We start from the raw sequence: 60948 nt of genomic DNA on the forward strand, positions 1-60948 counted from the left end.
ACTCTACGAGTAGACTAATAAAATATTCATATGCACACTCTTGAGAGTAAGGTTTCTAAAGGTACACGTTGTGTAGTACTACACTCTGAATATGAAAAAAGAAAAGAAAAGAAAAAAAAATAACAACCATCCTTTGAAACTACAAACAAACAAATCCTCATAATACTGCTCCTTACTCCTACGTCCTATCCATTGCATGCAAAATTTTCCATCAACATAAATACCGATTCTCCAATGCTCTAGCTAACCTTCACACAAAAGGCCAAGCAATTCAGATTTGTATATATAAACTCACTTTTGAGGAGAACAAACGCTCTGGCTGGGCTCTGAATCCTTATGAAACATCCAACAATCGAGTAACTAATTGGATAATAACGGTATAAGTCGTATGAACAATTATCACAGTTCGGCCTGGAGAGATAAAACCTGAATATGCATAAGCATGAGTGTCAGGTACACTTGATGGAACTGAACTTTCCTTATTCCGACGAAACCGCTTCGGCTTCCCTTTCCTTACCACTTGGAATAATAATTGTTTGATTTCAATTATCGTCGCCGCATCGTGTCGTCAGTTTTCAGTCGTCTCCCTATACAACACAACAATCCTAACAAGGACGAAGAAGGGAATGCATCATTGTACAGATTCCGTGTTGGCAGCAATTCATCATTGTACAAGTGGTTTCACGTTGGGCGCCAATGTACCCTTAAAGCACTTTTTCCTCTTGTTGCCGCTTGTGCTTCACTCCACTCATCCTCTCGAGTACAATTGACATTCGTGTGGGACATAAATACAAAATAAATTAAGACTACTGTGGCATTTTGCAGGATGCAACGCCACTCGTGAAGAGTCGTTTTTTTTTTGTCAGAGTTAAATTTTTTTCAAAGTCATTATCCAAGTGTTCGGTGGTAGTATTCAGGTTTTTTTTTACAAGGGTAAGCGAGTTCTTTTGAAACTCTAACTTTCGGAAGGAGTATTCAAGCACATCACACAATACAAATATAGTTGAATGTAAAAGTGATTCTACGTATAGAACTGTACAAATGACTTAGCATCGGCATCTATTGTTGGAGTCTTTGTGGGATGAAAAAAGAAACTTATAGTGGGTAGCCGGAGCTCCGCGATATAGTCGAAGTGGTTTTTCCTATAACGTCATTTTCATTTGATGCTGTGCAGCTTTGAATGTGTACAATGTACATTGTAATTAAAGTGTATACGCGCCAATGTTAAAGAAATCCCGATGGGATTTTGTTTTGTTATAGTTTGGTTCCGACCTGAAGCTGATTCCATCCCCGATCCCCCATATAACCTCCAAGGGTTAGAATCATTGCTTGACCAGTTGGGGCATGCAATCATATTCCCAACAGTATCTATAAACAAAAAAAAAAAGAAATCCCGGACTCTCGTATAGTTTGAAAACGTTAGACGCGTTTGGGCTTAGATGGCCATGATAGGATACGTTCATTTTCTGGTGTGTCCTACGACCTCGCCATCCTGCCACCATAATGTATGGGTATTTATGTGGGTAAAAATGGAATTTATGTGGCTTTTGGGAAATTTACAGGAATAACTGTGGAAGATTTTAATGTCTGTAAAATTGGTAGAGTAACTGGCAATAAAAAACAGGGCGGTCGCTCGTAAATCTTGGTCCAGGCCAAATGCAAAAAAGGCACTATTGAAAAACGTTACAGTTATATAAAAAAACATAGAAAGGGGCAATATAATTAATGGCGGTGTTTCTATTTTTGTGTATAGAAAAATGAAATGGATATGGTCAACTTTGATATGAGTGAGTCTTCAATGACACAGATATTTCTATACTCAAGATGAAAAAGACGTGTATTAGTTTGATTAAGTTGGGTTAAGATTTTTGCTAGCTAGTTGTGTGAATTGTATGAATGTGTAAAGAAATAAAAAGATAATTTATCAATTTTTTAAATCTTATTTCTTGCAGTTTTTTTTCAAAAAGTTTTTTACCATACCCGAGAAAAAATAAAAATTGAATTTTTAAAGAAAAATTTTTTTAAAAATCTTGACCAGAGAACCGCAGCTGCACCACAATCGCTTGGCGGAAAATTTCGGTGCACCACCGCTGCACTACGACTGAACCACGTCCACACCGTTACATTTTGTATGAAAAATTTGCACCATGGTATACAATTTTGGATTATTAAAAAATAAAAAAAAAATAAAAAAGATTCGAGATTCGAACCCGAGTATCCTGAGCACTTTCAATTAGAAGTCCAACGCTTTAACCACTCCACCACAAAGTCACGTCTGTACGAACTGGCAATTTGTTACTTAAGTCGAAATAACTTTGAAGACGACTAAAACATTTGTATAAGTACGAGAACAGAATTATTTATTTTATTTACCGACGTTTTTTCATATTTATTTCATTTATTCAAAATGAAACGGTGTGGACGTGGTGCAGCGGTGATGTGGCGGAATTCCATTTTTAACCGGGTACTAACCACTGTTGAGTACAGTAACGTCAAGTGATTCAGATGGAGGTTAATAAGTAGACTATCACTTGGTTATACAAACCTCATTCATTAACACTAACTGAGAAAAAACTCAAGAAAGAATTACTTCTTATTCTGCAGCCACCTATATAAAATGACAGTTGAACATCACTTAAGCTTTTTTCCTATCTTACAAACACCTAACCACATGATCAATCGTTCAGGGATATTAATTGCTCGAAGATTCTAAAATTTTTGAAAATATCTAAATTGTTAAACAACATTTAAAATATTTATTAATTTAAACACAATTATGCAAAATAACCTAAAATACTTAAGACTGCTTTTTAGTTAATGCTTTTATATTCTCTTTTGTTTCTAATTTTTTTATTGCACTTAATATTATTTTGCATCGATTATGCGATGTTTCCGAAACAGTTTTTATGTTTATACATAGGCAGTATACCTTTGTGTTTCCTTGCAATCGGTCTGGTCTCTCGCAATATGCATATGCAAGTGTTCATAGTTAAAGCATCTAAAGCCAGAGACCAGAAATAACAGTCAACCTTTATTTTCAATCGGTTTCTCTCTGAGAGTTGCCACATTACTTTAAATAGTTTCGGTTAAGGTTTGAGATTTATTTTTAAAAATCAAAAATAAAGGTTATCGGTTGAGATTTATTTTTTATTTTTTTAAATATCTCTCAATGGTTGAGATTTTTACAAAAAAAAAAATGAAACAGGTCAACCTTTAACCGTTTTCGCTGAAAATAAATAAAAAATGCTCAATTCAAAGAAAAATGTCGAATATGTCAAGAATGTCTTTATATTGAAAAAATAAATATGAAAAGGATGTTTTTTCTAAGATTATGTATATGTATTGAGTAATGTATGAACTAAATAGACCCAAAATTATATCTCTTTTCGTTTAGAGTAAAATCTAAAGACGAAAATGTGTTTTCCACTGTGATTGGAGTCGCTGCGACGACAAGCACAACCAATGAAATTTCGAATATGTCAGGAGACCGATGTTCTAATATCTAGGTCAAAGCGTTCAGCTTCCAGAAGCGTTTTTGCCCGCCCAATTAAAAACGGCTATATCTTGGAATTTTGAACAAAAAAATGAAAAAAAAATTTTGATGACAAAAGGTAGCAGGGACTCTAACCTACATTTGGGTACAACTCCCATCCCTGTAGGTGCACGCTTTCTCAAACCGGGAGAACTTAAAGGTAAAAAAAAGTTAAGCCCGATTCTGAAAAAATAGGCATGATTTGGCGGTTTAACATGGAAGATGATTTTTTAAAAATCTGACAATGTGCAAAGCGTAGGCCCATGACACAAACTATCATTTGGCATCACTCCCAAAAATTGCTCTCAAGTGGTTTAGCTTCCAGAAGCGTTCAAAGATTCGGAGATTTTTCGAAAAAAAATATTACCCCAACTTTCAAACGCGATTTTCTCGGAATTTTGAAAAAAAAATCCCAAAACCCGATTATACCACTATCGGGTAGCTGAGAATATAAGCTTTCATTAGGCACCACTCCCATGTCTCTAGGAATTGATACATTTGTAGATGAGGTTTATTTTTTTCTCTCAGCGATAAATCTCGCTGGTTGACCGAAGCATAAAAAAATACAAAATAAAGGTTTCTCTCAGACCTTGACCGAAATTTTTCTTTTTCAAAAATAAAGGTTATTTTATGACCTTTATTGAAAATGATGACAAATAAGAGTTATTAAGGAACCTTTCAAAAGGTTGAGATTTATTTCTGATCTCTGTCTAAAGCACATTTTAAAACCTTACACTGCGCCTGATTCCCTTTTTTCTTTAGGTCAAGATTTTTGATGGTTGCTCTCTCACCCGAGTGTTTCTTTAACCGATCTTGCAAAAGCTGTTTTATATTTGGCATTCGCAACAAGTTGTAATAGTAAATTTTGCAATTTCGTCTGCCGGACCTTTTTACAGTTCTTTCGGTGTCCTCTGGTTTTATATTTTGTCAGTGATATCAAGTTCGGAGACCAACCTGTAAAACTATTTTTCTTCTTTTTTCAATAAGAGATACTCTGTATATTGCTTACCGATTTTACAAGCTAAGTTTGAGCCATTTTTACTGATTAAATATTTAAGTTTCAGCAAATATCTTTAAATTTATGATACTTAATCCTTATCAGAAGAAAAAAACTCCTGTAAAACTTCCTGGCAAATCTAATCCAAAAATTTCAAAGCACATACTTTTGTAAAATGTAATATCACGCACTCATATAAGAATTTTAAAACAATTATGAAAAAACGACCCTGGGTTTTAAAATTAAAATTCTAGCAGGGTTAAGTTACCTCAAAAGTATCGTAACTCTATCAACATCAAGTATGTTTCATATACCTTAAATAATCACAAGAAAATAACACTAAATCACGGAAGAGGTGTATGAAACTTAACTGTTAATTACAAAACAGATCATCGTCCTGGTAGCAAAATGTAAAAAAAAAAAAATACTCTTAACCCACAACTTTTTAACTACAAACTAAAGCCAGTTCACATATACACAACGTGTTCTTTCTGGGAAAATATTATAAATAATTGCAGAAAATATAGCACCCGTTCCACACTCCACGTCCACACCATATACTTACATTTCTACAGGAAAGGATGCTGGCAAGGCTGTTTTAGCTCTTCAAAATGTGGGGTAAAAAATTAATCAAATAAATGATGGCATAATAAGTTTAAGGTTGAGGGCTTTGTTTGAATAGTTAATGGCTATGTGGGTAGAGAAAAATACTAATTAGTCTCTAAATTGCATGCGCAGAAGGAAACCACCAGGATATCCTTTTTAGAAGTAATAAATTTTGCTAAAAAGAAAACACAAAAGTACCTATAGAGTTACTATATACTATGGGTAAGTGCGGAAAGTTCTTCATCTTTAGGTGCTCTGCTGATGATGCTGGTGTGTTAGTTGGGAACCCCCAACAACATGGTACACATCTTTGGGGTATAGAACGACATGCTGATGAGGTCCTTTGCATAAGTTAGGTAGGTACATGAAAATATAGGTGAGTTACATATATGTGAAGAACTCAACTGAACCCATTTATGGGTTGGCGAGAAGTCTTAACATCTAATGACAAGAAAAAAACCAAGGGAGGAGCATAAATCAGAAGAAAAAACTTCGATGCATAATGTGCTATAGGTATGTATAAAGTTATATATCAATATGTAAATATATAGTTTTTGTAGAAATAGAAGGTGAAAAGGAATTTTTATGTAAAAAACACATAGGTACCTAAACTTCGAAAAATCATTTTTTTCATTTGGTATAATTTATGGCCATGTGCTATTTATCTTAATGTAAGAAAATGTTAAACTTTTGAAAATAAAAATTAACAAACAAAATCAAGATAAGAATTTACCTAATGAAAAAGATTTGTCTAACAAAAAATACAAATAAGTTGGATATAGTTACTATATAAGATAAAAAGATCACACAAAATCCTTACGCTGATCTCCCTGCCAAGGTTTGTCCAAATTTTAATGCAATAGAAAATGCATCATTGGGTTCAAGACTATTCGATGAAGAAAAACTAATGGCGTTTTTAATTGGCAATCCGGAATTGTTCTTCGGTTCGGAATCCCAATTGAACAGTTTTTTTTTTATTCCGAAGAATCTGAAGTTTGGTGTGAATGTATTGGTTGGGTTGAGTTTGAGTGTCACATACATTATATGTGTATTCGCGCCAAATTTCATTTCATCAAGTGTGACATCTGACATTTAAATCTATGAATGTGTGAGTGATTCTGCTTCTGATTCTGTTTTTAAAACCAGAAGAGAAATTCTCTTTTTTTCAGAATCAGAACTGTCCAGAGGCGTATACAGGTTTGCTTCTTGGGGGGGGGGGGGTCATGCCAATTTTTTTTTTTTTTTTTTTCAAAAGTTTTGATAGCAGGCATAAACCTGAAAATGGGCTTTTTGAATTATTAAACATTAAAATTTGTGCGTCTTGCATTTCGAATCGAAAAGTTCCGAATGTAGGTCTAAAAATAACCAAACAAAAACGGTATGAGATTCGTTTAAGTTTAGCGTTAAGCCTTAAAGCCTAGAACGCTGCTGATGTGAAACGAAATTTTTCGTAGGTCTCCACGAGGACAACGAAATGCTTGCGAAATCTGGACCGAAAAATACTCAAAAATTGCAAAGCATAAATGAAAAAAAAAGCAAACACGCATCGCAGAAAGACATGCAATGACAAAATGAACAACAAAAACAAACAAAAAAACTCAAAATGTAATTTTTCCACACACAATGAATGTCCCCGGCAATTGTTTGTGTGCGAAAAAGAAGTTTAGACTTTCAATTTCGTTGTGCCGAACAGCGTACTACAGAACGAAAAGTTGAACGAAATTTTTGGTTTACCATTTCGTTGTTTCATTTTTGTATGGGATTTTTCGTTTCTTATCAGCAGCGTACTAGGCTTTAATTTTGACCAATTGAGGCTATCCTCTCCTTAAAATAAAATGTACTGTACGAGTACTTCGATTGAATAATTTGCCTTAAAACAATTGTTCATTGTTTTCCGCTAGCCCAGAAAGTTAAAATAAAAATCGTTTTTACTTAATAACAGTTTTAACTTTTGAATTAAAAGTCTTCCTAACCTCAGGCAAACGAATCGCAAAGTTTTGTAAAAAAAATTGCATTTGAAAATATAATTTTTTTAAAATTTTGTTTTAAAATTGTATGGGAATTTAAAATACCTCTATTAAAATAGTAAAGACAAAAAAAATAATTTTGGCGATATTTTGGAATTCGTCCGTTTTCAGGTATTAATCAGCGGTTTACAATATAAAAAACAATATAAAATTTTATCAGACGAATGTATTGAACTGGAACATTGCAAAAACCTAAAAAGATTTGAGAAATGATATCCTTCTTTAACATTTTGCCGATGACGAATTTTATCAACAGAATTGACCTCCACACAGCAAGGCCACAGTAAGCTTCCCTATTTAAAACATATTTTATTCACTTCATCATACATATAAAAAAATAGAAGATATGGCTGCTTCTTTTATTTGCTGGTAAGCAGTGTCTTGCCCTTAAGATATTATTTTTGTGTACCTACCAGATTCAATTTCTTTTAAAAAGCTTTGAATATAATAGGTACTTATCCGGATTGTGTTTCCATACAAAACTCTACACCACAGCTCAACTAATATTATCCTAATCCAGCATAGCGTTCGCTAAAAATATGACCACATCCCCAAAATATGGTAAAATAGTTTGTTTGAATACCAAAAATTTTTTTTACTTTTAATTTTCGTTCATGTTCTAAAACTTCAACATTTTGAAAATAATCTTACTCAAGAGATTTCAGTATCACATAACAAATTCTTTTTTAAGGTCTGAGTTCCTGGGGGGGGGGGGGGGAGGCGTCATGACCCCGTGACCCCCCCCCTTGTATACGCCGTTGGAACTGTCACTTTTGCGCAATTGAACGCATTCAGATTGCTTTTTTTTGCTTCCAGATTGCCTATTAAAAACGACATAAATCTCAAATTAATTAGTCGTAGGGCTTTAAAAGTAACGACAAAATGAGTACCCGCATGTATACGTTACTTTTGATACTAGTACCCGCATCAATAATATCGTTACTCGTTACTTTCGTATGTTTCGCATTTTTCGTATATCTCGTATATTTCGTATGGTTCGTGTGTTTCGCATGTTTCGTTACTTTCGTTACTTTCGCATGCTTCGTATGTTTCGTACATTTCGTATATTTTATGTATTTGATACGTTTCGTGTGTTTGGTAGGTATTTTAAGTATTTTTCGTACGTTGGTAGGTATGAGGGTGTAAATTTTTTTTTTTTTTTTGAAAAAACCAAAAACAATTTGTGTAATCTAAGGTACATTTTAAGGTCATTAACATTAATTTAAGTTGCGGCGTTCTTATGTTATAAGAGTTTGAAGGTAGCTATACTGATTTTGTAAAATTTTATGATGAAAAAATAAAGAATATTATCTATCTATCTATCTATCTACTGATTTTTTTTTTTCGATTTTTTTTAATCAAACATGGAAACTTATTTTATTTTTTTCCCTAATTTTTCGACAAAACTTTGGTAATTTTTTGTTTATATTCGTTCAGTAATCTTATCACAATTCTTTAGAGACCTTTATTTCAAAAGTACATCTCGTAGATCTCGGAATATTAACACTTCAATACAACCATGTCGAACAATTTTTCATTTTTTTTCTATTGAGAGTGATTTTCAAACCTCGTTTTCTCTGCTTTATTTTTAGTTGAAAATTTTGCAGTGAAAATAAACAAATTTTTTGAAAAACCAAAAAAACTTTTTTATATTCTTAAGCTACATTTCAAGACCATTAACAAAAAGGTCATAAACACATTGGTTTCGGCCCCATAGAGAAAATACCAAAACGTGTCTCTTTTAATATTTCTGTATAAATTATTATCGATAACACAACGATACCTTGGCACTACTGTCTTTATTGAGATAAAAGTGAACTCAAGATAATTATCTGGAGTTAGCATTCCGACTAAGGTCCGGATGTCGATAGAAGATGCTAAATGCGACAAATTGAGTGTATCACTTAGTTTCGTATCTCATGTATCGGATGATTTAGTATTGAAATTGGAATGCGGTCGTTACTCTTACATATGTTTCGTATCTCGTATGTTTCGTTACTTCAGTACCCAGTAACGAAACATACGAGTAACGATACTGTTTAGAAAGTAACGTTTCGTTACTCGTTACTGAAGCAAATACCCGCATTTTAGTAACGAATACATACGATTTTCTACAACTCTAATTAGTCGCAATCGCAAAGGACTCATCTTATAGCTAGGTAGTATGACTATCGCACTCTTTTAAGGCGCAAAATGTTCGTTGATTTTGTTCGAATCTTTTAAAAATTACTCCTTGAAACTAGTGTGCATTTAAATATTTTTATACGATTATATTATTCACAAGTTGAAAGACCCTAAACAAACCTAGTTTTCATTTAAATTTTAAACATATACTGAGAGTTTTAGCAAAACTATAGTTAAAGCTTAATGCACTGCTGAATTTTTTTTAATCTCAAGAGTAGCACCCTATTTTTGACGGTATATTTTTGTAATCAAAAACTTTAGAGCATTATTTATTTTGGAAGGTTCTTAAAATTCAACTCAAATCGATTTAGTTATTTGGGCTTTTTTTTATTTTCTAACCATCTTAATGTCATAACTGATTATGTCTCAAGTGATCGTTACGTATTCTCAACTTGACGTCGTCGGCGGCGCGGCGTCGGTGACCATTTTTCTAATGACCAAAAAGAGTACATATTTCATAAAAGGGAATACACTGAAAAATGGTTAAAAATTATGTAGCAGGCTGATAAAAACTGACTTTTATTAAATATTCAAAGTCATTTTTCTCACCTACTGACGTATACTAATGCTGGGTAGCATACGGTTACAAACATAATTGTTGCATTGCTAAAAGTGATCGATGAATTCACTATACTAAATACAGTTTGGTGCGAATTTTGAAGTTTCAGTGCAGTCTATGGTAAACTTTTAACTACGCACCCACACAAAAAGAAAAGTTCTGACCTGTGGTGACGACCATGTTAATCATGTAGATGAAACCGGAGTCCATTTTGGCTCATCACGTCGGATTTTCGAGATGATAGTTTCATGGTGTTTGTGAACAATTTTTGAGGTTATCTAGAAAACCTGACGCGATCAATTTATTGAAACTTCGGTTTCAGTTTCCTTTCAGCGACCAAAACGACAGACTATATTAACATAGTCGCAGCCCCAGGTAAGAACTTTTTTTTTCGTATCTATGTTATCAACAATCGAGTATCGACTTAGCTAATTTCAACACAAGGGTTTTCTGACTCTATGAATTTAAAATTGTATACAAAACTTATTTTGAGTTTTACCCGAGTACAAATAGAAATTCACTTAACCACTTGACAACCTAATTCAAAATAATTTCTAAGACGATTTAAACATTTGTATAAGTACAAGAATAGAAAGAGCCAAATTGGGTGCCGGATCTGCTCAGAATCTCTTCTGCTTGGATTCCGGACACACGGAAATTTCAGATGAAGAGAAAAGGAATAGAAAAAGCTCCTGGCATGGGTGAAAAATGGAAAGCTAGCAATATTAAGTAGGTATATATCTAACTTCTCGTTAAATAAATCAAAGAGTTCCGTAGAAAACTGGAAGAGACCAGGACAAAGAGGCACTTTCACAGATGTTACCTTCGAAACGGGCAAAGCATTCGCAAAAATTAAGATCTGGAGAGTAATCGACCGGTTGTGACCACCAGTATATCGTTTTTGATCTGGAGATAGTGGAGAGCAACCATCGAGTTCTAAACTCAAAGGTGAAACTTGCACAAGCTTAACTAGCAGTTTTTTTTTAAAGGAATGATGCTGTGCTCCTGTGAATCGAGCAAGAGAGAGAAATGGGAGGATCTCCGCCGTGATGTTAAAAACGACTCTAAGGGACTACTAGGCTACAAGATCGTAACGCGTAAACTCATAGTTCAGATGACACTCCCTGTCGTTTGTGAAGAAAAAACAGGAAGCATCTTGGAAACAGTAAGCTCAATTTATTCATCCTGTCAGGCCATCCGACAACACTCTGCCGTGGTAATTACGGCACGATACACTGATATTGCGCAAAGTAAGTTCAACCCGGTCATGCAATTAGGGCTGCCAGACGTGCCGATTTTACCGGAACAGTCCCGATATTTGAAGCCTATCCTAATAGCTTTCCCGATTCAAAAATTTTGGGATTTTGTCATCATTCTTCTCATAAATAGTTAATTGTGTCTTGACAAATCTACTGAATAGATCCCATTCTAACGCAATTAATTTAGCTGAAATACGAGTTAGTCATTAATAATGATTTTCTAAGCAAGTAAAGAAATCGATGATGTTTTAAAATAAAAATTGTATAGTTAAGTACAAAGGGCCAAGGACAAAAATCTCATCCAAAATTCAACTCGTCCAAATTAAAAAAAAAAAAAGAAAAAAAAACAGAACTGATTAAAAGCTAAACGTGCCCTTTAAAGGATACCATGTTCCCAACAACAAGACCTTAATTAAATCCTCACACAATAATCACAAAATCACACAATAAAGGATGAACACCATTTCTGTGTGCTTTTTCTTAACCAACCGCACCAATACTAACTAACACCCGCAATACTAACCTAACCTCCTTTGCGTTAAATCTTTCCATGCGAAAGAATCGAGACGTCACATACGTAATTGCAAACCATTTAAAACTGTTTTGTTTACAGTTGCTACTGCTATCTGTAGACTTGTATCGTAATCACGTAAATGATTTCCTCCATTGCCAATGTAACAATGCATAGTTCTTGTGAATTGTAAGGAAGAAGAAGAAAAATGCTCGCTTGCTTTGCTGCTGCCGTAGAGCTAGCAGTCTTAATTTTCATCCAAGCAGCTCACAGTCAACCGATTCGACTTGCCACTATACAAGGAGGTATTATTATGTACAGTATACATACATACTATGTGGGAATTTGTAGGTATATCTATACTTTTAGTTGGAGTGATTCTACAATCCAGGAATTAAAGTGTATAAACTCGAATTGCATTCAATTTTCCTTCTTATACCTATAACTGAGCCAAGCCAGCAATGAGTCCCTGTAACGAACGTCCCGATTCCGAGCTGCAGCTCCCCCAACCATCAACCTTGCCAAGCCAGTTCCGTCTTCCATATCAACGCTGGTGACTCCTAATATGCCAGCTGAATACATAATAGCAAGGACTTTGAGGGAGGAAATGAATGCAATTGCGTCCTTTACGAATGACAGCATTCTTTTCTAAGAGTGTGGGTGTGGGACGACGACGACGAAAACGACATCGACGACGACGGAAGCGAAGAAAGAAACAGGGAAAAACAGAATGGGGAAATCCTTCTTCAAAAGAAATTGGAGAATGTGGAGCTATGGGGGTTATATTTTAAGTATTTTTTTTATTTTCGTTTTTTTCTTCAGAACCGTTTCAATCCTCTCTTTGGTTTATTATTTTTTTTTTGTGTGTTTAATTCCTGTGCGCCTTTAGTTTCCGGGGGATACAGGGGACAGGATGCGATAACTACTGGAATAGAAACAGTACTGTGCTACTAAGGAGAGAATGCTCTTGGATGTCGTTGTACGTTCGTTGTTGCTAGCTATTGCTTACGGGCGATCGGAATGAGCAAAATGAACGAAACTCACGAAAAGCACGAAAACAGTCTCTCATGCTATGGAAGCTAAATTATACGAACCAAGTAGAACAACAGTAGTTTATGTGCGTCGCACTAGTTTTCAGTCAACTCGACGATTTGATTGCACACAATAATTCCCATGGACTGTGCGCTTTTTCTCTCTATGTACACTTTTTGTTATCATTTTTTTTTTCTATTTTCAATGTTTTGTGTCGCCCTGTTTTTCTCTTTCTCCTTAACGGCAAGATTATAATTTTTTTTTTTCTCAAGCTTTGGAGATGATTATTATTATTTTCTTTTTTTTTTTTTAATTTGTTTTCCTCTTTGGAAGTACATTTTGAAAAAATCACATATTGAGAGTTTCAATACGGGATTTAATTAAAAAGTTTGAACGAGACATAACGTCATCACATGATTATGTTTATGAAGGAAACACTGATTAGTAATTTTACGCGATAGATCTGGGTTAAACAATATTAACCAAGTCAAGTCATAAATAGTGATATAGTTGATACAAAAATGAAAAAAGGTCTTTTTACAACAATGGGCAGGTTCAGAAACGTTATGGACAAAATATTTAGGTAATTTCTCGGTCTCTGATTGGTCAGCTTTCAAAAAAAAAAAAGAGTGTGTGTACACATATACACGCGACTGAAGTTATACTTCTCATTCAGTATATGTAAATGAATTTCATTTGATATTTTTAATTTCTATTATTAAATTAATTAATCCACACATCGTTTTTTTACATTTTTATCAAGTGAACAATAAATTAATTCTTTCATCCTCCTTGCGTCCATGTAGTTTTCAATTTATTCTGTGAAATTTACACATGTTGTGCGGTTCAGAACGTACGGTATACGCTTAACGAAACTAAATGAATTGAGCATAAAATGTGCGATATGGTTATTTTATGAGAATTGTGTGTGCTTCAGCACTAGTAGTAGCAATATGGAACTTGCAGAGTTGCTACAAAGCTCAAAAGTGAGCTGAGCTCAGCTCACAGCTCAGCTCAAATTTTGAGCTAGCTGACTTTTGAGCTATGTACCATAGCTCAGCTCATTTGAGCTGAGCTGATGGTTGAGCTGAGCTGTTGGGTGAGCTAAAGTAAAGTGAGCTGAGCTGAGCTGTGATGGGTGAGAGCATAAACAAAAAATACCAAGACTGGAAAATTTCGTACGTCTTTCCCCCCAAAACCCTTTTGTGGACAGTGCTGTCTGTGAATATATGTGAAAGCCACCACGTTGATAAATGACGTTAACACGAACACATTTATAGATTCACGACATTCACCACACATCGGACACGAACACAACGATAGGTTCACGACATTCACCACACCGCGCAGCTTGTAGGCAAACGTCAGTTGACCGTCGAGTTTCCAGTCTTGGTATTTTTTGTTTATGGGTGAGAGGATACATTGATTTTTATTTGGAAAGTATAATGAAATATGAAGATATTTTAAACTTTTATAAAACACCATAGCTCAAGATGTTTGGTTCTAGTTATTAATGGAATTATTTTAACACATGGATATTTTTATAAATAAAACAGATAATTTTTCGTGATCTTTCTCTTGGTTTTTTTAACCCTAGAAAGATAATCATAATATACGTCTCAGAGACGTATGATTCTAAAAAAGATTTTTGGTCTTATGTTAACACTTTTTGTCATATTTATTTAACTCATTACTTAGATTATTTTAAAGAAGTGATATAATAAATGAAATCAATTTAACAAAAACCCAGAAATTTGAATTGAATTAGATAAAACAGTTCTTTACACGCCATACGTCTTACAGACGTAGATTATCTTTCTAGGGTTAATAGTAAATATATTTCTATTTTTTTAGTAAAATATTTCTTTTTTAGTCATAAAAAAAATCAGGTACAATCCGGTTTTACGACTTTTTTCAAAATTCCGAGAAAATCGCGTTTGAAAGTTGGGGTAAATTTTTTTTTCGAAAAATCCCCGAATCTTTGAACGCTCCTGGAAGCTAAATCGCTTGAGAGCAATTTTTGGGAGTGGTGCCAAATGATAGCTTGTGTCAAGGGCCTACGCTTTGCACATTATCAGATTTTTAAAAAATCGCCTTCCATGTTAAACCGCCACATCATGCCTTTTTTTTCAGAATCGGGCTTAACTTTTTTTTTACCTTTAAGTTCTCCTGGTTTGAGAACGCGTGTACCTACAGGGATGGAAGTTGTACCCAAATGTAGGTTAGAGTCCCCGCTACCTTTTGGCATCAACAAATTTTTTTTCATTTTTTTCAAAATTCCGAGATATAGGCGTTGGAAGGCTTTGATCTAGAGACAGGGGAGTGGTGCCATATGAAAGCTTATATTCTCAGCTACCCGAAAGTGGTATAATCCGGTTTTTCGATTTTTTTCAAAATTCCGAGAAAATCGTGTTTGAAAGTTGGGGTAAATTTTTTTTTTCGAAAAATCCCCGAATCTTTGAACGCTCCTGGAAGCTAAGCCGCTTGAGAGCAATTTTTGGGAGTGATGCCAAATGATAGCTTGTGTCATGGGCCTACGCTTTGCACATTGTCAGATTTTTAAAAAATAGCTTTGCATGTTAAACCGCCACATCATGCCTATTTTTTCAGAATCGGGCTTAACTTTTTTTTTACCTTTAAGTTCTCCTGGTTTGAGAACGCGTGTACCTACAGGGATGGAAGTTGTACCCAAATGTAGGTTAGAGTCCCCGCTACCTTTTGGCATCAACAAATTTTTTTTCATTTTTTTCAAAATTCCGAGATATAGGCGTTGGAAGGCTTTGATCTAGAGACAGGGGAGTGGTGCCATATGAAAGCTTATATTCTCAGCTACCCGAAAGTGGTATAATCCGGTTTTTCGATTTTTTTCAAAATTCCGAGAAAATCGTGTTTGAAAGTTGGGGTAAATTTTTTTTTTCGAAAAATCCCCGAATCTTTGAACGCTCCTGGAAGCTAAGCCGCTTGAGAGCAATTTTTGGGAGTGATGCCAAATGATAGCTTGTGTCATGAGCCTACGCTTTGCACATTGTCAGATTTTTAAAAAATCGCTTTGCATGTTAAACCGCCACATCATGCCTATTTTTTCAGAATCGGGCTTAACTTTTTTTTTACCTTTAAGTTCTCCTGGTTTGAGAACGCGTGTACCTACAGGGATGGAAGTTGTACCCAAATGTAGGTTAGAGTCCCCGCTACCTTTTGGCATCAAAAATTTTTTTTCATTTTTTTTCAAAATTCCGAGATATAGGCGTTGGAAGTTGGGGCGCTCACTTTCAGCTCAGCTCACTTTCAGCTCAGCTCAAATGAGCTAAGCTATGGTACCTAGCTCAAATTTGAGCTGAGCTGTGAGCTGAGCTGAAATGTTAGCTTTTTGCAACCCTGGCAACTTGCCACACGCAACTTGCCACATACAACTTGCCACATGCAACTTGCCACATGCAACTTGCCACATACAACTTGCCACATGCAACTTGCCACATGAAACATGTAACTTGCTACGTGTTGTGTGTTTTATGTTTGCCGTACTGTGGCGTACTGCATTTTTAAATACTAAAGTACTGCGTACTCTAAAGGTGAAACGACAGCCCTGCTACCCAGGGTGATCGCGTCATAATCCCTTTGACATTCTTGTCAAAAAGTAAATTTTCATACCCACCCTCCCATAAGAAGTATAACTTCAAAAATCCTTCCAATTTAGGTAATTTTATTGGAAAGCTGACTGGAAAGTTAGGCAAGAAAATTTTCCCTAAAAATTAAGGAAAGTTTTTTTTGTCAACATGACAGCAGATTGTATTTATTTAAAGAATTAATTTAGCAAAATTAAATTTATTTGTGTGAAAAACAACTAAAAAGTGCATTATCGGTTATAATTAATTTTATTTATTCATTACAGTTAAGTGAAATTTTGTGTCTTACCCATGCGACCGGTAAAATTCTTAAATAAATTTCGAAATTTGACAATAGCATCACATCCAAACTAATTTAGTCAATTTACTCAAATTTCGGTTCAGAAAATGACGTTGCCTAAATATCTAGTCCCTAATATTTCCTGAACGTGCCCATGTGCCCAATGAAGCGCGAAGTGACATTGAAATTTATGCCAAAAAATTACATTTTTGGAACGTTAGGACAGCTTGGAATTGCTGGAATAACTCGGTTTTTTGTGTATCGTTCCATTAAATTTATTCAATTGAAGTACATGGCCGTCAAAGTTCCCGTCGTCTAAGCTCTGTGAGGAATCCTAAAGCCAATAATGCCATCAAAGTAGAGAATTAAGATAGCGGTTCAATTTTCATTTTTGTGAAAAATGAGTCAAAACCTTTGTAAAATTTACTAAACAACTTTTTTGAAATACGTCTGTAAGCCTCTTAACCAAACAGAAGAAATGAATACTGAAGCAAAATTCTGCTCCGGCTCATCAGGTAAAAACCAAAAAGAATTTCTGAACAAAAACTTACCCGATTTCATTGCATGATTGCCCAGTTGGTAGTCCCAACCACATCCCTTTGGATTACATGTCGCGGTTCGTTTTTGAAGGAATGGCTTGCTTTACTCACCACAAAAGTATTATTTGTTTTGGATTTGTATGTTGTTTTTTTTTTTTTTTTATTTTAAACATTTCAAAATTCAATTTCTTGAAAAAGACGTTTTAAACTTTCGTTATTTCAAAATACATATAAAAAAATTATTTTATTATTTGATAAGAAATTCCTCAAAATTTGTTATCACATCTAGCCTATAGTACAGAATACCGGTAGTGGCTTGTCGTACAGCACTACATAGGTAGCTTAATCGGTAATCAAAAATATGTGACCTCAATATGGATACAAACCTGGTATTTTGTATCCATATTGGGTCATATGCAAAACAATTAACTCGAACTCTTGGCTCACTTTTCAGAATGTTTTCTTGAGATGGATCACAAGAAAATGTTCTGTCCTCTATTTAATTCTAAAAAAAATATTAGGAAAGAGACAAATCACGTTTTATAGGGCCTTTCCCACTGAAGAAATAGTAGGTATGTAGGTATGTATAGTATTATAGTATCTGAATGTAGGGCAAAGTCGTTATTTTGCGTCACCGATTCAAGAGGTCTTACTTTTTTTCTTAGTTAATTCTTAACCTATTTTCATTAAAAGTTGAGTTGGGAGATAATTATATAAACATAAAATAACATTTAATTATATGTCCAAAATAAATATCAAAGTGAAAAAGTGCCCCAAATTGGCAAAAAAAGAGTGTGTGTACACATATACACGCGACTGAAGTTATACTTCTCATTCAGTATATGTAAATGAATTTCATTTGATATTTTTAATTTCTATTATTAAATTAATTAATCCACACATCGTTTTTTTACATTTTTATCAAGTGAACAATAAATTAATTCTTTCATCCTCCTTGCGTCCATGTAGTTTTCAATTTATTCTGTGAAATTTACACATGTTGTGCGGTTCAGAACGTACGGTATACGCTTAACGAAACTAAATGAATTGAGCATAAAATGTGCGATATGGTTATTTTATGAGAATTGTGTGTGCTTCAGCACTAGTAGTAGCAATATGGAACTTGCAGAGTTGCTACAAAGCTCAAAAGTGAGCTGAGCTCAGCTCACAGCTCAGCTCAAATTTTGAGCTAGCTGACTTTTGAGCTATGTACCATAGCTCAGCTCATTTGAGCTGAGCTGAAAGTCAGCTGAGCTGATGGTTGAGCTGAGCTGTTGGGTGAGCTAAAGTAAAGTGAGCTGAGCTGAGCTGTGATGGGTGAGAGCATAAACAAAAAATACCAAGACTGGAAAATTTCGTACGTCTTTCCCCCCAAAACCCTTTTGTGGACAGTGCTGTCTGTGAATATATGTGAAAGCCACCACGTTGATAAATGACGTTAACACGAACACATTTATAGATTCACGACATTCACCACACATCGGACACGAACACAACGATAGGTTCACGACATTCACCACACCGCGCAGCTTGTAGGCAAACGTCAGTTGACCGCCGAGTTTCCAGTCTTGGTATTTTGAAGTTATACTTCTTATGGGAGGGTGGGTATGAAAATTTACTTTTTGACAAGAATGTCAAAGGGATTATGACGCGATCACCCTGGGTAGCAGGGCTGTCGTGTCACCTTTAGAGTAGGCAGTACTTTAGTATTTAAAAATGCAGTACGCCGCAGTACGGCAAACATAAAACACACAACACGTTGCAAGTTATATGTTTCATGTGGCAAGTTGTATGTGGCAAGTTACATGTGGCAAGTTGCATGTGGCAAGTTGTATGTGGCAAGTTGCGTGTGGCAAGTTGCATGTGGCAAGCTGCATGTGGCAAGTTGCGTGTGGCAAGTTGCATGTGGCAAGTTGCGTGTGGCAAGTTGCATGTGGCAAGTTACATGTGGCAAGTTGCATGTGATAATTTCCATGTGGCAAGTTGCCCGAGTTGCAAAAAGCTCACATTTCAGCTCAGCTCACAGCTCAGCTTAAATTTGAGCTAGGTACCATAGCTAAGCTCATTTGAGCTGAGCTGGAAGTGAGCTGAGCTGAAAGTGAGCGCCCTAACTTCCAACGCCTATATCTCGAAATTTTGAAGAAAATGAAAAAAATTTTTTTGATGCCAAAAGGTAGCGGGGACTGTAACCTACATTTGGGTACAACTCTCATCCCTGTAGGTCCACGCGTTCTCAAACCGAGAGAACTTAAAAGTAAAAAAAAAAATAGGCACGATTCTGAAAAAATAGGCATGATGTGGCGGTTTAACATGGAAGGCGATTTTTTAAAAATCTGACAATGTGCAAAGCGTAGGCCCATGACACAAGCTATCATTTGGCATCACTCCCGAAAATTGCTCTCAAGCGGTTTAGCTTCCAGGAGCGTTCAAAGATTCGGGGATTTTTCGAAAAAAAATTTTACCCCAACTTTCAAACGCGATTTTCTCGGAATTTTGAAAAAAATCGAAAAACCGGATTATACCACTATCGGGTAGCTGAGAATATAAGCTTTCATATGGCACCACTCCCCTGTCTCTAGATCAAAGCGTTCCAACGCCTATATCGCGGAATTTTGAAGAAAATGAAAAAAATTTTTTTGATGCCAAAAGGTAGCGGGGACTGTAACCTACATTTGGGTACAACTCTCATCCCTGTAGGTCCACGCGTTCTCAAACCGAGAGAACTTAAAAGTAAAAAAAAAATAGGCACGATTCTGAAAAAATAGGCATGATGTGGCGGTTTAACATGGAAGGCGATTTTTGAAGTTATACTTCTTATGGGAGGGTGGGTATGAAAATTTACTTTTTGACAAGAATGTCAAAGGGATTATGACGCGATCACCCTGGGTAGCAGGGCTGTCGTTTCACCTTTAGAGTAGGCAGTACTTTAGTACTGTATATAAAAATGCAGTACGCCGCAGTACGGCAAACATAAAACACACAACACGTTGCAAGTTACATGTTTCATGTGGCAAGCTGCATGTGGCAAGTTGTATGTGGCAAGTTGCATGTGGCAAGTTGAGTGTGGCAAGTTGCATGTGGCAAGTTGCACGTGGCAAGTTGCATGTGGTAATTTCCATGTGGCAAGTTGGCAAGGTTACAAAAAGCTCACATTTCAGCTCAGCTCAAATTTGAGCTAGGTACCATAGCTTAGCTCATTTCAGCTGAGCTGAAAGTGAGCTGAGCTGAAAGTGAGCGCCCCAAATTCCAACGCCTATATCTCGGAATTTTGATGAAAATGAAAAAAAAAATTTTTGATGCCAAAAGGTAGCGGGGACTCGAACCTACATTTGGGTACAACTCTCATCCCTGTAGGTCCACGCGTTCTCAAACCGGGAGAACTTTAAAGTAAAAAAAAAAATAGGCACGATTCTGAAAAAATAGGCATGATGTGGCGACTTAACATGGAAGGCGATTTTTTAAAAATCTGATAATGTGCAAACCGTAGGCCCATGACACAAGCTATCATTTGGCATCACTCCCAAAAATTGCTCTCAAGCGGTTTAGCTTCTAGGAGCTTTAAAGATTCGGGGATTTTTCGAAAAAAAATGTTACCCCAACTTTCAAACGCGATTTTCTCGGAATTTTGAAAAAAATCGAAAAACCGGATTATACCACTATCGGGTAGCTGAGAATATAAGCTTTCATATGGCACCACTCTCCTGTCTCTAGATCAAAGCGTTCCAACGCCTATATCGCGGAATTTTGAAGAAAATGAAAATAAAATTTTTTGATGCCAAAAGGTAGCGGGGACTCTAACCTACATTTGGGTACAACTCCCATCCCTTTAGGTCCACGCGTTCTTAAACCGGGAGAACTTAAAAGTAAAAAGAAAATAGGCACGATTCTGAAAAAATAGGCATGATGTGGCGGTTTAACATGGAAGGCGATTTTTTTTAAATCTGACAATGTGCAAAGCGTAGGCCCATGACACAAGCTATTATTTGGCATCACTCCCAAAAATTGCTCTCAAGCGGTTTAGCTTCTAGCAGCGTTCAAAGATTCGGGGATTTTTCGAAAAAAAATTTTACCCCAACTTTCAAACGCGATTTTCTCGGAATTTTGAAAAAAAAATCGAAAAACCGGATTATACCACTATCGGGTAGCTGAGAATATAAGCTTTCATATCGCACCACTCCCATGACTCTAGATCAAAGCGTTCGCGCCCCCAACTTCCAACGCCTATATCTCGGAATTTTGAAGAAAATGAAAATAAAATTTTTGATGCCAAAAGGTAGCGGGGACTCTAACCTACATTTGGGTACAGTTCCCATCCCTATAGGTCCACGCGTTCTCAAACCGGGAGAACTTAAAAGTAAAAAAAAAATAGGCACGATTCTGAAAAAAAGGCATGATGTGGCGGTTTAACATGGAAGGCGATTTTTTAAAAATCTGATAATGTGCAAAGCGTAGGCCCATGACACAAGCTATCATTTGGCATCACTTACAACAATGGCTTTCAAGCGGTTTAGCTTCCAGGAGCGTTCAAAGATTCGGGGATTTTTCGAAAAAACAAAAATTTACCCCAACTTTCAAACGCGATTTTCTCGGAATTTTGAAAAAAGTCGAAAACCCGGATTGTACCGGATTTTTTTTTTATGATAAAAAAAGAAATATTTTACTAAAAAAATAGAAATATACTCACTATTAAAAAAAACAAGAGAAAAGATCACGAAAAATTATCTGTTTCATTTATAAAAATATCCATGTGTTAAAATAATTCCATTAATAACTAGAACCAAACATCTTAAGCTATGGTGTTTTATAAAAGTTTAAAATATCTTCATATTTTATTATACTTTCCAAATAAAAATCAATGTATCCTCTCACCTATCACAGCTCAGCTCAGCTCACTTTACCTAAGCTCACCCAACAGCTCAGCTCAGCTCACCGACAGCTCAGCTCACCCAACAGCTCAGCTCAACCATCAGCTCAGCTCACTTTCAGCTCAGGTCAAATGAGCTGAGCTATGGTACATAGCTCAAAAGTGAGCTAGCTCAAAATTTGAGCTGAGCTGTGAGCTGAGCTCAGCTCACTTTTGAGCTATGTAGCAACCCTGCAAGTTGCATATTGCTACTTCTAGTGCTGAAGCACACACAATTCTCATAAAATTACCATATCGCACATTTTATGCGCAATTCATTTACTTTCGTTAAGCATATACCGTACGTTCTGAACCGCACAACATGAGTAAATTTCATAGAATAAATTGAAAACTACATGGACGCAAGGAGGATGAAAGAATTAATTTATTGTTCACTTGATAAAAATGTAAAAAAACGAAGTGTGGATTAATTAATTTAATAATAGAAATTAAAAATATTAAATGAAATTCATTTACATACACTGAATGAGAAGTATAACTTCAGTCGCGTGTACATGTGTACACACACTCTTTTTTAAAAATCTGACAATGTGCAAAGCGTAGGCCCATGACACAAGCTATCATTTGGCATCACTCCCGAAAATTGCTCTCAAGCGGTTTAGCTTCCAGGAGCGTTCAAAGATTCGGGGATTTTTCGAAAAAAAATTTTACCCCAACTTTCAAACGCGATTTTCTCGGAATTTTGAAAAAAATCGAAAAACCGGATTATACCACTATCGGGTAGCTGAGAATATAAGATTTCATATGGCACCACTCCCCTGTCTGTAGATCAAAGCGTTCCAACGCCTATATCGCGGAATTTTGAAGAAAATGAAAATAAAATTTTTGATGCCAAAAGGTAGCGGGGACTCAAACCTACATTTGGGTACAACTCCCATCCCTGTAGGTCTACGCGTTCTCAAACCGGGAGAACTTAAAAGTAAAAAAAAAATAGGCACGATTCTGAAAAAATAGGCATGATGTGGCTGTTTAACATGGAAGGCGATTTTTTAAAAATTTGACAATGTGCAAAGCGTAGGCCCATGACACAAGCTATCATCTGGCATCACTCCACAAAATTTTTCTCAAGCGGTTTAGCTTCCAGGAGCGTTCAAAGATTCGGGGATTTTTCGAACAAAAATTTTACCCAAATTTTCAAACCCGATTTTCTCGGAATTTTGAAAATAGTCGAAAAACCGGATTGTACCGGAATTTTTTTTTATGATAAAAAAAGAAATATTTTACTAAAAAAATAGAAAAATATATTTACTATTAAAAAAACCAAGAGAAAAGATCACGAAAAATTATCTGTTTTATTTATAAAAATATCCATGTGTTAAAATAATTCCATTAATAACTAGAACCAAACATCTTAAGCTATGGTGTTCTATAAAAGTTTAAAATATCTTCAAATTTCATTATACTTTCCAAATAAAAATCAATGTATCCTCTCACCCATCACAGCTCAGCTCAGCTCAGCTCACTTTACCTTAGCTCACCCAACAGCTCAGCTCAACCATCAGCTCAGCTCACTTTCAGCTCAGCTCAAATGAGCTGGAGCTATGGTACATAGCTCAAAAGTGAGCCAGCTCAAAATTTGAGCTGAGATGTGAGCTGGGCTCAGCTCACTTTTGAGCTTTGTAGCAACCCTGCAAGTTCCATACTGCTACTACTAGTGCTGAAGCACACACAATTCTCATAAAATTACCATATCGAACATTTTATGCGCAATTCATTTACTTTCGTTAACCATATACCGTACGTTCTGAACCGCACAACATGAGTAAATTTCACAGAATAAATTGAAAACTACATGGACGCAAGGAGGATGAAAGAATTAATTTATTGTTCACTTGATAAAAATGTAAAAAAAACGAAGTGTGGGTTAATTAATTTAATAATAGAAATTAAAAATATCAAATGAAATTCATTTACATAAACTGAATGAGAAGTATAACTTCAGTCGCGTGTACATGTGTACACACACTCTTTTTTTTTTTGTTTATGGGTGAGAGGATACATTGATTTTTATTTGGAAAGTATAATGAAATATGAAGATATTTTAAACTTTTATAAAACACCATAGCTCAAGATGTTTGGTTCTAGTTATTAATGGAATTATTTTAACACATGGATATTTTTATAAATAAAACAGATAATTTTTCGTGATCTTTCTCTTGGTTTTTTTAACCCTAGAAAGATAATCATAATATACGTCTCAGAGACGTATGATTCTAAAAAAGATTTTTGGTCTTATGTTAACACTTTTTGTCATATTTATTTAACTCATTACTTAGATTATTTTAAAGAAGTGATATAATAAATGAAATCAATTTAACAAAAACCCAGAAATTTGAATTGAATTAGATAAAACAGTTCTTTACACGCCATACGTCTTACAGACGTAGATTATCTTTCTAGGGTTAATAGTAAATATATTTCTATTTTTTTAGTAAAATATTTCTTTTTTAGTCATAAAAAAAATCAGGTACAATCCGGTTTTACGACTTTTTTCAAAATTCCGAGAAAATCGCGTTTGAAAGTTGGGGTAAATTTTTTTTTCGAAAAATCCCCGAATCTTTGAACGCTCCTGGAAGCTAAACCGCTTGAGAGCAATTTTTGGGAGTGGTGCCAAATGATAGCTTGTGTCAAGGGCCTACGCTTTGCACATTATCAGATTTTTAAAAAATCGCCTTCCATGTTAAACCGCCACATCATGCCTTTTTTTTCAGAATCGGGCTTAACTTTTTTTTTACCTTTAAGTTCTCCTGGTTTGAGAACGCGTGTACCTACAGGGATGGAAGTTGTACCCAAATGTAGGTTAGAGTCCCCGCTACCTTTTGGCATCAACAAATTTTTTTTCATTTTTTTCAAAATTCCGAGATATAGGCGTTGGAAGGCTTTGATCTAGAGACAGGGGAGTGGTGCCATATGAAAGCTTATATTCTCAGCTACCCGAAAGTGGTATAATCCGGTTTTTCGATTTTTTTCAAAATTCCGAGAAAATCGTGTTTGAAAGTTGGGGTAAATTTTTTTTTTCGAAAAATCCCCGAATCTTTGAACGCTCCTGGAAGCTAAGCCGCTTGAGAGCAATTTTTGGGAGTGATGCCAAATGATAGCTTGTGTCATGGGCCTACGCTTTGCACATTGTCAGATTTTTAAAAAATAGCTTTGCATGTTAAACCGCCACATCATGCCTATTTTTTCAGAATCGGGCTTAACTTTTTTTTTACCTTTAAGTTCTCCTGGTTTGAGAACGCGTGTACCTACAGGGATGGAAGTTGTACCCAAATGTAGGTTAGAGTCCCCGCTACCTTTTGGCATCAACAAATTTTTTTTCATTTTTTTCAAAATTCCGAGATATAGGCGTTGGAAGGCTTTGATCTAGAGACAGGGGAGTGGTGCCATATGAAAGCTTATATTCTCAGCTACCCGAAAGTGGTATAATCCGGTTTTTCGATTTTTTTCAAAATTCCGAGAAAATCGTGTTTGAAAGTTGGGGTAAATTTTTTTTTTCGAAAAATCCCCGAATCTTTGAACGCTCCTGGAAGCTAAGCCGCTTGAGAGCAATTTTTGGGAGTGATGCCAAATGATAGCTTGTGTCATGAGCCTACGCTTTGCACATTGTCAGATTTTTAAAAAATCGCTTTGCATGTTAAACCGCCACATCATGCCTATTTTTTCAGAATCGGGCTTAACTTTTTTTTTACCTTTAAGTTCTCCTGGTTTGAGAACGCGTGTACCTACAGGGATGGAAGTTGTACCCAAATGTAGGTTAGAGTCCCCGCTACCTTTTGGCATCAAAAAATTTTTTTCATTTTTTTTCAAAATTCCGAGATATAGGCGTTGGAAGTTGGGGCGCTCACTTTCAGCTCAGCTCACTTTCAGCTCAGCTCAAATGAGCTAAGCTATGGTACCTAGCTCAAATTTGAGCTGAGCTGTGAGCTGAGCTGAAATGTTAGCTTTTTGCAACCCTGGCAACTTGCCACACGCAACTTGCCACATACAACTTGCCACATGCAACTTGCCACATGCAACTTGCCACATACAACTTGCCACATGCAACTTGCCACATGAAACATGTAACTTGCTACATGTTTGCCGTACTGTGGCGTACTGCATTTTTAAATACTAAAGTACTGCGTACTCTAAAGGTGAAACGACAGCCCTGCTACCCAGGGTGATCGCGTCATAATCCCTTTGACATTCTTGTCAAAAAGTAAATTTTCATACCCACCCTCCCATAAGAAGTATAACTTCAAAAAAAAAAAAACTATAATGCTATTTTACTCTGTTCAACAAGCTCTACAAAACGTACCTGGCCGCAAGAAAAGTATTTTATTTATTTATAAGTAGGTATATTATAAACTTTTTTAGAATGGTAAAAAAAAACAATAAAAAAGAGCACGTATACGCCACAGTGTATATGTAAAACGTGCAAATAACGTGCATTACAACAACTTTAGCCTAGATGCTAACAGACTCTAATAGAAATTAAACAAACACTCAAAAATAAATAAGAACATAAAATAAAACTAAAAAATTTAAATATATTTCTTCTGATTTTAAAAATATTACAAAAACAATAAAAATAAATAAATACTATCTAATACAAAACCAATATCACTGTGCAAGTTTTTTGAAAAATTTTTTTTGAGACAGGTGCGCGATTAATTGTTTCGCCCTATTTCGGACCCGAGAAATCGATTGGCGTCATTAGTTTTTCGATTTATCGGTACGACTTCGAACAAAATTTTTTTGAAAGATTCTCAATTATTTTGAGAATTTTCCGCTTTTTTTTAGTCATTTTTCATCCAAAAACAATATTTATATTGTTAATAATTCTGCTCAAACGTTATTTGCTACCAGTAGAAAGACATTATAAACAATTTTGAACAATTTATTTGAAAATTTAGTGTTTTTTTTTTGAAAAAATTTAAAAAAATCGAAATTTTTTACATTGTTAATCGTTTTTTCGCTGTTTTTGTTCTCTTTTGCACAAATACATTGCATGTTTTCCATTAAATATTAATTTAACTGTTAATTTTGTGTTGGTTAAACTTCGACAGTCTATCGATAGCATCGATAACCGAAAAATATCGAGTATATCGATACTTCACAATACTATCGATAGTTTCAATACTTCCAAATTACTTTATCACAAGATTACCGATATTATCGATAGTTTTTTCTCAAAACTATCGATACAATCGATAATGGAAACTATCGATATCTACCAAACACTATGTTAATTCGTTGTTTTTATCCAATGTCAAACGAAAACTCAACTTGTAGTTCAAATTGTGTTTAATTAATTTCAAAGCTTTCGATAATATCGGTAGCCTTGTGGTAAAATAATTTGGAAGTATTGAAACTATCTATAGTTTTGTGAAGTATCGATATACTCGATATTTTTCGGTTATCGATGCTATCGATAGACTGTCGAAGTTTAACCAACGCTAAATTAACAGTTAAATTAATTTTTAATGGAAAACATGCAATGTATTTGTGCAAAAGAAAACAAAAACAGCGAAAAAACGATTAACAATGTAAAAAATTTCGATTTTTTTAAATTTTTTCAAAAAAAAACACTAAATTTTCAAATAAATTGTTCAAAATTGTTTATAATGTCTTTCTACTGGTAGCTTATAACGTTTGAGCAGAATTATTAGCAATATAAATATTGTTTTTGGTTGAAAAATGACTAAAAACAGTGGGAAACTCTCAAAATAATTGCAAAAACTTTCATAAAAAATTTTGTTCGAAGTCGTACCGATAAATCGAAAAACTAATGATCCCAATGGATTTCTCGGGTCCGAAATAGGGCGAAACAGTTATTCACGCGCCTGTCAAGAATTTCGACTTGCACAGTGTATTTATAAACAAAATATACAGGGTGTCCCACAGTCACCGCCCCAAACGAAAACCATGGATTCCTGAGGTCATTTTAAGTCAAAAAACTTAAGAGGTAATTTTCTCGTTTTCGTCCCGTTTTCGAGTTATCACGGTTTTTATGATTTTTGTTCTCTTTTCCCTTATCTGGCTTTATCTTTGCCAAACTACGTTTGATTTGAAAAATTTTTTTTACAACCAATCAAGAATTTATTACAGTTTTAGTTTGTCTCAAAACTTTTTTTCTGCGGACAACCGTTTCTCCACAATTTTGCATCAAACACAAATTTCTTCGTTTTTTAAGTTGTTTTTTACACTTTCATATCATTTAAGTCAAAAAAACACGTTAATGAGTATTAATTTTTTGTGCTTTTTATTAAAGCCCAGTTTATTTTCATAAAAAAAATAAGTTTTATTTCATAAAAAAGGCTACTGAAAGTAATTAAAAAAAATAAACAAACTGAGTGAATTAAAAAAAAAAATAATTTTTAATTACAAAATTTATTTATTTATTTATTCTGAGCTATTGTGTTAAGAAAAGAACAAATAAATAAAGCTCGAAAAAGTTTTTATTCATTTAAATAAATTTTGTAATTAAAAATTATTTTTTTTTTAATTCACTCAGTTTGTTTATTTTTTTTTAATTACTTTCAGTAGCCTTTTTTATGAAATAAAACTTATTTTTTTTATGAAAATAAACTGGGCTTTAATAAAAAGCACAAAAAAGTAATACTCATTAACGTGTTTTTTTGACTTAAATGATATGAAAGTGTAAAAAATAACTTAAAAAACGAAGAAAATTGTGTTTGATGCAAAATTGTGGAGAAACGGTTGTCCGCAGAAAAAAAGTTTTGAGACAAACTAAAACTGTAATAAATTCTTGATTGGTTGTAAAAAAAATTTTTCAAATCAAACGTAGTTTGGCAAAGATAAAGCCAGATAAGGGAAAAGAGAACAAAAATCATAAAAACCGTGGTAACTCGAAAACGGGACGAAAACGAGAAAATTACCTCTTAAGTTTTTTGACTTAAAATGACCTCAGGAATCCATGGTTTTCATTTGGGGCGGTGACTGTGGGACACCCTGTATAAACAGCATTTTATATTATGGTTTTGGTTTCATTGATGAAAACCGAAAAGTACCTTTCAGGGTTATTTGGCTATTGAGTAAACAATCCTTAAAAGCTACTGTAGCGCCACACCTCATTCATAGTGGATTTTTTCTCCGTATCACTTCTATATTATATCTGTTCAATGATATTTTCCTGCGGATTAATGGCTAGTACAAAAGACTTTCACACCAGAGGTTCTTCAAATTCCCAAATTTCTTGTAGGGGTACTCTTGCGAGTACCGAAGGGTATCATGAATAAGTGTATCTCAACACGGCAGAAAATTGTAAGTCGCCTACATTTGTGCAAACAAGATACTTTCACGTTGCATACAGGAAGTTGTATGGAGAGTTGTATGTCATTAGGACTTGCCTCTTCCAGGGACTCGTCATATTACAAATGCAATTTGTGTTGTGTATAAAGTGATGAAATTAAAAAAACAAATTCTCATTTCTTTTTAATTCTAACCGTTGTCCTCAGTAAAAATATCAAAAAACATAACATTGGGCGATGCATAACTTTGGAAAAAAACAATCGAGTTTAAGCTTAATTGCTTTTCTCTCGTCTTTTAAACTACATTTTTCAACAAGAACGGCCATTTGAAAAGCCGCTAAATATTTGGAATTATGTTTTCCCAGTAGACTACTTATCTTTAATTCTTTATACGAAATCCTTTTCAGAGCTTTTATTAACTTAAGATATGTAAATCTAAATGTGTACGATTTTCTCGGTTTTTACAGTACAAAAATACTTGCAAAAATTGTACTGATTGCAAGTTGTTAATAACAAACGCAAAAGTATTAGGTACTTTACTTCTCTTACAAATTTTCACGTAAAACCTAATTCATGATTTCAATTCACTTGACTTCTTCCTTGCCATCTCATTAACCCTGCAACACACGCAACTTAAATACATATATTGGTATAAAACTGAATCTAAATTCAGTTCACAATAAAATTTAAAATAGAGCCAATATATCCTGCCCTTGAATCAACTGAAAAAAAAAAAAATCGCTTAGCTTTTTTAATATTTGATACAAACGAGTTCCATTCGGCTTCTAGCCGGCAACATAAAAAACTCTAAAGCCAAATATGTACTATAAAAAAAAAAAAATTATCCGGGCGTATGGTCTGTCTATCTCTATATGGTGTGGCATTGGAGAAAAGTTTTCAAATCATCATCATTTCCATTTCTGTTTGTTTCGTATCTACGGGTCGGTTATAAGGACTATGTGCGCCCATGAAATATTCAATGTTGGATTGAGAGGAACAGGACTAAAGGGTGACACAGCATGAGGTCAACAGTACTTCTACAACACAATGCTATTTTGAATTGTGTCTAAGGACAGAAACTGGATGCTATTCATTCATAATCTGAAATAAAGAGTATGGCAACAGGGTTCATGCCAACAAAGAGAATATTGACAGTAAAAAAGATTTTTTTTTTTCAATTTTAAAATGATTTTGTATTAGGATTTTTTGCGAAGCTTTAATATGGATTTCTGTTATCTATTCTTTATCTATTCTTGTGATAACAAAATTAAATAAAAAAATGTTAGGATTTTTTAATTGCCCTTTTTGCTGTCAAAACTGGCATAATTTCGACTCCCATTAAGTCAAAATTACTCAAAAACATATAAAAAATACATTTCCGAATTTTGCTATTGAATACTTTTCGCATTTGATACAATAAGGACCTGAAAAATTTCACCTAAAAAAAATTCTATGATTTTGTCAACATGATTTTTTTTTGAGGTCAAACGTTACATAATTAAGGCCCAAATGAAATAAAAACTACTCACCTTTATAACTTATAAAAAATACATTTCTAAAACTTTGCTATTGGTTCCTTTTCAATTCGATAAAATAGGGACCTAAAAACAATTCTATGATTTTATCAATATGATCCTTTTTGGGGTCAAACTTTGCTGAATTCCGACCCTCATAAAATCAAAACTACTCATCCAAAATAAAAAAAAAAAATACATTTTTGAACTTTGATATTGACTCCTTTTCGAATTAGATACAATCAGGACCTTAAAAAACTCAGCTGAAACTAAAAATATTATGATTTTGTCAATAAGATTCTTTTTTGGATCAAACTTTGTAAAATTCTGACCCCCAGAAAGCGGTCGTATCTTACTCATATGCGTCTTTTTTTGTTCAAACTCAGCGAAATTCCGATCCCCATAAAGTCAAAATTACTCATCCAAAAGTCATAAATATACATTTTGAACTCGCCTTTTCGCATCAGAACCTAAAAATGGATCCCAGGTTTTTAATCTTTTCCGAAAAACCAGTTGATCAATATTATACTTTATTTTTTCTTAATGAACAATTAAATTTTTCATTTGTTCCAGAAAGCTGTCAATCTTCCAACAAAATTTATATAAGACTAATTGGAGACCCTTGAAATTGATTTGTAATAAAAATATACATATCGTCGGTGAAACCAGAAAAGTGTGTAACTCCAAATTTTCTGAAAATTAGATTTGAATGCCGTCTGTTAGACAAACCTAATACCTACCGTTCCTCAAACTCAGAATCCCCTTAAAGTTCATAGTTTTTATTTTATTAGCAAATAAGAAAATGAAAATTCATACAAATGCCTTCAAAACGATTTTGTTTTTTTGCTCTCCTATAAAATTTGCTAAAATGGAGTTACACACTTTTCTGGTTTCACCGACGATATACAAAATTAAAAATATACAAGTCGTAAAGTAGCCAAAAAAATGGTATCAATAACCGGATTTTTGAACACCTAATTACCATCAGAACAATTCGCCACAGGCCGGCCGGCGTGTGTTTACACATTTCCACCAAAATATATGAATGAAAAATTAATAGATTCTCTTACAGAAAAAAAGAAACAAGTCTTAAATCTCATTTGAATAATGATAAATTCCCACAAAAATGACGGCTATATAAGAGACTCACAAACGCTAGCCCCACTTCAGAATCAAACTTCATTTACTCATCACAAAAACAAAACTTTTAACAATCGTGATGGTTAGTATAAAATTTTGTGTTAATATTGTTGAAACTATGAATTCAGTTCAATATTTTTCTTTAGAAAATAATTTGGATAACAACGTTTTGTACAATCCTGTTGCAATGCAACGGAGATATAAGTCAAAGCATCAACCAACATTTACCACTGAATGCTTTCTCCAGAATACCAACACCAACACAAAGTCTTCTTCCACCTACATTTGAGAACCCAATCAAAGATTATACGGTTGGCTTAGTACCACCACCAATAGAAGGAGGACAATCAACTACCGATGACAGGAGACCAAAAGTCCAACATATACATTCCAGTCCCCATACACGTACAAACGACTTTATTAATACTGCAAGGCCATTCAGAAATTCAGCTCAACAACAACAACAACAACGAAGCGGATATACTACTGCAGTACATCATCAAATACATCACCCATCAAATGTACTGCATCAGCCTCAAGTTTATCAACCTAAGACGCCAATTTATCAGCCAGCCCAACAGTTCACAGCTCATCACCACCCTCACCATCATCATATCCCAACCACTTACAATGCGGGTATAGTCAGACAACCTGTGGCAACAGTGGCCCAACATCAGTACCAACATCACCATCATAACCATCCCCAATACACTCCTCAATACTACGAGCCAGTAACTCAGAATAGAGTCCATCATCAGCATTCGACTCACACGCAGTACGCGTCTATTCCGGTGCAAAGAGCACCAACTGTTGTACAACACGTCCATCCAAGTGTACAGAAATCAGCGCCAGCGTTTGTTCCCAGGCCTGTGCCTTCATCCGGTTCAAGTATAATCCAAACTTATCCTTCGGTTTCATATGTGGTAACCCCACAGCATGGTTCAACGCTGAATTTCGGAAATGCCAAACTTGATCCGGAATTGGTTCACATCATAAGTGAGGTTGTTGGTGGTGGTCAAAATCATTAATTGAATCGAACATTCTGGAAGAAATTCAAATCTTCAAATTTATATAAATGTACCTAATCTTGTTATTTATTATTTAGATATTAGTGTTTGTGTTTTTTGTTTTTACTCTACGTCTTTCATTACAATAAAAATGTGGTCTTTCTACAACATAAGTGTGACTTTTTTTCGGGTTTTAATTAATTCATTCATTCCAATTTATGTAAACTATTAAATTCAACCTCTGATTATTTATTAACTGGTTCCCTTTCGGCTTCCCTTGACCAAAACCCAAAGTGATATTAATATGATGATAGCTTTTGTGGTTGAGAATTGGTTTTGATTGTTTCATGAGATAAAAATATCTATCTACTTGTATAAATGGAAAAACCGACCGACAAAATGTCTAACAAAAATTAGTTGCTTAGTAATAAATGATCCATTGTGTGAATTTTTTTGGTGTTTGCATAAATTATTGAGAATGAATTAAATAGAATAACAAATTAAAAATACAAAAAAAAAAAAATATTATTAATAATTTGTTGTTGCTAAGTGAATTAGCATTGGAATAGTAATTTTAAACAAAATATTTTTTTTTTTTTGTTACAATATTTATCAATATTTTAATATTTTCAATTTTATACGAAAGACAGAAACAAAACAAATGCTTTGTAGTCTAATTTTTTGTTTTGGTTAATCGTTTGGGATTAGTTGATATCAAAAGCCAGTTCCACTGTCAACACTTTACAACTCATTTTTGTGTAACATTGGAATTTATTACTTATGTTTAAAATAAAGACCACTAATGTGCAAATCATAGAAAAAAATTTTCGTAAACAAGTAAAATGCACAACTAGGTTGAACGTACTTACTCTTATTAACGATTTTGATTAGAATATTAAATCTTTTTTATGTAAAAATTCATAAAAGAATGTTTTTAATGCAAATGTATGTATTTTATAAGAAATAAAATAAAAACTTAAAGAGTAATGTAAAATTTACTTATAAGATTACAAATTCATTTTTTCAATTTTTTTTACTTAGGTACTAGGAGAACAAAGAATTTTTTGAACAAGTTTTTATACAAACTTTAAAAAAATTCTTAAATTTCTTAAATTTTTGGTATGCCTGTAAAAATCAATTATTGACTCATTAAAAAAAAATTTCAAGAAAATTCATTGGTTCGTTGTCAAAAATCTCAGTTAAAAAAAAAAAAGAATTTTTTTTTAACCAAAAATGATTTTTTTAAGAATGTGTTCTTAATTTTAACACTAAAAATAATTGTTTTGACATCGTCAGAAATCACGAAACCGAATCTTTAGCAGTAGTCGTTAGCAACGGTTCAATTTTTTTTTTTTAATTTCAAAATAATTAATTTTTTTATATCAAAATCATTAGGGTTATTTTTGAGAAAAACAATCTTTCCCATTTTGATCATATGGCAAGTTGCAATTATTTTGGGCCATATAAAAAAATTTCAACTTTTTCTCTAGGGAATCACACAAAACTCTTAACTGTAGAGTGTAGACAGACTTACAGACAGACAGAATTGCGAAACCCACTTTATTTGTATTCTTTATAATCATGTCATGTTTGATTGTAACCTCGAGATCTATTTTTTTTATGAATCCTAAAACAGCCTTATAGCAGGTCTTTTAATACTATTAATTAAATTATTATTATTAAAAAAAAAATTTTTGAACCGACTCGTCGTCATAAAAAAATATTAGAAATCGTGCGTGTAAGAAGGTAATATAGTCAACTCCCTCTGAGTCGTAGTTTCACGGACACGAACATTGGTTGGAGTTAGAAGGAAATTCAAGTTAGAAGCATTAGGTAATATACATAATCTTTTTTCGAGAACAACAGGTCATTATTCTGTATTCAAAAATTCTGTAAAACAAAATCAAAATTCTGTATCTGAATAAAAAATTCTGTGTGAACAAAATTCTGCATTCCATTATTCGTGTTTTCTATTACTCTGTATTTCAAAATTCTGTATAATTCCAAAATCTTGTTTTTCAAAATTCGGTAAATCCATAATTCTGCTTTTCGAAATTCTATAACTCCAAATCTCCACATTAATAGCCTGTTTTCACTAGAGACCAAATAAGATAATTTCGCAAATTATCTCATTTCGAAAGTATCTATAAAAAAAAAGTAATTGAAATTTGAACTGACCTAATTTGCGAAATTATTTTATCTTTGCCTGTTTTAATTATATATTTACGATTTGACATTCCAAATGAGAAATTCAAATTAAGGAAGTTGACTGTATTGTTAATACAGGGTATCCCAAAAGTAATGGAATGGTTCAAACGAAACATGCTGATAGAACAACTTGAGGGCTCTCAGAATTTGGTAACTTGTTCATCCCAAATTCTTACATACACTTTTCTATTAAACCCAGTTTTTGTGAAATTTCGAATATTCCCTAATTGGCAACATCCGCCCATAATTGATTTTTGATTTTTACAATTCTTTCATTTAAACATAGCCCAATAATTATTGCGAACAATTAATTAATCAAAACATTTTATATATACCATCATAATCCATTTCGGTACAAATTAATTAACAGTTCCAAATTTAATTAAAACTCAATTTTTTACTTTTACATATGTAGTACATATTTGAGAACAACACAACAGGGTTCTTCAGAACAAAAAAAAAAAAAAACAAACAAAACCGTTTTACAAAACGAAACTCTTACTTACCATTTCTTTTGGTCCACGACTGTTTTGTTGAAGGTTTTTTAAATTTTTATTTTAAGTTTTTCTTAAGAAATTATTTTTTAAATGTTTTTTTCTTGATTTTATTTAGGTACATATTTATTTTTTATTTATTTTGACTTTGATATAGTAGACTCTATGATATTTTTGCGTTAGCAAAGTCGTTGTTAATTTTTCGATAGAACTCACCTTAGAAGTAAGCGTAATATGCAAAAAAACGTTATTTTCGACATTTGCAAATTTAAAAACCATGATATCATCTTAATGACTCTTTGAAAAAAAAATGTCATAACTGTTTTTTTTAGGGAATTACAAAACATACAAGTCTTATTTTTGATAGGTTGAAATTTTTTGTACATAATTTTTTAGGTGAATAATTGTTAAACAAAATTCAATAAAAATATTGTAAATAAATTATTTGTAGTTAGAGAAAAATAAATTTAAACGTATAAAAACGGAAAAATTTCAAATAAAAATTAAAAATTATTTGTATTAACATTTTGATTTACATACAGATTTTTTAATGCAATATTTGATAAGAATTAAATAAAATTCGAGAATTATTTAAGTCCTGAACTTTTGATCTACGGGGTGTATCAACATAATTTTGGGAAATAACGGACACCCAAAAAACCAACATTTCCAATATTTAACCTTGAATAACTTTGTATGCATACATGGTATTTTTGAGGATTTTTGACATTTTACTTTAATCGATGTTTCAATGCTCTGTACCAATTTCCAGTTCTATCCAAATTATTTCTGGGTTTGCACTTGTATGTCCATTTTGTATGGGCTAATATGGCTTTTTAAATCACTTTAAATCAGACTAATAAATATTTTAAATTTTCTATCCTATTTTATTTGAAGCAACAAAAGAAATTAATTTATTGATTTCAAGTCTTTTTTCACATGCGATTAGGAAACTACCGACTTTATTAATTCAGTTGAATATTTATAATAAAACAAGAGAATAAAGATTATCTTTTTTTATTTGAAAGATAAATTTAATTTTCGCATTAAAAGTCTGTCATAAACAGGTCGCTTCTCTATGGTCTAAGAATTATTGTGCTTTAAACAATTGAATGGCATTTTCTAGACAAAAATGACTTAACTAAAATATGAAAAGTCATGTTTTGGCTTTGTGTATAGGTACATAATATAAAGAAGAGGCTTAAGAATTAAAATATGATTAGTTGAGTAATGTTGAGAAGCTTGCAATAGACAGCAATGACAGAGTAGGTCAGGCTGTTTTATATATTTGTATGTGTGTATAAAAGCACTCAACACTCTTACACTATTTCTCTACCTCAATTTTGAAACTTTTTAAGTTTAATGTGATGTCTTGTTTGCAAATTTAAATGATGAAATTTTCTACTTTTTCGTTGATTTCGGTCTTCTTTTCTTATTATTTCTTAGAAGCACCACCACACCAGTACACAAAACGTTCCACTCCAAAAATCACCCAACTCGTTAGCATAGCGACAGCTAAAAATCCTAGTGCTGGTACAAAGTGCTCCATGTCGACTGTCGTGTCCTTCTCCATCATCTCTTGACTGCACTGTGGTTTATCAACCGACCACAATTTGTCGTGGTAGGCCATTATACCAGTTTCGCGAAATTGTAAAATTGCACTAGTAAAGTGCTCCTTGTAGGGTGAGCCGTGTGGAACGGCTGGACATGAAAGAAACGGTGGGTCCATTGCCACTTCCTGCAGATCACAGAATTCTGCTTCGGTAAGTTGTTCTAGAAAATATAAAAAAAAAACAAATAAGAAATAAGAAAATATAATTACATTTGCAAGATTTAGGTTGTTTTTGTAAGCATCAGGAAGTTTGTTTTAAATAAATTATGCTATGCAATTCAAAGGTACATTGTACAGTAAATGAAAGAAAGAAGAAAAGAAAAAAAAACATTAATTTAATTTAAACAAAAGCTATGTAATACAAATTCTGTATAGATACAAATGCATAGATATAACTGAAATGTATCACTAAAGAAAGAATGTAAAGGAGTTATTTAAAAATCCAAACTGTGTTAACAGGAATTGAAAAATTTGTTTGGATTTAAGTAAATACCTAAACATATGAAACAAATCCGAGTTATCATTTTTAACCCAAGAACGGACGGACCGAAATTATTTCCGCGAGCAGCCTTTTTCACTATGAGTAAACCTTTCTCAGGTAGTCCACCTAAAATCGACTTTTTGATTTTTATTCCTTTTTTTGCATATTTATTGTTAAAAACAATATCCGATTATATTTTTGAACATTTTTAATTAACAAAAGAAAAATTAACTTTGAATTAAACAATTTAATTTTTATAATCTTTGAACAACAACACCAACACCAACACCAACACCAACAACAACAACAACAACAACAACAACAACAACAACAACAACAACAACAACAACAACAACAACAACAACAACAGCAACAACAACAACAACAACAACAACAACAACAACAACAACAACAACAACAACAACAACAACAACAACAACAACCACAACAACAACAACAACAACAACAACAACAACAACAACAACAACAACAACAACAACAACAACAACAACAACAACAACAACAACAACAACAACAACAACAACAACAACAGCAGCAGCAGCAGCAACAGCAACAACAACATCATCAACAAAAACATCATCAACAACAACAACAACAAAATGGCATACTTAAGGCTATGTGAACCACCACATAAACGGCTCCACCAAATGTAAAATTAAAAATACTTATAAGAAAAAAAATGCTTTAACAATGAATTACTTTACTAAACTTATTCATTTTATATTCAATATCCCACTAATTTTGTGTGTATCTACAAAAAACAAAAAAAAAAGTGTTTTACACAATATATAAATAAATCAAAATTATAAATTCATTAAATTGATTGTGTACCTTTTAATATACGATATGCTCTGACCACAGCCACATGAAATGCATAACCGCCTCTGCCAATTCGTTCCAAACCCTTCTGTAGTGGCAATATATTTGTTTGAGGATTCCTCATTATGCGATGAACATAAATATCCTTTGCCATTTGGTTCGAAGTATTGATGAAAAATTCATAATTATATGCAATATTCTCCATGCCCACATCCAGGCTACTGTTGAATAGAGCTGGCATATTGATGATGGTCCTCGGAACATCTGCCAGCAGAGAGCCAACTATGAATGCCGAGTAAAATTGATTCAGCATCACAGCGAATATGCAAATTGATATAATTAGCGTGCGAGTGGAAACAAATTGGAACATTTGGCTTGGTCCTTGAAGAAAGATCGCCTCCAGGATGATCAAAGTAAAAAAATCCAATTTATTTTCAGCACCATCACCAGTAACAGCACCAGCACTAGAACCATCGTAGTTGCCGTAGCTTTCACACTCGTGGTGCATCGTAATTGCCATTAGGAAAACTCCACCGATGATGACTGCTAAAACTGTGCACCATACAGCCGTTGTGAAGGGCTCTAGGAATTTGTTGCGAATGGGTGAGCGTCGCGGATGTCGAAATAAAAAACGTATTCTGTGTTGATGACCAAAAAGAAATCCTTACTAGGTATGTGAAAAAAAAGCAACTAGAAGGAAATCGAATTTTGTAGGTACGCACATTTCCACATGCACTTCGGGTAGATAACGAACAGCAAGGACGCGTTGTTGAGTAAACCGTAATGGGGATAATGAAATTGCTACCTCGCCGTTAAGAAGGTTCGCCATGACACCGGTCCAGTTGCCATCTTTGTAAACACCCCAGGAGTCGGAAATGACAATTTTAAGTCTGTGAAAAGGTGTAATGTACTTGTTCATAGAAAGAAAAAGAATTTGAGATAAAAAAAAGAAATGTTTGCTACTTTCCGAAAATTGTAAATGTCCTTCATAATCTTCAAGAGATGATAAGTTTTACGCTGCATAGCGTCTAAGTGCTTTGCCTTGTAACTTTCAATGTAAGCTGAAAGTGATGTTTTCTTTGGGGCAGCATTTATCTGGTGAATAGATTACTTTAAATAAGTTTTGAATTGAGTAGGTATCTGCTTGCATGAGAACATAATGTAGGTTATTTTTTTTTATTAATATTATAACCTTAAAAATATTTATATAAGGTATAGACATTCATAAATTAAGAATAGATTTATTCATTAAAAAAAATAATTTACCATTATTCTGAGGGCCTGTTTTAGGAATGTTACGTCTGCAAATAAATTAGGTTGTAAATAAGTTTACACAACTTATTATTTGTACTTCTGGAATACACCAAGAAAGAGCTTAAAAGTGAGTGAGCCTATGAGTTTTTATTTGGACGTAGAACTATCCAGTTTTTATAAGATAAGTTTTTATCTTGAGATCTTGACAAAATAGGCACTCAGTGCTTTATTTTATTTTAGAATTTGAAGTTAACCTCTGGTAACACAAGATCAAATTATAAAATGAGCGTGTTTTTTAATTTCATATTTTTATTAATGTTAAATAAAAAAAAAATAAAAAATCATCAATTATTTTCGCTTATTTTTCGTCTGAAGTTATACCCCTGCATCTTATTTTAAAAGGCTTTAAAATTCTTTGGTGCATTTTTTTGTGTTTTGTTATTGTTTAGCAAGTCGAAAAAATGCTAAACTGCAACAGTATTATCAACCAAAAAAAAAGATAAACCAAATTTAACAATTCAAGGTCTGAAAACTGATTATAAAATAATTTTTATTTTTAAGAAGAAAAATTTAAAAAAAATGGAAGCGGGTGACGGACGGTTCTTTCCCATAATTGTATGCAATACTTGGTAATAGTCTCCTCTAGCGCATATGACAACCTGGAGTCGTTTGTCCATTCCACTAATTAACTTTTGAAGATTTTGTTTTAACACTTCTTTCACTGAAGTTTTCAGTTGATCAAGACTGCTTGGAGGTGGATTTCGGTCGCGAATGCATCTTTTCAATATTTCCTACACATGTTCTATTGAATTCAAATCCAGATTTCTGTGTGGTTAATCCGAAGCTGGAATATTAAAATCTTGAAGATATTCTCAAACTACTCTAGCATGCATTATCGTGCATCAGACTAATCTGTGGACCAAATCCAGGGGTGATTTGAACCAGATGCTGTTCGAGGGCATCAGTCAAGTTTTTTTGGGTACTTAACTTAGGTCTAGAAAGGCTCGCTAACTCCGTAGGTGTTGTAAAGCAGATTTAACTCCATGACATTTTATGACTCTTCTTTAAAAGGCTCGCGGGTTAACAGACAGACTTCAGCAAATCTCTCCCCAAATCTTCCCGACAAACATATTATTCCATACCTTTAATTTAAGATCACTATTGTCTCATTTTAGAAAATAACCATGATGCTGTGGCATAAAGTAATAGCAGGACTTTACTTTAAAATAAATTGAATGTGCGTTAAATTTGAGCAGGAGTGTAATTATAATTCACACCCAGAGAAAAGTCGGTGTAAAATTAGCCTATTTCGGGGGCTAACTCTGCTTAGGACTAAGGCAATTTTGGGGTAGCTTAGTCCTAGGCTAATTCTGCCTATTTTCCTAAGGCAAATCGAAAATTTTCAAATTTACCTAAATCCTAACATAAAATTTACCTATCTTACCTATTTCCTAAGGTGATTTAAAATTTCCCCTCCGAAGTTTTACCTATTTCCTAAGGTGAATTAGCTTAGTCCTAGGTTGATTTTACGTATTTTCTAAGGTGATTTAGCTTAGGCCTAGGCAGATTTTACCTAGTTTCTAAGGTGATTTAGCTTAGGCCTAGGCAGATTTTACCTAGTTTCTAAGGTGATTTAGCTTAGGCCTAGGCAGATTTTACCTAGTTTATAGGGTGATTTAGCTTATTCCTAGGCAGATTTTACCTAGTTTCTAAGGTGATTTAGCTTATTCCTAGGCAGATTTTACCTATTTCCTAAGGTGAATTACATTTTCGGAATTCAATTTTACCTATTTCCTAAGGTGAATTACCTTAGTCCTAGGCTGATTTTACCTAGTTTATAAGGTGATTTAGCTTAGGCCTAGGCAGATTTTACCTAGTTTATAGGGTGATTTAGCTTATTCCTAGGCAGATTTTACCTAGTTTCTAAGGTGATTTAGCTTATTCCTAGGCAGATTTTACCTATTTCCTAAGGTGAATTACATTTTCGGAATTCAATTTTACCTATTTCCTAAGGTGAATTACCTTAGTCCTAGGCTGATTTTACCTAGTTTCTAAGGTGATTTAGCTTAGGCCTAGGCAGATTTTACCTAGTTTCTAGGGTGATTTAGCTTATTCCTAGGCAGATTTTACCTAGTTTCTAAGGTGATTTAGCTTATTCCTAGGCAGATTTTACCTATTTCCTAAGGTGAATTACATTTTCGGAATTAAATTTTACCTATTTCCTAAGGTGAATTACCTTAGTCCTAGGCTGATTTTACCTAGTTTCTAAGGTGATTTAGCTTAGGCCTAGGCAGATTTTACCTAGTTTCTAGGGTGATTTAGCTTATTCCTAGGCAGATTTTACCTAGTTTCTAAGGTGATTTAGCTTATTCCTAGGCAGATTTTACCTATTTCCTAAGGTGAATTAGCTTATTCCTAGGCTAATTTTACCTATTTCCTAAGGTGAATTACCTTATTCCTAGGCAGATTTTACCTTATTCCTAGGTAATTTTTACCTATTTCCTTAGGTGAATTACCTTATTCCTAGGCAGATTTTACCTATTTCCTAAGGTGAATTACCTTATTCCTAGGCAGATTTTACCTTATTCCTAGGTAATTTTTACCTATTTCCTAAGGTGAATTACCTTATTCCTAGGTAATTTTTACCTATTTCCTTAGGTGAATCCATAGCTGAAAAAAATCATTTTTGAAAAAAAGAAAAAAATCATGTAATTTTATAATTATAAATATAATTTATTTTCGTTTTGTTTGTTTAAACATAAATTACTCTTAGATTAAATATAAATTACTCTTAGATTTTTTAATGGAAGAACATGCTTTCTTTTTACAAACTCACTTCAGCAATACATTAAATACAGTACTGGACAAAATAAAAAAAGCACTATCCGAACATTTATGCTATTCTCGCTCCCCAAGTTATCAATAAAATAATCTTTAGTGAGAACTTAAATTAAGAACTTAAATTATTTTCTCTCTCGTTTCAAGCATTTTTTACATTATTTCGACAGAACCGTATAAGGATAGTATTAGACTTTCTTAATCACTACTTTAGAATATTTTATTGATGACTTGGGGAGCGAGAAAAGCATAAATAAGAAAGTTCGGATAGTGCGTATTTTATTTTGTCCAGTACTGTATATGTAGAACATGGACTGTACAAAATAATACATTGATATAATTTAATTAATTAATGCATTGATATCATTTAGTAAAGTTGAAACAGAAGGTATTTTTTTACAGTCTTGAATATTAAAGAAAAACATTTGTATAAAAACCCATACCGAAAAACACTGTGGAGGGTATTGAATATTTAATACATAAACGAGCTTTAAATAAAAAATAATGCAGTCCAAATAAGTATCTAATTTAAACATAATATTGTCCAAGGACACATAAAAATTATTATAATGAAATCTCTCACCAACAACAATTATTAGGGGCTGAAGTTTTGTTTTCGATTTTAAACATTCCTCCCTTTTTATTTTTAGCATAGGTTCGACCTGGCCTGCACATTCCACTTCCAGAGTGAAAGATGATTTTGAATCTTCAATTGTAAATTTCTTCAATTTACCATTAAACTGCTGCGATGATGGAGGCAACACTCCATGTAACAGAGTTGCATAGCCAATATTGACGTTATCTGAAAATAAATTAATACGTCATAAGTAAAAAATAATTAAAAAATTAAAATAAAACAGAATTTAAAAAAAAAGAGTTTAAATAAAAACAAGGTTCTACCTATGTCAAGGTCGTCAATATTCTCCCTGAATTCATTGAGGAATGATTTAAGAGCGCTGCACTTGATCCTCGCTGTGAACAATTCTAGGGCTATTTTCGAAAATTGTTCCCATTTGGTGAAGTCGAACCCATTATTCGGTTTTATAAAATTGTAATCCATGGCAATCTGTTAATAGACAGAATAAAACATACTATTATGTAGAAGATTAAAGATATTGTGTACATCAATGTAATTAATTAAAGTTAAAGAAATTTTTTAGTGATATAAAATATATACACAGTTTATATAACTGAAAATACTCTTTTATCCCAATTTAATTGGCTTATATCAAAAATGGTTACATCAGAAAGCGTCGAGCGTTTTAACAAAATGTGCTCTACGCTTTTTGATCTTATAAAAACCTATTAAATGTTCTTACCAGTTCTGGCGCTCGTGAATATTTGTAAAGCGGCCACTCCTGAAGGACTGTCTGGAGGTCAATGTCAGAGCTTTGGGAAATTATATCCCTCCTGAATGGCATAGTGTTTAATTATTGTTTAGTAACTGTTTCCCAGTCCCGGTTATGTTTCAGCTCGTCGCAAACCCTTTGCATCTCGGTTTCTGTAGGAAACATTTTTACGACCTCTGCCATGTACGACCCCTAAATGTCTTTTGTATGAAGATAATCCATTAAATATTTGTTGACATGATTTTTCAAAGCATTTCAAATTGCTTTTTTTATCACAACCATGTAGAATTTTCAAATGCATGAATAATTTTTTTAAGCAATTAAATTCTTCTGAGCAGATAACGCAATGCATTTTCAACTTGTTGGCTGTAATAAGAATAAGAATTGTTTTTTTTTTTTTATTTCGGAACTAAATCTATTAAGTATTTTAATTTCAAAAAGAATTATCTTAGTCATTTAATAGTAGTGATGGAAACTATCGAATGATTTGAACTATCGATAGTTCATTCATCCATTCATTCATTTATTGATTCGGATAAAAACTATCAAATAAACTATCACATAAAAAAAATCATTCGAATGAAAAAACTATCGTTTAAGAAAACTATTCAAATGAAAAAACTATCGTTTGAAAAAACTATTCAAATGAAAAAACTATCGTTTGAAAAAACTATTCGAATGAAAAAACTATCGTTTGAAAAAACTATTCGAATGAAAAAACTATCGTTTGAAAAAACTATTCGAATGAAAAAACTATCGTTTAAGAAAACTATTCAAATGAAAAAACTATCGTTTGAAAAAACTATTCAAATGAAAAAACTATCGTTTGAAAAAACTATTCGAATGAAAAAACTATTCGAATGAAAAAACTATCGTTTGAAAAAACTATTCGAATGAAAAAACTATCGTTTGAAAAAACTATTCGAATGAAAAAACTATCGTTTAAGAAAACTATTCAAATGAAAAAACTATCGAATAAAAAACTATCAAATGAAAAAATTATTCGAATGAAAATAATAACTAAATGAATGAATGAATTATTTATCGAATGAATGAATATTTTAAATTTATATTTTAAATTCATAGTTTTTCTTTTTATTGGATAGTTCCCATCACTATTTAATAGTTCGGTGCCAATTGAAAAATTATTATCGCTCATAGAAAAAAAAAGTAGAATAATCCTTAGATCAAGAATAAGAATGATTTGAAGAACTGAAATGTTTAATATAAAATGATAAAGTTTTCAAACTTGACTCAGTAGCTGCCGAGTAGAAGTGAGAAAGTTTCTTATTTTAAAATTGTTTCAAATCAAACTTTGTAATTTTTAATTATACAACAAAATCGATTGCGATTAAAGTTAAAGATAAAATTGTAGATTGCAAATTTAACTAAGTTTTGTTACAAATTTAGATATGAAATTCAAAAAATTATGTTTAATGGGGTTGGATTTTGTTAAGCTGCAAAGCAATCAGCTAACAAAACTTAAAAAAGCAATAAAAACTTTCTGTGGACATATTCTTCTATATCGCTAGTACTTAAATACCTAATCATTGATTGAAAATCATACCTTTTGACACCTTTGACTCCTGACCAATCTTGTTGAAGTTTTTTCACGTTTCTTCTATCAGCTTTGTTTTGGGTCTTATTTTACGTGAAGGAATGGTGATTTTTAAATTGTTGATCGGCTTTAATGAGTCTATATGAAAGTATAGAGACAAAATTTTATTAGAGTTAAGAAAAAAATAAGTATTTTAAAATTGAACAAAATGAACCACGTAAGTAAGTAACTGGGTCAAATTGGTCTTCGAATTGAGTTCATGTAAAATGAATTTGGACTTTGTGAAGCTGCTGAGTTATCAGCTCCCAAAAGTAAAAAAAAAAACAAATAAAACTTTTCGATGGACCAATTCTTATATCTTTCAGCTGGGTACAAATGGGTTTTGAGTACTGATCTATTTATTTTTATAGGAATGATTTGCTCTATCTTGGTATTTTTGATGCCCAATGATAGAGAATAAAGAGTTTATTGTGCAAAACCCAAAGATTACAACTTTGTGACTTAATCCCTTTGTACCCGGCGGCATAGATATATGACTAGTACATACTTAAAAATCTAACCATTTATTGAAATTTGAAAATCATACCTTTTTCTTTATCTCCTGACCAATGTTGTTGAAGTTTTTTTCACGTTTCTTCTTTATCAGCTCTTGTTTTGGGTCTTATTCTACGTCAAGGAATGGTGATTTTTGAATTGTTGATCGGCTTTAATGAGTCTATATGTAAGAAAAACAATTTTAATAGATAAGAAAAAAATAAGTATTTTAAAATTGAACAAAATGAAGCCAGAAACTCATTGAATTCAAACATATAAGTATATAGATTCAAAATTCAGAGCAAATACTTTCTGTGGGCATAAAATTATAAATGCCTGGTACTTAAATGGCAAAATAATGATATGTAATTATGTAAAAAGCATACCTTTTGTTCCAATTTTCAAGCGTTGCCTCTTGATTTTTTGGTTAGTTTTTTTTTTTCGATTTCGTTTTTTTTTAAATAAGGTATAATCATGCCGGCTGCCGCGCTGCTTTAATGCAATATTCATAGTTATAATTTTAAATCACAGAATTATCTTTATGGACAGAAGCAAAGATCAAATAAAAAAGGAAACTTTCCCAAAATAAAACTTATTTTGTAAGATAAATTTAATTTAACGGAGTAGTTCACACGATTTGTATTATTAAATAAATAAAAAAGAAATGTTGAATAAGTACTTTACTCCCAGTGAAATAAAAATGCAAATATATAATGATAAAATTGTAAAAAAGATTGTTGGTTTACTTACTTACTTACTTTGATATATTTTCCAAAACGCTTGTTTTAATTTACTGGTTCACAGTATTTATGTCTTCTTTTCTTTGTTTTTCCTTGGTTATTGATATTATAATTCACTTTTTAAAACAATTTTTACACGTTTAATATTTCTTAGCACTAAACTGAACTGCACGCCATGAATTTACGAAGAGAATCATGTGCAAGCACGCTTTCTAACGGAATCTGAGAACGAATTTACCTTAGGCCTAAGGCAATTCCAAAAATCTAACACAAAATCACCTTAGGTCCTAGGTAAAAAGCGAGAATTTACCTTAGGACTAAGGCAATTCTAACAAAACTAACACAAAATCACCTTAGTTCTAAGGTGATTTGATGGCGTCACTAAAAAATTAGCTTACGCCTAAGGTAAATTCAGCTTAGAACCTAGGTAAATTTAGCTTAGATCTAGGTAAATTTATGTTAGATCCTAAGGTAAAATTGGCTTAGGCCTAGGTGAAATTAGCTTGGGTAAAAATTATAACTAATAATTTTGGAGGGAAAACAAGACATGAGCGTATCTTTAAGGGGCATTTTGGGTATAAAGTGAAGAAGAATAAAAGCAAGTGAAGCAGGGTAACAAATGCATATTTTGGTTATTTTCGTTCGTTTATATTTACATTGCGAAAAGTAGGACAAAGGCGTCAAATAGTCAACTAATAATGTGAATTACTTTTAATAAACAGATAAATGAATTTAATAGTTTAAGGTGAATTTACCTTTGATCCATAAGTAAAATTAGGTTAGGCCTAGGCAAAATTACCTAAGGCCTTGGTAAACTTAGCTTAGGCCTTGGTAAAATTAGCTTAGGCCTAGGTAAAATTTTATTTGGTAAAAGTTATAATAGAATAATAGTGGCGGGAAAATCAGACACGGGCGTATCCTTAAGGGGTATTTGGGGCAATAATTGAAAAAAGTAAATCATTATAATCATTTTACATTTTTACTGCATTTGTCACATAAATCTTATTTCTGACAATCAATTTTTCAATACATGTATTCTTGATTTTTGTTTTGGTTTTCTTTATTATTCATAAAGTTTACGCGACTTTTAACTAGAACTATTACTTGACTTTGTTAAAATTAGAGTGAACAAAATTTCTCAAAAATTATATTTTCAAGTTTTCCTAGTTACATTTTGGTGAGCCCAAACATCTGATTTGATGAATATTATGGAATATTATACAATTTTCGTATTTATTTAAAACACATTATTTATTACCAAAAAGCACACATTATGCGCTGTTTCATTTAGTTATGTCTCTATCGTTCCAAAGCTTGAGTCACTCTAAAATCTATGAACCATTCATTAATTCAATGTTTGTGAGATGTTTTATTTTTCAAAAGTCGCTATAACTTCTAAACGAAAGCGAAAATCAAAAAAACTTATTTGATATATTCTGTCGGAAATTAAAAAATCTACAACTTTTATATCTGACAATTTTTCAAAAAAAGCAAAAATAGAAAAGATATGACGAAAAAAGTAAAAAATTCATGTCTTTGTTTGAGAGATGTTTTTTTTTCACAAAAGTCGCTATAACTTCAAAACGAAAGCGAAAATCAAAAAAACTTATTTAATATATTCTGTCGGAAATTAAAAAATCTACAACTTTTATATCTGACAATTTTTCAAAAAAAGCAAAAATAGAAAAGATATGACGAAAAAAGAAAAAATTTCATGTCTTCTTGTTTGCGAGATAGAAAATAGAAAAGATATGACGAAAAAAGTAAAAATTTCATGTCTTTTTGTTTGAGAGATGTTTTTTTTTCACAAAAGTCGCTATAACTTCAAAACGAAAGCGAAAATCAAAAAAACTTATTTAATATATTCTGTCGGAAATTAAAAAATCTACAACTTTTATATCTGACAATTTTTCAAAAAAAGCAAAAATAGAAAAGATATGACGAAAAAAGAAAAAATTTCATGTCTTTTTGTTTGCGAGATAGAAAATAGAAAAGATATGACGAAAAAAGTAAAAATTTCATGTCTTTTTGTTTGAGAGATGTTTTTTTTTCACAAAAGTCGCTATAACTTCAAAACGAAAGCGAAAATCAAAAAAACTTATTTAATATATTCTGTCGGAAATCAAAAAATCTACAACTTTTATATCTGACAATTTTTCAAAAAAAGCAAAAATAGAAAAGATATGACGAAAAAAGTAAAAATTTCATGTCTTTGTTTGAGAGATGTTTTTTTTTCACAAAAGTCGCTATAACTTCTAAACGAAAGCGAAAATCAAAAAAACTTATTTAATATATTCTGTCGGAAATTAAAAAATCTACAACTTTTATATCTGACAATTTTTCAAAAAAAGCAAAAATAGAAAAGATATGACGAAAAAAGTAAAAAATTCATGTCTTTGTTTGAGAGATGTTTTTTTTTCACAAAAGTCGCTATAACTTCAAAACGAAAGCGAAAATCAAAAAAACTTATTTAATATATTCTGTCGGAAATTAAAATACAAATGTGTAACTATATATTTATTTGATTTATTCATATCAAACAAATTATTTATTTAAAGAAAAATTTGTATTTCTAAATAATTTAATTAATTACAGACATTTATTTATTTTCGCACTTTTGGAGGGAAAATTGCCTTAGTTCTAGGTAAAATTAGCTTAGGCCTAAGGTAACCAAGAAATTTTGAAATTTTTGCCGGGAAAATTACGTTAGGCCTAGGTAAAATTTGCTTAGGCCCTAGGTTAAAAATTCTTTCAATCAAACCATGATGGCCGATCAACAACAATAACGAAATTTCGTTGAAGTGAAAAAAAAAAACATTTTTTGATAATTATTAAAAAACGAACAAAATATGTGTGTTTTCGTTTTTTTTTTATGGTAAACATGCCTATACAAAGGAAAAAAAAAAACACAAATTTATTATTGTTTTTCAATAATCGTTTTAGTCATTGAAGTGTTTTCTTTTTTTTTTAATTGAAGAAAAAAGGAAAACATTTCATTCTTTTTGGCGCAAAAAGCAATTTTCCCAAAAAAAAAATTAGCTTAGGCCTAAGGTAATATTACCTTAGTTCTAGGTAAAATTAGCTTAGGCCTAAGGTAACCAAGAAATTTTGAAATTTTTGCCGGGAAAATTACGTTAGGCCTAGGTAAAATTTGCTTAGGCCCTAGGTAAAAAATTCTTTCAATCAAACCATGATGGCCGATCAACAACAATAACGAAATTTCGTTGAAAGTGAAAAAAAAACATTTTTTGATAATTATTAAAAAACGAACAAAATATGTGTGTTTTCGTTTTTTTTTTTATGGTAAACATGCCTATACAAAGGAAAAAAAAAAACACAAATTTATTATTGTTTTTCAATAATCGTTTTAGTCATTGAAGTGTTTTCTTTTTTTTTTAATTGAAGAAAAAAGGAAAACATTTCATTCTTTTTGGCGCAAAAAGCAATTTTCCCAAAAAAAAAACTAGCTTAGGCCTAAGGTAATATTACCTTAGTTCTAGGTAAAAGTGTAACATAAATTGCCTTAGTCCTAGGCAAAATTGTGTTAGGAAAATAACATTTGAAAAAAATTTTCCCCAAAAAAAAAATTAGCTTAGGCCTAAGGTAAAATTACCTTAGTCCTAGGTAAAAGTCTAACATAAATTGCCTTAGTCCTAGGCAAAATTGTGTTAAAAAACTAACATTTGAGGAAAATTTTCCCCAAAAAAAAATTAGCTTAGGCCTAAGGTAAAATTACCTTAGTCCTAGGTAAAAGTCTAACATAAATTGCCTTAGTCCTAGGCAAAATTGTGTTAGAAAACTAACATTTGAGGAAAATTTTCCCCAAAAAAAAAATTAGCTTAGGCCTAAGGTAAAATTACCTTAGTCCTAGGTAAAAGTCTAACATAAATTACCTTAGTCCTAAGCAAAATTGTGTTAGAAAACTAACATTTGAGGCCCTAGGTAAAATTTTGTTAGGCCTAAGGTAAAATTACCTTAGTTCTAGGTTAAAAAACTAACAAAAATTGCCTTAGTCCTAAGGCAAGTTATGCTCGAAAAATAACATCCATAGAAAAAAATTCACCTTATCTATCTAAGGCAAATTAGCCTATTCTAGGTAAATTTAGCTTAGGATTTTCGAGCATAAATTGCCTTAGAACTAAGGCAAGTTATGCTCGAAAACTAACATTCATAGAAAAAATTTTGCCTTAGGCGTCTAAGGCAATTTTACACCGACTTTTTCTCTGGGTGCAGTGATAATATGTAGTTTCATTCAATTTTTAAAGTAAGCAATTTATCACCAATGTTTTCTTATGAAGTTTTCACCTAAAATCATCTTCCGTTAACCGACTATACAGAAAACTATTTTTTCTGGAATAAAAATATTACGTATACGTCACAGTGACCCATAAATCATTCGATTTTTTCCCAAGCTATTATAATAAATTAATAAACAAAATGACACTTGCATGGTGATTTAATAAGCAATAAACATTAGAATAGGTAACTTTTAAACCTTGAAGTAACAGTCCATTAAATAAGTCAAAACATTTTTGATAAAAACGGAAAATATAAAATTTCTTGAATAATCGAAATTTTAAATTCTTTTTTTTGTATAGTTTGATCTCTGACAAAGAAAGCAAGATACTTTAAAAAAAAATTCTTAGAAAAGGTCTGTCACAACATTTAAATTCGTTGGAGTTTTTTTTTGTTATCAAGTATTAAAATTGCTTCAAAAGTAATGAAAACTCTCTTGAGTCAATTCCAAATGTGACGCATATGTTTCCCTTGAAATATTTGTAACCATAACGTTAATTGGTTAAAAGGGGAAACCCCTCTGGACGACAGCTTTTTCAATATTTTTTTTTTTTTTGAAAAATAGAAAGTATTTATTGAAATTTGGCCTCGAGTTTGCACCACGCAATGTCCAGGTGCAGAAAATTATTTATAATCAAAAAGAGAAATTTTATCCATTAAAATATATACTTATACGTTTGTATTGTATGAACCTAAATTTAGTAAAAAAAAATTTAAAATAAAAATTAGAGACCAACAAAACGAAAAAACACAATGTTTCTTTATAAACAAATTGTTAAAAAAAATATTTGTTGTAAAAATTATATTTAACTTTTAGGTTAGCTTCATTAGTTTTTGAGTTACGTTGCACGAGTTATAAATGTCTACTTCGAAACGGCTTATTTATGAGTTTAAAGTTACAAAATAAGTATTTAATTTATTTTATTTTTTTCAAATTTTAATTTTATTTTTACAAAATTTTAAATTGAGTCTATTCTCAACTAATTGATATTTGTTAATTAATTTTCATAGACATTTTTAAAAAAGTATACTAATATAAAATTAAGTTTAAAACATAATTATAGGAACAAAGTTAAGTTTAACATATTTATTATATTGGCTTTAAATAATCCCAGTCTTGTTCTGTGGATATGTACATTTGTACATATGTAACTCCTCCCTTGCGAGTATGAACTTAATGAATAAATGAATAAAGTTCATAATATTATTTCATATAAGCAGCTTCTTCGTTGATTATATGTTATTATATAAAAGTTGATTAGCAGAGTTTGTCAAAATGAACACATTTATCGGTATAAGGGATAAGGATTGGATTTTTATTCAAATTCAATAAAGTTTGAAGTTCATAAAAAGTTTTAAAAATAAGAGAGAAAAAAAAATTAAACTTTTAAATCAAGAGCATAATCTGTTAATCAAAAATGAATGATCATAATTGTTTGTTGCAATGGAGACGGATCGCCGCGATATGAAACTAAAATAATTTGAGAGATATTTTTGTTGTTGTTTTATTAGTATTTATTTGAACAAGCTGAAACTTTTCTTTTTGGTTTCTTTCTTATTTTTTGTTTATGGACTTTGCGTTTATTTGAAGTTATTGTTATTTTATGGTTCTTAACAACCTTATGCTCATTAAATCTAGGAGCCAATTTGTTCCTTCTATCATCTAACTCGTATATTGTCTCGTTTTCTACAAAATCTGGTGGATCAGTTCGATTTTCATTTCGTTTTTCAATATTCTTTTGTTTGTTTTTTAAGCTAAGACCATGAATAAGTTTCGTCAATTTTTTATAGTCTTCTACATGCTGATCTAAGTATTCCTGCTCTGTTTTGGCATTTTCTTTCGTATATAAAGGGTTTCTTTTACTTATATGACCGTTGAGTAATTCAAAAGGTGTCAATTTTGTAGCAGAGTGTACACTGTTGTTATATGTAATTACTGCCTCGTCAATAATTTCACCAATTGCTTTGTTGTTGTTTTGTGATTTGATAATTCTGATAATTTCGGTTAAGGTAGAGTGAAATCTTTCTAAAGGAGAATTACCATTAGAGCTTTTGGCGGATATTGTATGATGGTTAATCATATGAATATCCAAAAACTCTTTGAAGGTAGAAGAGATGAACTCACTGCCATTATCTGAGACCAACAATTTGGGTATACCATGATGAGAAAAGAAGTGTTTCAACGATTTTATAATGTTAATACTGTTTCGAGCCGAAATTAAATAAACACATGCAAATTTACTAAATTTATCTATAATGGTGAAGAAGTTTTGTTTACAAACTGAGTAGATATCAACGTGAACAATTTCTAATGGCATAGACGGTGTTTGAATTACTTCGAATTTTAAAGGTTCTCTTTTGCGGTCATATTTCTGTTTTTGACATATTTCACAACTGTTTATTGTGGAAGTTATTGTGTGTTTCATATTAGGAAAATAATATTTTCTTTTCAAATGATTAAAGGTCTCAATTATACCTCTATGATTCGAACATTTGTGATAGTCCCTTATAATATTTTCTTGTGTGTCTTTTTCAGTAACATCTTCTAGAAAAATGTTACATCTAACTAATTTTAAATGTTTGTTACTGCTAAAATAACTTGAATAGACAGATTGTACGGTTTTAAATGTGGTATCATCAGTAAGTATGGCTGATACTCTTTTTGTACTAAGAAAATCTTTAAAAATATTAACGATGACATTTTCGTCATTTATTTTGCTATGTTCGATTATAATTCTTTTCTTTCTTTTAAATAAAATGGTTAATTTTTGGTTTATTTTGGTCTTTTTCTCATTATATTTTAAAATTATTTGATTAGAAAACTTATTTAGAGGGCGCTCCGATATAGGTATCCCGTCGTTCAAGTTCTCTTGTGCAGAATGTAAAGTAGATATTTTGTCTTGTTCATCATAATTGTTTTGAACAGATATTAATTCCAAATTTTCAATATTGTTCCCTTGGTTAATATTTATTTCTTTTCTTGATAGAGCGTCAGCATTAGAGTTTTGTTTTCCTTTCTGTTCTGGGACAACGAACATTTTCGAAATCAAATTGGGTTTAAAACTTAATGGAATTTTTACCTTTTCTGTTTCTAAGAATGAATTTTTTAAATCTATGTTCATAGCAAGTTTTTTCATTATATCGGTTCCAATGAGCCCATCGAAATAATTGTGGAACTTAAAAAGCAAAAAATTTAGAGTTTCATCTGTTTTAAATTCCAATAAGTTCTGTACATTTATTTGTTTATTTACTTGTACTTTATCAAAGATAGTTTTGATTTGTAACGGTTTAATGCACTTTATTTTTTCATTTTCGATAACTTCTGGATTAATAAAGGATTTGTTACTTCCTGTATCTATTAAAAATTTTAATTGTTTTTTGTATAAACTCTTAATAATTATGTAAGGTAGAAGGTTTGTATTATGATTGTTTAAATCTAAATACCCAACTGATTGTCCGAGGTTTTCATAGTTTTCTTCAACTTGACTTTCAATATTAAAAGTTTGTCCATTCCTATTAGTTCTTCTACTTGTAGTTCCACTATATGTGTCCATTGGCTCTGGAGGTGTACTTCTGCTTAAATTAGATTGACGGCTTTGAATAGAACTACTATTGTTAGGTCTAAAGTTATTGATCTGTCTGGAGTTATTTTCTTGTCTAAATCTTTGGTCTTGTCTATTATCTTAATTTTGTCTTGAATAATCTGGAATGTTTTCTTGCCTATAGTTTGTATTTTGTCTGAAATTATTTTGTGAAAGGTCATTGTTATGGTTTTCTCTTGTTATGTTTTGTATAGATTGGTATTGATTGTATGGTTGTTGGAATCTTTGAGTGTAAGTATTAGTATTTGCAAAAAAGGTTCGTCTGTTTTGAAATCTGGGTGTTTGTGGAATCTGTGACCTATATTGAGAGTTTTGGAAATAATAGTAATTTTCTTCATGTTGACAAAAGTTAAAGGCATCAATTAGTTTTGTGGGTCGCATTGACCTAACAGTTGAACCTAAAGGCTCTCTTAGACCGGACAAAAAGATGTTAAGACCCATTTCTTGATAAAGGTTTTGCTTTGCTTCGACAACACTCAAATTTGTTTCATGAACCTTTATGTGATTGATCATCGCAGAAAGTGTTTCAATTACCCTTGAATAATAGGTTTCTACCGATGATTGATTCTGTCGGAGCTGGTGCAAATCCCTTATCAAGCTAGTTTCGTTTCTTTTATCCGCGTAATGAATAAGCAAATTATTTTTAATATCTTCCCAATTCACATCAGTTCCATACATATTAAGAGCTTCGTTAGCTGGGCCAACAACCTTATTTCGTATGGCTCTTAAAACAACTTTTTTATATGCAGGATTTGAATTCAATTGAGGCATAAGTTCTAAAATTTCCTCTACATTACTGATGAAGTCAAACAATAACCGTTTATTTCCATCAAAAGTTGGAACATCTTTAATTGCATCCGGAATTCGGAGGGAATTAAAGATATCAACTGCTGTATTGGAAAACATGATCGACTTTGAATCTTGATTCGTTTGTGATTCAACAGATTTGCTCAATGAAAGATTATATTGCAAGACTTTTTTATTTAATGTTAGATCTCTTTTAATCCAACTAGGACAAAAAAGGCGACTTGTAACTTTATTTTTTTGAGATTTTGATTTTGGGATAGGTGGCATAGAAAAACCGATAAAAATGCACAAAATTGACTTACCCACTAATCTTCTTTTTCGTAATTTATATTTTCCTTCTTGGTGTTGCTTCCAGTTAAAATGTTCCAGTTATAAATGTTTAGTTTCCTTTCTCTCTTTTTTCTATTTTTGTTTTATTTTATGGTTTCTTTTTTTTTCTTTTCTATCTATTTGGTCACGGTGCTTATTTTGTTTTATATCTTCCCTTTTTTTTATTTTCGGGTCCACGGAGCTTAAGGTTTGAAAACCACCACTTCAATATTCCGTTGAGGTGTGCTCCAACTTGTATCCAGTCCTTGTTTAGCTACTTAAGGATTTTCGCTAGTAGGTCTTCTGGATGCAATATTCCCAGTCCGACTGCGCCAGTTATAAATGTCTACTTCGAAACGGCTTATTTATGAGTTTAAAGTTACAAAATAAGTATTTGATTTATTTTATTTTTTTCAAATTTTAATTTTATTTTTACAAAATTTTAAATTGAGTCTATTCTCAACTAATTGATATTTGTTAATTAATTTTCATAGACATTTTTAAAAAAGTATACAAATATAAAATTAAGTTTAAAACATAATTATAGGAACAAAGTTAAGTTTAACATATTTATTATATTGGCTTTAAATAATCCCAGTCTTGTTCTGTGGATATGTACATTTGTACATATGTAACTCACGCTGCGGAAAAACGTGTTTCGAGAATAATGCGTTTAAATTTTTCGTTTTCGTACAGTTTGGAGTGAATCACTGAAAACAGTTTCTTTGGTTGATAAATGAATTTTTTAGGCAACAAAAAAATAATGCAAAAATAAAAAATTTCAGAGGCATTTCCCCCTTAATTGAGTGCAGATTATCATCTATTAAGATGAATCATATTTACTGTTCAAACTAAAATACATTGAAGGCTAACCAAAAACCAATTTTCCTTATAACGTTCATCATAATTAAAACTATCCCATGAAATGTATGTTCAAAATGTCAACCATTTAAACATACATCAAGTAGTGTTTAAATCCATTTTCAAACTTGTCATATTACCTATCAAAAACTCAAACATTTGAGCATTTGATATTATATTGTGTTGTGGTTAACTCTCTCCACAATTTTCACATTAATTTATTTAACCTTTTTCAAAATTCAGATCAATATCATATTTTTTTTTGTTTAAAAAATATGTGTTTAAATTGTATATTATTCTATTCAATACAACCTCCAACTGTTATTAGCAAATTAAAAATTCAACTCACCACAACTCCGCCACTCAAGGTTATATCACTGAAATTCCTCCGGCGTTGTACTGTCGTTTGCCAAAAATATGGTAAAACTTGCATGCCTTCACTGTCACTCCAACTGCCTTTCTCCAAACTCTGAAAAGCAGTGCCACACTGATGACACACTTTGTACAAATCATATAGCCGCAGAATGTCTTCCCTGGAGAGCAGAAAAAGTTGCAAGGACGCGCATGGATGGCGTAGCAATGGTGATGATGATGGTGAAATTGAAATTTCGAAAACCGATTTAAAACTAATTGAATTTTCTATACATAACTTACTTTTGCATTTTTATACCAAGTGTTATATCTGCGTCTATGTTTATTTCAAGTTTCGCAAGTGCCTCCGTTGCCATCCCAATGCTTTTACTCAGTATAAACCATGCTAGTGATGAATTGAAAAAGTTGTTGGCTGATGCAGACTTTAAGATGGTGAGTGTCTCTGATTGGCACTCAATATCAAGGGAAACTCCAACTTTTGGCGGACCTTTTTGGTAGAAAAAATCCTTGAACTCAAAGTTGTTCGCAGCGTCGTCGGAGTGTATTTGGCCAACATAAATATATGACAGATAAAAAGATTTTTTTGAAATCGCCTTTAGCTCTTGCACAGGAAGCGCAACATCGTTGCAAATTATAATGATACCATGTTTAAGGTGGTTGTATTTTAAAAAATCGCCAAAGGATTTCACTTGAAGACAGGAAAAAGTACCAAACAAAAAAGTGCTCTGCAATAGAAAAAACGCAGCGATGTATAACGCCATCGCTATTGCCATCATTGCAGTATAGTATAGCGGTGTGGTTGTGTAGGGGTTGCTTTCAAATAAAAACGAAACTTTATCCACTTCGTTTTAAACGAATAAAATTTACGACTTATGCAGGAGATTTATACTCCTTAGCGATTGAGGCAATTAATTTGCTTGCACCGTTTGCGACAACGGTCGACATTCTGACGCATAATAGCTGACAAAAAATGACACATTGGGTAATTTACATCGTGTAAAATGTCAACCACTCAGACACTGCAGGCAATTTTCTTCTTTTCTTCTTCTTCTTGGGTAGCTATTAACGTGTCACTTGGTTCAGCTTGAAAAGGTGGACAAATTTAAGTGCTTTGTATTTGTTAAGTATTGAATTTTTAAAATGCAGTTTTGTGCATTAAAAATTTGTTAAAGAAATAAATAAATAAAGCAGTGTAGAGATTTTAAAACAAATGATAAAGAGATTTTTATATTCTTTTAATTTATGAATAATTTTGAATTTCAACAATATTTTTTAATTACACTGGTCAACATAAAAATAACAGCAAAATATAACCAAGATGATTTTGTTTTTACCAACTTTGTAAAATTCTAAATATTTTGACAAAAAAATATTGCAATCTTACAAAGTTTTCGATTGGTAATTAATTGACTAAACTTTTTTTTAGTTTTAAAAATTAAAAAAACCCGATGGAGACACAAAAAATGAGATTTTTTTCCAAATAGCTATATTTGATTTCAATGAACATTAGAGAGGGCCAAAAAATATTTTTTTTTGATTTTTGGTCGGTCCACCTGCTTAATTTGTTCCACTTATTTATAACATTAACGTTGTGAAATTTCAGTTCGCTATCTTTAGCGGAAGAGGGTACAGATAACAGTTCAATTTTTTGGTTTTGTAAGTTATTTTGATTTTTTTTTTAATGTTTTTTTTTTTAATTTAATATTTATAAATAATAAACAATATAAACTATTTTTTTTTTCGAAAATAATGTCAGCAATAATTAATAATATAATAATAAATAAACAAAAATTGCAAATAAAAGTCTGTGTACTAAATGTTGACTAAATTTACTTGGAAAAGTACAACAAAAGTACAACAAAAACAACTTTCAAGCAATTTTTCAAAAATATAGAAAAAAAAATTTTTTTTTTACGTTTTTCCAAAAAATTACAATCTTTACAATATCAATCAGCACCCCATTCTATATAAGATAGGAGGCTGAAAATTCAGCAGTATGATACCAATAGGATGTGGAACCAAAGTAGAGAGTGGCCCGACGACTTTTTGAAAATTTTATTTCTTCCATAGGTACAAGAGTGGACCACACTAATGAACATAAACAGTAATTTGAGTTTTTCTGTTTTTTTTTTCTGTAGTAAAATTAATTTTAATTTTTTACAATTTTTTTACTTACGAATAAGGAAAAAGTATTTTTATCTTGTACGCCATTTAGCTACAGATTATCTATAAATCTATTGGTTAAAAATAACTGTCTTGGCTTTATTTTGTTGGAAACATTCATAATGAAAACGAATAACAAAAACAAAAAGTCTTTTGGCACTCGGCGATCTATTTTTAACTTACCCTTTTCCATATTTGTTGGAATATAATTCGTGAATATGTAGTTACAATATATATATATTCTTGCATGCAAAGTAAAGGGCAAAAAATTCTAAATGTTCTCGTGGTGGAAATTGAAAATGACGAGCTGCTTGAATGCACTTTTCAGCCACTTGTTAAAGAAAAGACTGATTTTAAATTTTCGTAAATAAATTTTTTTTTCGAATCGATCCTTTTCAACACTTTAATTTAAAGTTTCGAAATACAATTGTTCACTGTGGTGTAAAGTTTTAATTATAAAATTGACAACGGCCTTGTCTCTTATAAAGCATCGATTATCAAATCACCGAAATCAGGCATCATTGAAAGATTTGATACATGGAGAAACTTCAAGATTATTGAAATATTTGACATTTTAATGTGTACTTCATTGAAATAAATTCTAAACCAGATTTTAAACATTATCTAAAGGAAGACTAAGAAGTACTTTTTGAAAGTCGAAATATTTCCAAATTCAAACAAATATCTCACTTGTAACAATGAAGCAAAGCAGTGACATTTTGAAGATTCTATTACGCGGAGAAAAATGGTCGGTTAAAAACAACGTAAAACTCGTGTAAAATTAAAAGAGAAGATTGTTAATATAGCACCTGCAAACTAACCCCGGTTAAAATCGACTCGGTTATTAAAAATTGTTTCTCGGTTAAATTTTAATAAAATCTCAAATTTTTAACCGAGTTTTAAATAAACAAGTTTATCGGTTAAAATAACCTTCTAAAATAGTAATTTTAAACATTTTAACTTAACCGAGGAGACTACGTTGATTTTAGCAACGAGAACTACGTAGTTTTTCACCAAGACTACGTTACTTTAACACATTTTTTCTAACCCACTTCTCGGTAGGTCCATTATTTTTCTCAGTGTAACTATTTTTTTTTTTTTTTTCATTCAACTTGCTTACTATCTATGTGAGTTGATGTTGACCTTTGTTTGATATCTTCTCTCAAGGTAATTTCTAAAATGCAAAAGGGAGTGAGGGAACACTCCTCCAACATCCAAATGTTAAAAGAAAATTAAAGCTCATCGTTCGTTCTCCCTGCTATCACCTTCACAAAACAATGTTTGCATATTTCATCATTGTAACTATACGGCGTGCGCTCACATAAAAGATGGGCACACAGCTACAACGTTACAAGCATCCTTCATCTTCCTGGCTTGCCTTAGAAGCTTTAGCGTTGGTTGCATGTTAACAGTAGGGCGCGGGTAATGACTCTATTCGAAGGGTTATGTCGAAGCGTGAGCAACGGGAGCCATTAACGGGATTATTAGTGCAGTAAGTATGTTAAGCAGTAGATGATAATGTGGCGCGGCGCTGCGCGGTGCGGTACGGCGCGGAGCGCTGGGTGATGGTTGGACTTTTTTTACAACTTTGTACTTTATTAAAATATTTAACAACTTCAAAGTTTATCCGAACTCTAGTTAAA

The 60948-nt window shown here is 32.2% G+C and overlaps 3 protein-coding genes and 1 long non-coding RNA gene across 5 annotated transcripts; 2 read left to right on the forward strand and 2 right to left on the reverse strand.

The window, feature by feature from the left end:
- The first annotated feature begins 31088 nt into the window (after nucleotides 1–31088).
- Nucleotides 31089–33160, forward strand: LOC129914828 (BMP-2-inducible protein kinase-like). Of its 2 annotated transcripts, XM_055994246.1 has the most exons (4): nucleotides 31089–31327; nucleotides 31414–31475; nucleotides 31913–32062; nucleotides 32127–33160. In XM_055994246.1, the coding sequence occupies exons 3-4, from the start codon at nucleotides 32060–32062 to the stop codon at nucleotides 33006–33008; spliced, it is 885 nt and encodes a 294-aa protein (XP_055850221.1). In that variant the 5' UTR covers nucleotides 31089–31327; nucleotides 31414–31475; nucleotides 31913–32059; the 3' UTR covers nucleotides 33009–33160. The 2 variants fall into 2 exon arrangements, with proteins under 2 accessions (XP_055850221.1, XP_055850220.1); XM_055994245.1 differs by lacking the exons at nucleotides 31089–31327; nucleotides 31414–31475 and adding an exon at nucleotides 31748–31855.
- A 4923-nt stretch (nucleotides 33161–38083) lies between these two features.
- LOC129914575 (ataxin-8) lies at nucleotides 38084–38356 on the forward strand (the record flags this gene model as incomplete). The annotated part of the gene is made up of 1 exon (XM_055993899.1): nucleotides 38084–38356. A coding segment is annotated over one exon (273 nt), but the record flags the coding sequence as incomplete, so codon positions are not given.
- Nucleotides 38357–39537: 1181 nt separating this feature from the next.
- On the reverse strand, nucleotides 39538–58208 carry LOC129915100 (uncharacterized). Its single transcript, XM_055994562.1, has 3 exons — nucleotides 57425–58208; nucleotides 57120–57303; nucleotides 39538–39717 (listed from the first exon to the last, which is right to left on the reverse strand). Exons 1-3 carry the CDS (start codon nucleotides 57916–57918, stop codon nucleotides 39538–39540), a joined length of 858 nt encoding a protein of 285 aa, XP_055850537.1. The 5' UTR covers nucleotides 57919–58208.
- On the reverse strand, nucleotides 42693–44139 carry LOC129914576 (uncharacterized). The gene is made up of 3 exons (XR_008772197.1): nucleotides 44034–44139; nucleotides 43615–43780; nucleotides 42693–43516 (listed from the first exon to the last, which is right to left on the reverse strand). It is a non-coding gene; the product is annotated as an uncharacterized LOC129914576 (long non-coding RNA).
- Nucleotides 58209–60948: the final 2740 nt, after the last annotated feature.

Source organism: Episyrphus balteatus, chromosome 3 (assembly GCF_945859705.1).
Source record: "Episyrphus balteatus chromosome 3, idEpiBalt1.1, whole genome shotgun sequence".
Lineage (NCBI taxonomy): Eukaryota > Metazoa > Arthropoda > Insecta > Diptera > Syrphidae > Episyrphus > Episyrphus balteatus.

Bases quoted from the DNA above. Each gene is read 5' to 3' on its own strand.
- LOC129915100 (XM_055994562.1), bottom strand. From the start codon at position 57,918: ATGATGGCAATAGCGATGGCGTTATACATCGCTGCGTTTTTTCTATTG. The intron at 57,304-57,424 runs GTAAGTTATGTA...TCTGCTCTCCAG, and splicing joins CTTGGTATAAAAATGCAAAA to GGAAGACATTCTGCGGCTAT. The intron at 39,718-57,119 runs GTGAGTTGAATT...TCTATTCACCAG, and splicing joins CCTTGAGTGGCGGAGTTGTG to ATAAATGCTGCCCCAAAGAA.